This window comes from Stomoxys calcitrans, chromosome 5, assembly GCF_963082655.1.
Source record: "Stomoxys calcitrans chromosome 5, idStoCalc2.1, whole genome shotgun sequence".
In the NCBI taxonomy this organism is placed as follows: Eukaryota; Metazoa; Arthropoda; class Insecta; order Diptera; family Muscidae; genus Stomoxys; species Stomoxys calcitrans.
The window spans coordinates 125,876,569-125,948,657 of NC_081556.1; the positions used below are offsets into that span (position 1 = coordinate 125,876,569).

The 72,089-nt window shown below is 41.1% G+C and overlaps 2 protein-coding genes across 4 annotated transcripts; both read right to left on the minus strand.

Annotated features, from left to right (window-relative positions):
• Nucleotides 1–12,360: 12,360 nt before the first annotated feature.
• Nucleotides 12,361–56,230, minus strand: LOC106091196 (uncharacterized). The gene is made up of 10 exons (XM_059369159.1): nucleotides 56,078–56,230; nucleotides 31,042–31,177; nucleotides 30,725–30,966; nucleotides 30,418–30,572; nucleotides 30,174–30,341; nucleotides 29,865–30,094; nucleotides 29,369–29,784; nucleotides 25,474–25,574; nucleotides 21,684–25,372; nucleotides 12,361–14,528 (listed from the first exon to the last, which is right to left on the minus strand). Exons 1-10 carry the CDS (start codon nucleotides 56,228–56,230, stop codon nucleotides 12,997–12,999), a joined length of 6,822 nt encoding a protein of 2,273 aa, XP_059225142.1. The 3' UTR covers nucleotides 12,361–12,996.
• Nucleotides 56,231–56,310: 80 nt separating this feature from the next.
• LOC131997731 (uncharacterized) lies at nucleotides 56,311–59,522 on the minus strand. 3 transcript variants are annotated; one of them, XM_059369171.1, is made up of 2 exons: nucleotides 59,238–59,522; nucleotides 56,311–58,364 (listed from the first exon to the last, which is right to left on the minus strand). In XM_059369171.1, exon 2 carries the CDS (start codon nucleotides 57,760–57,762, stop codon nucleotides 56,542–56,544), a length of 1,221 nt encoding a protein of 406 aa, XP_059225154.1. In that variant the 5' UTR covers nucleotides 57,763–58,364; nucleotides 59,238–59,522; the 3' UTR covers nucleotides 56,311–56,541. The 3 variants fall into 3 exon arrangements, with proteins under 3 accessions (XP_059225154.1, XP_059225153.1, XP_059225152.1); XM_059369170.1 differs by having other exon boundaries at nucleotides 59,234–59,522; XM_059369169.1 differs by lacking the exon at nucleotides 59,238–59,522 and adding an exon at nucleotides 58,927–59,041.
• Nucleotides 59,523–72,089: the final 12,567 nt, after the last annotated feature.

A 72,089-nucleotide genomic window follows, 5' to 3' on the forward strand; every position in this document is an offset into this window, starting at 1 on the left:
CCCGAGATGGTGGGTATCCAAAGTTCGGTCCGGAACTTTGGGTATCCAAAGTTCGGAACTTAACGCCTTTTTACTTGTTTTCCTTTAAATAGTTTTTGATTAGTTTAAAGGTTTTTGATTGAATGATCAAATAAATGTTCGAAATCAAAACACAGACTGAAATAATTTCTCAAATTGAAGCCGAAACAATAAAAATATTCAACTTCTCTGCGCACAAGTAACGGTTTATGTTGCTGTTTTATTTTGTAAAAAAAATCACCCAGCCAAACGTGGTTGGTTGTTGTTTTCTTTTCGTACGATGTGTGTACAACAAGAAAAACACCAAGAACAACGAATGTGTACCTACAAAAAACGAACTGTCCCCAACATATTGGGTTGCCCAAAAAGTAATTGCGGATTTTTTAAAAGAAAGTAAATCCATTTTTAATAAAACTTAGAAGGAACTTTAATCAAATATGCTTTTTTACACTTTTTTTCTAAAGCAAGCTAAAAGTAACAGCTGATAATTGACAGAAGAAAGAATGCAATTACAGAGTCACAAGCTGTGAAAAAATTTGTCAACGCCGACTATATGAAAAATCCGCAATTACTTTTTGGGCAACCCAATAGATACATTTAAGGTGGTTATTTCACCGGTTTATTCTGTGAAAAGAGAAAACGCAAAAGTAGTCAAGCAATGGACTTAAATGACTGGTGATATGACCGATAATTTGTGTTAATAGACGCATTTAAGCTGGTTTATTCACCAGTGAAAAGAAAAATAAGACAAAACAGCCACGCAATGGACTAGAATGACTGGTGATATGACTGGTAATTTGTGTTAACAGGAGTTAATTTACCCCAAACTTCCTGCAGGGATGGTTTAGAGATCTCTGCGTCGAGCGTTGCTACTGCAAAAATATATTTCCGACCAAAAACCATTTAATAACCCATAGTAGCTGTTCCAAATTCCTGTGAAATCGGGTAATAAATTGGTATATGTGTTCAGTCAGGACCGTAAATTGGGATATCGTTATTTATGGCAGCTATATTCACATATGATCTTATCTGTACGATATTAGGGGAGGATATGTAGGGGTTTAAAAGTGAGCGGTACCAAATTTAAGCTAAATAGGGTAATAAATAGGCCAGTTATGGGAGAAAGTCCTTCAACTGGGAGTATTTTAGTATTCCCCATGCTATGGTGAAGTATATAAAACTTCATAATACCAGAGGAAAGCACAATGATTTATTTCCAATTTAGATGTATGTTAAATAATATATGTTTTTAGTACCAAACTGTAAAACAAATCGTGTACAAACCAAATAACAAAAAAACAAATGGTGTTTGTGTTTTCTTTTTACATCGTTTTATCGCAGATAATTTTGTGGATTTTTTATTCAATTTCATATTAAGCATTCATTTCTTACATTTTATCTCTATTTTAAATTATAAATCTTTGTTTTCTAACGTATACTAAAACTAGAATTTTTAAATCAAATTTTAAGTAGTTTTTTTTTTGTTTCTAAGGTTCAGAAAGGTATTCAGGAACACAATTTTATTAAAAATAAAAATAATACTTAGAAGTTTTATTTTGAGTTAGTATAAAAAAAAGAAAAAATTAGTGATTAAAATTAAAATGAATTAAATATTTACAAAAGGAATTGCCTTTTAATAAGAAATTCATTCAAAGCCTTTTATTATAGTAGAAAGTAAATCCAAGTAAAATGTATTAATTTAAACACTAAAAATATAGAATAACTTTATAAAAAATCAAAAAAATTACCAAATTTATGTTGTTATGATTATTTTTTTTTTCAAAAACTTAAAAAAAGATAAAAGTTTATGTTTTTAATTGTAAAATTTTTGTTTGTTGGTAAAAATTTTTATGTATTGCATTAGCCATAAACGAAATTTTCGACAAGTAAACTTATTTTGTGAAAAACGCTTTGAAGAATTTGTGGCGAATATAAAATATACCCAAATTTTACCATTTTTTCATTTTGATTTTTCATAACATTTCTCTCTATATTCATTAGTAGGAATTATCTTTTTTTATAACCTCAAGATGGGGTTATTCTTGAGCCTATAGAGGGCGCAATTCTCGTCCAATCTGAAATTTTGCACATAGAGTTTTAATATCACTTCCAAAAACTGTGCGAAGTATGGTTCAAATCGGTTCACAACCTGATATAGCTGCCATATAAACCGATCTTGGGTCTTGACTTCTTGAGCTTTTAGAAGGCGCAATTCTTATCCCATTTGGCTGTAATTTTGCAGGTGATGTTTTGGTATCACTTCCAACATTTATGCGAAGTGTGGTCCAAATCGGCCAAAAACCTGATATAGCTGTCATATAAACCGATCTGGGGTCTTGACTTCTTGAGTCTCTACATACGTGTGCAATATAGTCAGAATCGATCTATAGCTTGATACAGCTACCATATAAACCGATCTACCGATTTTGCTTCTTGAGCCCCGAATCGGACTATAACTATTGATATAGCTCCTCCTCCGTCCTTATTCATTATTCTTTGTTTGCCTAAAAAGAGACACTGCGCAAAGGACTCGACAGACGCGACCATGGTGGAGGGTATATAAGATTCGACCCGGCCGAACTTAGCACGCTCTTACTTGTTTTAATTTAATATGAGACTGGTAATTTAAACTCTTTCCGGAGTAATTTGCATTTTATGATGAGAATATAAGTCATACATTTTCAAACTTATCCATTTGTCTTATGCTCTGTTGTATTCGTTATTCGTGAAGAAACACTCTATAGGCCGAAGATATTCTTATTGTCCCCAAAATGGCGCCTTTTAGTGCTACTTTTGTTTGTCGTTTTAATTGTAATTCGAAAAAATCCGCACACTGATACTGATAGCGATGCGGACTGGAAGGATATTCAGTGTAGTGTAGCAGTGACGTCGCGGAGGACAAAACCGTGACAATGTTGCTCAAGAGCATCTTGTCGTGGAATCGATCTGGTGGAGCTAGCATCAGGAACGTAGCGCTTGTAAAATATGTGGGAGTGACTGTTTCAGAGAGAATGGGTTTCCTGGTCCATTTGGATCGGGTGAAGGAAAAGATGACCAGAGTAGCCGGAATAGTTAAGCGTCTTCCGAGAAGTGTTTGGGGTCTTAGTCGTCGCGCTGTTCGGTCCATATATGGTGGTCTTTTTGTTGCTTGTGAGTCCCATGTTGAAGCGGATATGTGTGGCGTAGCCCTTGAGGGCTGCCGTGTCCAGTTTGTGTTTGTGTATATCGCCATGATGTATATTGTTTTGGTGCATACTTTCGTATGCTGGCTTAAGGTTGGCTTAGGACGTTTCCTTTCTTCCAGGTGACCAGTCCGGAACTGTTTGGGGTTCAACTGGTAGTAGTCTTTTAAGGCTACGAAGTCTTACCGGAGACTTTAATCTGGTACCACTAGAAATTCGGTTCCAACCTGACAATGGTGAGGCCCCTGCGGGGAGCAACGTAGTGGCTGTGGTTTGTACCCAAATCGCGGGTAGAGCATAAGCTCGGCGTGGGGTTTCTACCCATATAAATAAAACCAAAAAACTCAGCGCAACCCGAGTAATTATTCACAAGGAATATGGGAACAATGTCGTGTGGAATCTTTAGAAGCAAACGTATAAACATTCAATCCAACGCTCAAGAGAAAAACTCCTCAGAAACTTACTCATAGAGTAAACTTTTCACCAGCTCCGAAGACTCCATTTCATCATCAGTCATCAGCGACCTAACCTCACCGGTGTAGTCAACAGTACACTCCTCATCCAATCGTATGCTCTTCGCCATAAAACGTCAACAATGGTAAAGCAGTCATCCGCGACCCACCCTCGTCGGTGTAGTCAACAGTTCCTCCGTCTTCCACTGCACATAACTTCACTCCACTGCACCTCATCTCTTCCCATCCACCATCTACTCCGTTCTCACTAAATTCAACATTTTATCACCATATGTCGTACCCGGATTATCATTTGTAAAGGAACATTTCTAAACAATAAGAATAGTATCCGGGAAGGCTTGAATATTCCACTTTGGACCGCGGTGAAGAGCTATTATATACTTTTTACACCAAAGTGTCCCCCGTGGGGGTTAGAACAGTGACATCCTGTCGACATCAGCAACCAGTTTGGCCCAGATCGAACTATATTTAGATATGGAGGCCACCGTAGCGCAGTACCATGACAATCCACCATCTTTCCATCAAGATGTTATTTCAAAAATGACATTGTTCTCAATACAACCAAAGAAACGTGCGTTTGTGTGTGTACGTGTACAGGTAAAATGAGAGAAATAGAATCACAAACAAAGAGAACGTGCAAAAAACGGGGTCGTTCGGCTACGAATGTAAGCACAGAACTAACATCTTAATACCGTCAAACAGCCCGGCTGTTTTCAGCTTTTCGCGTGAGATCACCTTTATTAATCCACCTTACTATAGTGCACGTTAAGCTGGCAAAATATCGATGGCACTATCGATACTGTCGATATTAATGTTTTTAACTAAATATCGATTGATATTTTTCCGAAATTGATTTTTGGAAAACTAAACAAAAATAACCAATCCGACACTGAATGTATTCTATTCTCTTTGCGCCTATAGAGGGCCCAATATTCATCCGATTAGACTAACATTTTGTACAATGATTTCTCTCATGATTTCCAACTGAATTTATTTATTAACCTTGGTTTTATTTGGTTTTGTGCATTGATATTGCTTCTATGTAAATCGATCCCCTGATTTTTGTTTCTGTTTCTCATTTTCGTTTGAAATATAGGTGATGCGAAATTGACTATAATATCGATATTTATTACTAAAATTATCGAAAATATCGAATGTTGCAATTATCGATAGTTTGCCAGCTCTAGTACAGGTTGTATGCAGTAGGTAGGTGGGTGTCACTCATTGTATTTTAACATAGAAGTGAAAATTAGAAAGTTAGGCAGTTATGAATGATTCTGATCAGTCTATGTAACTGATTGTGTTTGGCTCTCAATGATTTTTTTAGGAGCTATATGAAAGTCTTAAGGAAACTGGGCAAACTTCTCACAAATCAATGAGTGCTGTCCGATTCAATTCCAAGCTCAATGATAAGGCACCCCCTTTTTAAAGCCGAGCCCGAACGGCGTGCCGCAGCGCGACACCTCTTTGGGGAGAAGTTTTTACATGGCAAAGTACCTCACAAATGTCGCCAGCATTAGGAGGGGTTAACCACCGCTGAAAATATATCTGATGTTCCTGCCAGGTTTCGAACCCAGGCGTTCAGCGTCATAGGCGGACATGCTAACCTATGCGCTATGGTGGCCCCAGTTTCTTAATGGAATGTTCATGGGCAAATTTGCATAGGAAAGTCTTTCAAAAATAACATAGCCCCACAAAAAAGTCTTAAGGCGTTAAATCGCACGATCTAGGCGGCCAATTGACCGGTCCCAAACGTGAAATGAAATGTTCATCGACTCGCCGCTCAATAAGTTCATTCTTACGCGTGCTGTGTGGCATGTGGCACCGTCTTGTTTAACCACATGTCATACAAGTCAAGGTCTTGCATCTTGGGGGGGAAAAAAGTTGGATATCATCTCACGATAACGCTCACCATTCACAGTTACCTAACGATTCGAATCATCTTTGAAGAAGTACGGTCCATTGATGCCTCCGGCCCATAAACCGCACGAAACTGTGACTTTTTCTGGATGTATTGGTAGGTCTTGCAATGCTTCTGGCTGATCTTGACTTCAAAATCGACAATTCTGCTTATTTACACACCCATTGAGCCCAAAATGAGCTTCGTCGTAAAATGGAAAAAACGCGCAATGAACTTTCTTAACAGGGCACGCATTTTGATAATAAAATTCAATTATTTGCAAGCGCTGTTCATTTGTAAGACGATTCACGGTTTAATTATAGACCAAACTGAAAATGTTTGACAGTGAAATAAACCACGAAACACGCGTGAGCTGCTTAAACCAGTGTTGCCAAAAAGAGAATAGCTAAAAAATTCTCCCCAAAGAGGTGTCGCTCTGTTGCACACCGTTCGGGCTCGGCTATAAAAGGAAGGCATCTTATCATTGAGCTCAAACTTGAATCGGGCAACACTCAGTGGTGATGTGCGAAATTTGCCCTTGTCCTTAATGGGAAGTTCATGGGCAAAAAGTTTTTCGGACTATTCATGGATGCGGGTTCCTCAGATTCGAATCGACAAAACTCAGCACATTTTAACTTATTAAAAATTAAAGAAAAAGAGTAAAACTTACCCGCTTTATTATTATTCTCTTTAAATGTTGGTTTTCTAGTGTATCAATTGAATCCCTACTTTCATAACCACCATCGAAGGACGAGGGTACATTAACTTAGTCATGCGGTTTGCAACACATCGTTATGTCGACTTCCTACACTATAAAGCACACTCTTGATGCTTGCTCCGTTCGTCCGTCCGTCTGTTGAAATAGGCTAGTCTTAAAAATGAAAATAATGAGTTGAAAACGTTGAACAGATTCTTTTTTTTGGCCATAGGCAGGTTATGTTCAAAGATGGGCTATATCGAACTATATTCTTGATATAGTGTCCATACAGACCAATCTACCGATTTAAGTTCTTATGCCTATAAAAGACGCATTTATAACACAAATTCACTGAAATTTGGCACAACGAGTGAGTTTTAAGACCTTTGACATTCATACCTAGTAGAGTGCGGACTATATTTAGATATAGCTACCGATCTCCCTATTTAAGATCTAGGGATCATAGAAGGCAACTTTATTACCCGATTTCGCTGAAGTTTAGCAGTGTGAGCTATGTTAGGCCCTTCCGTGCGGAGTATGGTTCCGATTTGATCATATTTGGATATAGCTGCCATATGTATCGATGTCCCGATTAAAGACCATTCACGCATAATTTGAGTATCTATTAGCCGATTTTGCAGAATCCTGGAAAAACATCAAAAAAAATTCCCAAAAAAATTACTCCTCAGCGGTTTAATGGTTGAGGACCAACCCAAGGAAGACGGAACTGGTGCTCTTCACTCGCAGATGCAAGATCCATGGCAGCGGGTGGTACGTATCGGATTAACACGATGAAGTCCTTCATCGGGGAGGGTCGCCTCGGTGTACAAAACACTACTACAGCAACAATAAGATACCGGAGTTCAGACTTCCGTCCGGGAAGCGAACTTCCTTTGCATAGTCCTTGATTCAATGGAAGAGGAATATTGAGGAAAGGAGCCGTAAGGCACTGTGCGCTGATATGGTGAAGGGCCGTGGATAAAAAGACTCGTACGAGGAAATTCGAGAAGTTCTAGAGAGTGCCCTGCTTCGGAGTCACACACTGAGGCAGGTCTGGAGTCGGAGTCACACACCGAGGCGATGCTGGATATGCAGAAAACATTTGCTTATGAACTTTCCATCAAGGAACAGGGGCAAACATCTCACATATCAATGAGTGCTGTCCGATTCAAGTTTTAATATCCGAGTTCGAACAGGGTGCCGCAGTTCGACACCTCTTTGGGGAGAAGTTTTAACATGGCATAGTACTTCCGAATGTCGCCAGCATTAGGAGGGGATAACCAACGCTGAAAATTTTTTCTGATGTTCTCGCCAGTTTTCGAACCTAGGCGTTCAGCGCCAAGGTCTATATTCGGAACACTGCCGTCAAAGTCGCGCTTAGCCTTGGGCAACTCGCCATGCTGAGGGAGGCCATATGCGGCCACAGTTCTATTCTGGATGATATTGATGCGGAGGGTAGACTGAGGAGCATCTCCGACTATCTGCCACAGGTACAGATTGGGATTAGGACATTCAGGCGTTTTCCCGGGAGGGATGAATGAAGGGCGAATGCTGTTTGAGGAGACAAGTCTTCGAACTTCACTAATTGCTACTAGATAGAGTCGAGAAACTGGTTTGGGGTTCTACTCCGATGGACTCAACATCGGTATGTCCTGAGACTACCGGACGGAGTTTACGCTCTTTTAGAAATGCTGGGAAAAGATCTACCGTCCTCAAAACTCAGGTTTTATGTGAAAAGTTTGGCGGGGGTCATTGCCTTGAGTTCTAGGACGGTGAGGTGAGGTGTGTGGCGCATTGTTTGGAGTCCCTGGATTGCCTCCGGGTCACGATGTGGCGCTGGTATGGGCTGCCGTATATGACGGGATTCCAGAGAATGATGGGGGGGACGAATGCGCCATTTATCGAGCTACTGAACATAATAAATGAGATGGTCAGGGCGGGGTCGGTGGCGAGATGGGACTCAGCGGGTGGTTGCCGGACCGCCAAGGCGCTCTGGCCTGTCTTCGAGCATAGTAGTACGAAGGAGTTATTGGTGTTCGATAAGGGGTCGCAGAGCACATTTACAAGGGTCATAACCAGACACTGTGCCATAGACCGCATGGCGTCGCGCATGGGCATACCGCATAATGACTTCTGCAAGAGTTGTCTTAATGGGCATGACACTATTAAACACATGCTCTGTTCATGTCATGGCTCTCCTTTCTGGGGAGACGGTTCTTCTGTGATCTTGCGAACGTTTCTCTAGGAGGTCTTCTGAGATTTGTGGACGGGAAGGTTCGTCCTTTTCTATCCGGATCGGCCTACATATATTATTTTTTGTTCCTTTTTTTGAGTAGAATAGGGGGAGTTGGATTGCCTTCTAAGACATCCTTTAATTTGAGAACAATATATTCTCGTTCGTCCTACATGACAGTTTGGTGTTTTTTTTTATTGGGAGGAGAAGGACGCTAGCCCCTACGCTAAGACCCAAAAGACAATTTATTTGGGTCCTTTATTGTTGCGGTGTACATATCCTGCTGAACGGCAGGACGGCTGGACGTGACCCAGATTCTTGATTCCTTATATCAACATTAGATTCGAACTCTACTGCCATTGACCTTTTTTTTAATTCACACATTATCCCGCTCGAACAACACGTCCTTTTGAAGAGCATTTAGTGGGTGGGCCGGTTCCAGACTCTATTCCAAATTTGTATACCAGATTCGTAGTCAAATCCCAAAGACCTTTCATTTGATACCCATTTTGTGACGTTGGACATTCACGCCCGTTTAAGGGATCTTGGGGTAGGGGAGGCCCCGTAAACACCTTGTACCAAGTTGTTATAACAGATGTGCACTCAACTTCCAAGCACCTTTGGGGGGTGGGGAGGCGCATCAGATACCAAGGAATATATTTCTATATCAGATTCTTACTCTACTTTTAAATAGCTTTCATTTCATATCCATATTGTCTCAATTGGTAAATATGCCCTGCCGGGGGATTTTGGGGGAGGGCAGGCCTCTCAGACACCGAGGAATAAATTGTTATGTCAGATTTGTACTCTACTTTTAAATACCTTTAATTTGATTGCCCAAATATTGCCCAAAGCGGTGAAACAGTTCTCTTGGGGGGTTATTTGGGGGTGGGGGACCCCCCGTACACTTGGGGCGAAATTTGTATACCAAGTTCGTACTCTACTCTTAAATACCTTTCGTTTGGTACCCATATTGTCCCAATCGGTTACAATGTCCGTGTGGGGGGTGGGGGATGTTTAGGGGTGAGCAGGCCCCTCAGACACCAAGAGATACACTTTTATGCCAGATTTGTACTCTACTTTTAAATTCCTTTCATTTGATACCCATATTGCCCAAAGCGGTGAAAGAGTTCTCTTTGGGGGGTTATTTGGGGTGGGAGACCCCCCGAAAACTTTTAGCGAAATTTGTGTATCAAGTTCGTACTTTACTCTTAAATACCTTTCATTTGATACCCATATTGTCCCAACCGGTAAACATGTCCGCCCGGGTGGGCTTTGGGATGGGGCGTCCCCCCAGGTGAAATTTCATAAAAATCGGTTCAGCCCTTTTTGAGTCTATATAGAACAGACAAACAAACTAGAAAACAAAGCTCAACAATTTCTTTTTTATATAACAGATAGTCCGATTTTGGACCATACATCGGTAGACATAGTACGACTCACAGTTCGAAATTTTTGGGAAATCGGTTAATAAACATGGCTTTTATGTATTTTTGGCCTCTCTTTCCATACAAGTCCGACCACAGAATTGAGACATAGTGATAAAATGGGTATGACATTGTCGTAGTGCATCGACAAGACTGCTAATGGTCGGGTACTTTTACGGTATAGTTGAACTATACCCAATCTGGCGAAAAGGAGGGTAATGGAATGGACTTATTTTCGCTGGCTGGATTCTCTTTAGTTTCTTAATTCTCTTCTCATGTACATTAGAGTGATTTAAATGGTCACTTGCAGCAAACTATTATATGGGCCAAACAATGGTTATACTTTTTGGTAGGCTTAGTACGACTCACCGTTCCAAATTGTTGGGAAATCGATTAATAAACATGGTTTTTATGTATTTTTGGCCTCTCTTTCCATACAAGTCCGACCACAGAATTGAGAGATAGTGATAAAATGGGTATGACATTGCCGTAGTGCATCGACAAGACTGCTGATGGTCGGGTACTTTTACGGTATAGTTGAACTATACCCACCCTGGCGAAAAGGAGGGTAATGAAATGAACTTATTTTCGCTGGCTGGATTCTCTTCAGTTTCTTAATTCTCTTCTCATGTACATTAGAGTGCTTTAAATGGTCACTTGCAGCAAACTATTACATGGGCCACCCAATGTTTATACTTTTTGCATATATACTACGTTTAGAATCCATATACTGTTAGGTTATTTTGAATGCGCTTGCTTCTATTTGCCGCTGAACGCAACAAACAAAAAATGTAGTTGATGAAAATGAATAACAAAAAAAAAAGAAAATAAATCTTCAATTAATTTGATTTTTTTGCATTGGTTTTTTATCTTTTGTTGGTTTTTATTATTTTAATACACATTTACTTTTATCTTTTTTTGAATTTTTGTGGGTTTTTGTTTTGTTTTTCTTTAATTAAACTTAATTGGTTTTGTTTAGAATTATTATTAAAAGCTAACTATATACAACATAATCATAAGATGTTTTTGTTTTTTTTATTTTATTTATATATATATATATAAAAAAGTATGTTATTTATTATAATTTCTGTGTTTTTTTATTTTCTTTTCTCCTTTCTGCCTGTTTGAGTTTATAATTTTTGAGATAATTTTTTTTCCTGGTATGAAGAAGAGAAGAAAACTTTTTTTTTTAAAAAAGAAATAACAATGATAGCATAAGTGTCTGCTGCTGCTATTGTTTTACTCTGCAGTAAGGGATTTGATTTGTTTAAATGGAATTGATTAAAAAAAGAAAAAAAGAGTTTCTCTCCTTTTAATAATAGCAATAAAAAAACGCAATATATATAAAAAACGAAAGCCAAAAATTAACATTTAAAAAAATTAATGAAGAGAAAAAGCTTTTCCTTTTTAGGGACCAAAGAAGGAGGTTGAATTTGGTTTGCTTTGTTATTTAAAAAAAAATATATGTACATACATATATAAGGTCGTTATATATTTCTCTGTTTATGCATAGGGCTTTCTTTTTCAAATCAAAAAAAAAAAGAAAAAACACAAATTATTGAAAAATAAATGAAGATCTTGAAAATAAGATCTTAAATGTGATCATAATAATCCGTAACATATTATGTCTGTTGGCTGTTTTTATATTCATAAAATATTATAGACATTTTTCTTCTTCATTGTTAATTGTTCTCGTTAGAAGAAACAAAAATTTCTTAATATTTGTTTTACTGTATGTGTTGTTTTTTGTTTAATAGAGAGGAGAGAGGTTTTGCTTATGTTTTCTTTCCTTTAATTAATTTATTAATTACTTCATACATAGATCATTATTTTTATTATTATAATTATTATTATTATTATTATTATAATTATTATTATTGTTATTATAATTATTATTATTATTATTATGTTTATATTTTATTTGTTTATTTAGTTTCTATACATTTTGTTTAAGCATAAATGTAAGTGGTTTTCTTTCATCTTCTTTCTTCTCTGGTTTAAATAATTTTTTATTTTTCCTTCTTCTTCGTTTTCTGCGTTTTATCTTTTATTTTAATAGAATTTGTTTTTGTTTTTTGTTTGTTTTTCTTTTTAACATTAAATGATAAAAATTAAAAATTACAAAAAAAATCTAATTTTTTGTTTCTTTTTTTCATATATACTAAAAAAAGGTTTGTTTTGTTGTTGCTTGGTTGGTTGGTTGTTGTTGGTTTTGTTTATATCATACATTTCTAGGCTAACACAAATTTTGTCTCATAAGAACTATTTTTTTTTTAAATTGTTTTGAATTATTGTGTGTTTGTGGGTGGCATGAGTGTGTGTGTGTGTAAGACAGAGAGCAAGTAGTGTGAACGACGACTCTCATGCTTCGAGCTCTAGAGCAGGTTGCGCATACAAGCAAATATAACCCAAACACAGCTAAAGACAACATAAATTCGCCAGAAAATTTATTAAAATATTAGGGTTAACGCTTCATTTACCATACATACTCTCTGCCACAGAGAAAAAGCAAACCTCTGCAAAGGCGACAGAGTCTCTAACTGTAAACACACACTCATAAGACTACGGCGTTGCTCTTCTGCTCTGTACACCTTATACACCTCTGCTGACGAAGGGTGGCCACCCTTTGTTTGTTGATTTTCTTCTTCTTCTACTGTTAATTAATTTATGAGAGAGTGAGTGTCTATTATTATTAGGCTGTTAAGTGGAATGGTATTTTTTGTTTGTTTTGTTTTGTTCCTGTGTTTGCTGTTGTTGTAGATGTTGTTTTTAAAATGTTCTTTGTTATTGTCAAAAGTAATCAAAAACAGCAGTTGTTGCAGTAGCAGCAGCAGCATTAACTTTGGCAGGAGAATACAAACATTGATCTACAGTTTGAGTTGTAATACAATTTCTTCGGCCATTAAGTAAATGGATGTTGAAATTGTTGCTATTGTTGTTGTGGTTTTCTCTCCTACGCTTTGTTTTGCTGGTGTTAAGCAATTTCTCAGCCACTTGCTGCATATTTACATTTTTGAGGAATTCCATTTTTGTAAAGACCCTATATGGTAGTTATCTTACCTCGTCTCACCTATTGATTGTCGTGGTGCTGTTTGTTGTTGTGACATTGCTGCTGCTGCTGCTACTGTTGTTTTGGTTGTTGCTGCTATTGGATGTGCCACCATTCGATGAATTGCTGCCACTGCTATTAATTGCGGTTGCAGCAGGACTACTTGTTGCCGCAGGTGAAGACGAATCCATGCCAACACCACCAGAAACTGTTACAGTTTTCAAATCGGCTGTCGAATTAATTATCGTTAAACCTCCAGAGGCATTAATATCTCCCACTGTACTGGTGTTGGAGGACATTTGAAGTTGCATATTACCCTCTGCCGAATTGTTCATATTGGAAGTGGCGGATATTGTGTTTGAGTTAACTAGATTCGTTTGCTGTGACGATGCCGCCAATGCCGCAGAAGATGAGACCACTTGCACTGTTGTTCCTGCACCACCTGTTACCACATTACTATGATTGTTGCCCACTGGTGCTGCCACGGTTGCCACTGGCACCGTTCTCATATTGGTAAATATTTGATTGTTGCCTATGCGGCTGCGTAGTACCGCATGGGCCACACCTTGAGGACCTATTTGTACCTGCATTTGTCCTGTATTGTTCTTTTGCAATTGCTTGACATTCACCAGACTCGTATACAAAACGCGTTTGTTACTACTATTATCACCCGAAACCGAGCCTCCCACAGAGGTGGCTGTGACAGTGCCCGTTGTTGCATTTGACGCGGAGTCCACCGACGCCCCGATTATATTTAAAATTCGTTCTCTCTTCATTTTACCCTGTTGCTGTAGCAATTGCTGCGACAACAATTGCTGCTGTACACTGGCCTTGTTCAGCAAAACTGTTTGCTGTTGTTGCTGCTGTACTGTAATGCCGCCGGTGCTGCCTTGCTGGCTTGCTTGGCCACTGGTGGCGGCAGCAAGAAAATTCAATTTCAAATTGCTATTATTCGCCTGCTGCTGCAGTTTTTGTGCGGCCGATTGCAATTCGGAGGCATTGGTTATGGTGAAATTCGATCCGGCTCCACTACTTGAGCTTGTGGTAAGGTAGATTTTATTGCCACCCACCTGTTGCGATGCCTGTGACGTTATAATGGCAGCAGCAGTCGGTTGCAAACTATAATTGTGATTGGCGGCAATAGCAGCTGCGTTATTATGTTTTTGCTGTTGTAACTGATGTTGTTGCTGCTGCTGAGTTTGTTGATGGTGTTGTTGTTGTTGCTGCTGCTGCATATTTACATCGGATACAATCAATGGAAACGATGGCATTTTAATGACTTTACTACCGGCAACATTTTTTAATTGTTGTGGTTGCAGCTGATGTTGTTGCGTTGTATATGTAACTGCCGTCGTTGTTGTTGTATCTTGACCACTCAAAGCATTCATAACATTTAGTTGTTGTTCATCATCTTGCGACTGTTGCCGCTGTTGTTGCTGTTGCAAAATTTGTTGCTGCTGTTGTTGTTGCAAAATTTGTTGCTGGGCCTGTTGTTGGGTAATAATTTTTCGTTGTGAAAATTTCCGATTTAGTAGCAGTTTATTAATATCTGAAAAGGATTCGAAATGAAAATTAAACGATAAAATGGATTTGGTAATAAAGATATTGATTTGGTGATTCCAATGCTATTCTATTTTTTCTTGTAGTAAAATCTACTATAACTATTGGGTTTGTACAAAATCCTTGCGATTTTGCTAACAGATGTCGCTGCTAATTTCTGATTGACCTTTCATATGGCAACACTTAAATTTCTAAAGGCAAAGAGGATTGAAATAACAGAAACTTTTGTGCTCTCAAAATTTAACAGCAAATGTCAAGCTTATAGGTGTCGGTAATTATTTTATTTTTCTTCAATGCAAACAGCTCGGTCGAAAAAATTAAAAAAATCAAATTTACAGCAAAAGGAAAAGAAATAAAAGAAAAATACACATATTGGAAACTAAAACTGTCAAAACACTATATACGTGCATTACGCCACGGGAAGGGAAAGAATGCATACTTAGGAAATTCAAACGACGCGAACTGCAGCCGCAAGCAGAATTATGCCCTCAATGACATGCTGACTGCATCATTTGCATTTTCTAATGGGTCGATTATGGATAGCAACCAACGTTCAGTTGAGTGGTTGTCTGACAACACAACCAAAATAAAAATTGGTATTATGGCTGTGTCGAATGGTAGCAAAATTGTAGGGATAGTAAAAATATGACGTTAAGTGTGGTGAATTTAGAGCGCACAACAAGCCGATTACTTACTTAGGTCTATGTCCATAGTGGCATGGTGGGATTAATATCTGCACCCTCTTTTCAACCAAACCAAAGTGTGGAGAATAATTTTTGGGTAGCCCAGGGGCTAGATTTTTGACAGCACAGCAAATTTTGACGTTTCATTGAAAAAGTCCATGTCAGTAATTGTAAATTCATTTGCGTTTTGGTAACCAAATTGCGTGAGTGTGGGCAAAAGTCACTAAATTTAAACGACTTATTTGGCATAAAATAAGTAAAATTATTGTTTTTTATCATAGGCAACGGGATTCTAAAACAAAACTATACCTTTGTTCCTTATTGTTAAATTGTAGAAAAAAATAGAAGCAAATTTCAATTTGCATTTAATTTTTGTGAAGTAATGGTTCGTGAAGAAAGTTCCATGTACAAAACTTCTTAAAATTAGGAAATTATTCATACAGATGTCTTTAAAATAACATTACTTGTCTTACTCTCGTGTTTTCCTCTTTTCCAAAGCAAGACTTAAAATATATCCATTTGCAACATTCGCATTTGCAATATAACTGCTGGCAGCAATGGAAAATATTTTTGAAAAATATTCATTACGCAAATAATTATTATTTTCTGGCTTTTTCCTGTATTATTATATTATCTTGTTTACTTTCGATTTTTTGCAAACGTCGAATTTTGTCAGTGTTAGAAAAAATGGTCGATTGGCACGATTGGTAACATGAAATTATTTCTCACCAGTGTAAAAAACAACCCCCTACGTCATTTTTACATCTCACCATAGGAGATTGCTATCATTCAACACACACTCTATGTATGGCAACTTTTTTCAATTCTGCAGCAAGAAAATGTGTAAAAAATTAATTAAACCACCACAAAAAAAATGCTAGAATAAACATTTTATTTTTAATTTAAAGCAATGTTTAACCATCTTTTTTATTTATTTATTAACGTGTAAATATCATTTTATGTTGCCGTTTGCTGTTCTTCACAATGATTTTTTTAGGTGCTCCAAACCCAACATTTTTTCAACAGTTAAGAGCTCGCCTTCGGGATTTATATCCAAGTCAATTTGCAATAAATTTGCTGCCGTCTGTATCAAGATATATTCATTTACAGGTAGTGGCAGTTGCCCAACAACAAAATACTCAACAATTTTTGCAAACTTGCACACATTTTAACTGGAAGTCGTTCGCGTACTTTATTTGCCAGCAGAAGAGAGCGGAGAATGCATGAGAGCGAGTACAGTTTTGAGTGTTTGGTAATTGAGAGCTTGCAAATTTCTACTGGAGGTTTTTTTCCCAGCAGAAATTTGCAGCATCGAAAAACTGTTTTAGGAAATTCAGCTTTTAAATTCAAATAAAAATCAAAAGAGACACAAATACTGTTCTTACTCTTCTGCAAATTTTTACTGACAAATTTTTATTGGAATAGTACGCGAACAAACCTATTGTGCACTGTCTGTTAAAATCAGTGATTAGTGCAACTCTGATTTTGAGGATGTTACTAGTTCGCGCCATTTTTCGTCGTTTGTGTGTATGGTTCTTAACTTTAATGCACACACACAACCAAAACTCGTTAACAGGTAGTGCAATTCGCGAGAAAAAAATTGTATTCAGCTGTTTACGGCTAAGGTCGCGGCATCCAAAATAGTAAGATAACTTTTTCTACACACCATCATATTGTAAAATGGCGGGTATACTTATCTAGTCATTCGTTACACGTCAAAATATTAATATGCAACCCCATAGGATGTTTATGTATAGGATGTTTAATGATCTTGACGTTCTAAGTCGATCTATCCATGTTCGACCCACCGTACGTCTGTCGAAATCCCTATAGTAGACGAACTAATGAAGTTATCTCCTTGGGTCATTTGCAAATGGGTATACAGTTCAGATTTCGATATAACTCTCATATAAAATGGCCTCCTAGAAACTACAATTCTCATCCGATTAGTCGTCTTGATCCCTGTAAAGAATGGTACTATATTCATTTTCCACAGTTGAAAACACAATTTTTCACGATTACTTTTTTGAAACACTACAAAAATCTCAATGAAAACAATACTTTTACGAATATTTTTTCATAAGTAATGAGGCAATGTCCTAATAAATAAATTAAGCAAGATTTTCCTTCAAAATCTATTATCTAAAAAAAGTAATCATGAAAAAATTTCGCGAAAAACGATCATAGTACCAGCCATAAGATGCAATTGTTATCGGCTAAAGTTTTTAAAGTAGTTTTTTTTTATTACTTACAACGGCAAAATTAAAATGCATCAATTTTTTGGTTGTGGCATAAAACTTAATTTTTTTATGAAAAAAAAATTTTTTCTTTAGGCTTTTTTTGAAAAAAAAAAAAAAAACTATTTAACTAGGGATTTTTTGTGGGGGGTATTTGTAATTTTTTGCAGAAAAGTCTGGCAACCGTGAGAGTAACTACAAAAAAGTGGTTGCCAAACTGGCATTGCTGAAAATGGGAAAATTGAAAATTGCCATCCGCAATACAAATTTGTCAACTAACAACGCAATTGAACTAAGGTTGCCATTCACAATCCATCCATAAATATCCATTATTTTTCTTTCCGGTGAAGGACACTATGACGTAATTTAATGGTGTTGCCTACAGAGAGTGGGAGTGGACAAATTTTGCATTTCTTAATAAGGTTAAGCCAAGCGATCAGTCGACACACAATTTTTTTTTATTTTGGGCAGTACTTGACATAGAGAATGTAAACCTGTCATATTTTTTACATTCATTCTTTGTTTACGTTTTTTCTTATTTTATGGCATTGTCGGTTGGCGGATTTAACATCCTTAATAATGTTCATGGGACCTATCCACTTTATGTTTTCGCAAGTGACCTAAACTTTTATTAGTGAATCCTGTAAATGTTATGTAATTATGAGTTATACATACATTTTTTACAGCTCTGTATGTAATAATAATAAAGACCGAGAGCAAGTCTTTAATTTCAATTATTCATTTTGTTTTGATTCAAATTTATATATATGCGTATATACAATCACGTTAGCATGTAGCAAGTAGACTTCTAAAGCAGAGTGTGTACGTGTTGATTATAACTTTTGCCTAAAACGGCACATCGATTTTTTTATTTTCTTTAATTTTAATTTTTCATATTTTTCTTCTCATTTCTTAACTTTATTTCTCACAGAACGTGTTTTTCAATATCTGTCAACAGGATTCACTAATAGAAGGTTAGGTCACATGCAAAACACAAAGTGGATAGGCCCCATAAACATCATTAAGGATGTCAAATCTGACGATTGAAAATGTCATCATATAGGAGAAAACGTAAACAAAGAATGAATGTAAAGAGAACAAGTTGACATCCTCAATGCCAAGTACTGCCAAATATTAAAAAAAGTATATCGGCTGATCGCTTGGCTTAACCTTATTCAGTGAATCCTGATCTGTCAATTAATGATTACACATTTCTTTTTAAACAGTAATCGATAGACGTCATTCATAAAAAAATCTAATGCTGAGTTTACATGGCACATCTGATGTATGGTAATTGCAATAGTATTGGTGAAAACAAAGGCGTATTCGTCACATGTACACGTAATAATCAGTAATGGCTGAAAAATCAAAATCTTTTGATTTTTTTCGATGAATGACGTCTATCGATTACCGTTTACAAAGAAATGCGTAATCGTTAATTGATAGATAGTGAAAAACACGTTCTGTGAGAAGTATGAAAAATTAAATAAAATCAAAGAAAAGAAAAAAAATAATGTACCATTTTAGGGTTGGTATTCTATTCTGTTTTCGGAATAGTCGCGCAAATCTTTAATTGTTACGTGAGAGGAAATTGACAGTTATGTTTTGTTTTTATTTTCATACCAAAAGACGTTTTTTATCTGCACTTATGATTTTATTATAATTTTTGGAAATAAATAAAATAACAAAAAGAAAAAACGATCCATTGAAACCAATAAAACAAAAAAAAAATGATGCCGACAATAATGTCAAGCGTTGCCACTAAAATTTATTTTTGCCATTTTCCTCACTATAAACAGCGTAATAATTTTTTACCTCTTTTTCTCCAGCGTTTTTTTATAGGGAGTTTGGCAGCATTTCGCCTGAAAAGCTGAACAGAATACTCTGCTTTAGGCAAAAGCTGTAATCAACATACTATGAGTATGATCATGATGTGCCATGTAAACTCAGCATACGTTTGTTTAAAGAAATTGATAACCGAAACAATACAACCCAATGTTATCAAAAAATAAGAAGACAATTAACACCATTACGACTACTACTATTGAATCCCGCACCGTGACAAGTCTACGGTGGAGAATGTCGCACTAAAATCAGCGGCATCATTCAAGCAAATTTTGTTTGAACAGAAGAAGACAATATTTTTTTGGAAGGTTTGGGAAAAAGCGGCAAAATATTAAAAACAAATATATAAAAATGCAAAAAGTGATGGCGTTTTGTTTAGCTAACGGCATATTAGATGCATTGCTAGAAAGTTGTTCATCCGAAAATAGGGATGCGATTTTTACCGTATTATGGCTGCTACTATGTGTGAAAAACGAATATAGTACCAGTCTTAATTTGGTCGAAATGACTAATTATGGATATATGAACATGTTCGATTGAAAATCAAAAAGTGTAACACTTAGACGGTTGGGGCGACATTTGCGATAGGTGGATATGCTAACCTCTACGCCTCGGTAGCTTTCAGTCTCTTTTCCCTCATTTTGAAGACCCTGGAGAGACCAATAGACACACGGCACGGAATAGCTGTGAACACCACATAGGTTGGAGCAATGAGGGTCGATCTGTGTGGGGTTCAGTGCTGTCACGAGAAGCTTAGCTGCGGGCTACCGGACGCGTCCATAGGTTGCGGATAGTGCAATGCTCCATACCGATTAGCTGCAACGGCAGTCGCGGACAATCAGCGGAGCGTAGAGTCTCAGTGAGGCCGGGCGGCACCGGCACATGCACAAATACTAAGTGCCTATGATGCCTGATATGACAAGGCGGGTTATTGGCGCCTTTAAATAACCATTGGCCACCTTATTCCCGCGGTGATCGGTCACCCCCTTTCACTGATATGCGGCTAACAGTATGCCCATGGTGTGGTTGGTTTCACTTTAGCGGCCTTCCTGGATATAGAAGGGGCTTTTAATAACGTGAAGTTTAAGTCCATACGTGGTATTCGGATGACAATAAAAGACCCATATTTTAGTGAATTGGGTATTATCAACGCATCACTAGCGAAGGGAAAATTGTAACCAAAGGAACTCCGCCAAGAGGCGTTTTATCCCGCCTTTTGGGGCAATCTCTGGTCATTCGAGAAGGAGAGGGTGAAGGTCTTTGCTTACGCGCATGACGTCATTATCATGTTTGGTGCCGGTCCCTCTACATTTACAGATCTCATACATGGGACGTTGAGGACCTTGTTGACTGGTTCGAGGTCATTTTCCCGAAATGGGATCTCCGGCATCTTCTAAATTCACGGATAGGTCTAAATTGGATGGGAGCACCGGGGCAGAAGTTTTCATTTAATTCCTTTGCATCAGGGATTCATATAGGCCACTAGATAGCGGCAACGTATTTCAGGAGGAGGTCTTCGCCGCCCTGTGGTATTGTTTGAAATGTTACAAAATAGGTGGGCAGTCAGGTGGCGCTGAAGGCTGTAAAGTCGGGCCACGAAAAGTCAACACTGGTTAGAAGATTGAGCTTTATCGAACCACCGGGAAGGTTGTTAGGCTTTACTGGGTCCCAGACCATCAAGGGGAGGGCGGGGTGCCATAACGAGGAGAAGAATAGATAGATTAACTCCAGGCATTTAGTCCTCTTGTCTTTCTGAAGTTGTTCTAGAGGCCATGTTTGGCTGGATGGACCATACTCTCACCGATGAGTTTGTCTCCAGTTCGCCTGGATCCCTACTTCTTCCAACTTTCCATTTCTATTCTACCTTAATCGAGGTTGCTGGCCGCGTACCTAATGTTTTCAAAACCACTCTTCATGCAGCATTTTAGTTTCACAAAACTTTAGCTTCAGTTGCATGCAATTAAGTAAGTTTCGTAAATTTTAAGGACAAATTGTCAGAAAACCAGCCTTAGTAATCGAAAAAAGAACTGCAAAAATTGCAACAAAATTTTGTAGTTTCCAAAACAAAAATCTGTAATTAAACAATTCGTTATACTCACATAGCATATTTTTTCAAATTTTCAATTTGATTGTGGGGGTTTCGAGCGGGAGTATCGAATGAATGGGAAATGCTTACAAGGTAACATTGTAATTTTGGGAGCTTTCTTCTCAATTTTGCATTGAAAAATAATAAATGTTTGTTCAGTGTTTTTAGATAACACCAGAAATTAGTTTCTTCTTGATTTAAATTGGGTTATATGCATTGCCTACGTCCTAATTTTCAATAATAATTGGCTAGCATTAATTTTTTTAGCTACATATGTACATATGTTCTTTTACCTGTATTTTCTGGACCATTTAGCTGCCGCTTCTGCGCTGGTCGATTAGTCCACACAATTTTATTGCCCGTTCCCGATGTTGACGTCACTGTGCCATCGGAATTGGTTGCCGTGCCAGCCAACATACCAGCCGGTGTTGTGGTGACATTTGTCGCACCAATATGCCGCCAAACTATCTGTTGTGTAGGCTGACCAACCAACTGTTGCTGCTGTTGTTGTGTAAGCTGCTGGACGGCATTTCGCGCTGATGTGGTAACAATTAGGGGACCCGCCGTTGCATTTGAACCATTACCACTTGCATTTATGTGCTGCACGCCAGCAATATTTTGTACTGTCAACTGTTGCCCACTGCTGGTGTTAATGATATTTACGCCCTGTGAGGTCGAGGCAAGCGAAACGGGAGCCTTTTGCAGGTATATCTTTTGTGAATTAGCTGTGCCTATCACATCTCCAGCCGATGTTGTGGTGTAAATCATTTGTCCACTGCTGTTGTTAACACTCGATGCACCTATGGGTGTCAGGGTTGGCTGGCGCATTATTGTAGTGGCTGAGTTGCTGGTGGTGGGAACGTACTGGGCTATCACTGAAGTGCCCGCGCTTGCTACGCCGCTATTGTTGGATGATGTGCTAACCAAATCTGCACCACGTGCCATCAATAGTTTCTGCTGGTGTTGCTGCATCTGCTTGAGCTGCTTGTGATGTTGCAAATGCAACTGTTGAATTTGTTGAACGGTAACATTTCGTATCTGCTGCCCGGCCGGCGGCTGTAGTACCTGTATGGTGGTTAATTGTTGCTGTTGCGCCATCTGTTGGTGCAATAGCTCGGAGGTGGCCGCTTGCATTTGTTTTTGTTGTGTTGCCACCATTTCGCCAGGATTTATCGTAATGGCGTTTCCTATGACTTGCAGTGGCGTCGAGTGAGCGATTAACTGTTGCTGCTGCTGCTGCTGTTGGGTCATCGGCTGTGCAATAACAATGGGAGTTTGTTGCATTATTTCACGCTGACTACCTAAGCCAACGCAGGCGGCGTTCGACGAGGTAGCCATTACCAAGGGGGAGGTTGATACCACCTGTTGTTGCTGCTGCTGCATTTGCCGTGATGGCACAGCAACAATTGTAGCGGTGCTATTCTCTCTCATATAACCTTTCTCCGGCTTGGCTTCAGCTACAACCATGGGCTCTGATTTTATTGCCACCTCGTCGTCTGCTTGTTCTACTCTGTCCAATTCTTCATCGCTAGGTTCCTTTTTGATTTCTTCACTCTTAAAGAACGTCTCATCTTTAACCGTAGCTGATTCCAGAGGGGAACAATTGAAATATGAGCTGCCCACAGGAGCCAATAAAGCTGCACATGATTTCTTGCCTCCCTTTGCTTTGTGGGCCTTCTTGCCGCCGCCACCTCCCAGAGATTTGTCACATTTCTTTGTGGCATCATCGATGCCATCCAGCAAACCGGCTGCCGCTTCTACGTCACCATCCACCTCAGCGTCGACATTTTCACCATCTAAAATTCCATTCCAGAAATTGGTAGCCAACGTTTTAATGTCATCTATTTGAACTTCCTGCAGAATGTTGTCCAACATATCAGCATCGTCGCCATCACCCAATAGATTGATGTCATTCAGTGAGTCGCCGCTGAAATTTAAATCTAAACAGGCGCTATTATTGGCCTCTGGGCTCTTACTACTGCCACGAGTAATGTCAGATATAAAGGAATTCTGCAGCAGCTGTGTGTCAGCTTCCAAATCTTCATATTTAAAGGCAGGAGTTATAAATGCCGTGTTTTTGTATTCCATATCTTTCCACAGAGTGTCCTTCGCCTTTATGGATTCCTTGTTTTCATCGCTCAGGTTCTCTCTCACCATTTCCACAGTTATGGATGTTTGCTGTGACCAATCGACCAGAGGAGAAGACAGTTTATTATCCAAGTCCAAGGACCAAAAGTCATCCTTTTCGGTTTCCGTGGGAGTTTTGGGGCGGAAGTGCAACCAATCTCTGCGTATCTCCGACAACAGCTCATTGCAAATGTCCAAGCGCTGTGATGACGTAGGTGACAAACCGCCCAGCATAGCTAACTCCTTATCCTCCTCTTCCTCGTTGGCCACCTCTTCGATAAATACGTTGACACCCTTCAAAGCATCCTTGGCAGCCGAAGACTTGGGCCCCTTTCTCAGATGATGTTGACGTATGACATCGGCCATTTGATTGAGACATGAAACTTCATCATCATCACTATCTTGCTGAAGCGCCGATCGCTGCTGATGTGTGGATGAACCATTATTTGCTTGCCACAAGTCCATTTGATCTCTAGAGTCTTCGCCCAACACCTCTTTCTTGATTTTAATCAAGTTGCTGAGTTGAGCCAAGTTTACGTTCTCCTCATCTTCAACTATATCTGACGCTGACGTCGCTGCAGGTCCAGAGGAGTTCAGTTTCTGTATGCTACTCAAGGGCTCATTCGAATCATCGGCCGAGGCTATCGAGGGCGCAGAGGAATCGATCATTTCTTGCTTAATAACCCGTGATTGCAAATCTCCAGGGGCACAAGAGGATGTCGATGCATTTTCTGAATCGGCATCCTGCACGATGATTTCCGTTTTTATCACATTCGTTTTGTCACTTATACTACAGCTATTACTCCTACTACCGTTGCTAATGTTCATATTAACATTGTTGCTACAATTGTTGTTGACATTAATGCCGAAAACTACTGCTGAAGAAGATGCTGGCGAGGATGAAGAAGTACGCATGAGACTATTGCCTAACTTATCAATGGTGGGGGCGAGTGCTGCTGATGTGGAGGTGGATGGAGGGGCGCAACTATGATTTGTTGTTGTCGTCGCCCACAGCGACGAGTACACAGGTGAGCTCTTCAGGGCTGCTTGTGCCAGGTCATCATGGTCGCGATTTATGCCATTCACTTTCTCCTGCTTGATGCAGTCCGTGGTGACCGCGTTGATTTCCGTGGGGTTACCCAAGTTATTTACACGCCCATTGATACTAACATTGCCGCTGGCGTCCAACATCAACGATTGCGACAATTTGAACAACAAACGCCGTTTTGCCGCTGCCCATTCCTTCTGTTGCAGGTGAACATTATTAAGTTTTCGTCGCTTAACATTTGTATTTTGTTGCAACTGTTGCCTTCTTCTTCGTCGCCTTCTGCTAGCCATTGATAGACACGAATGATAAAGCCGATCCCTTTGTATGTGCAAGCCATGTTCGTCTTCCAGTTCATCGTCTTCGTCCGAATATTCGTATTCACAGCAACCGTTGAGACCTGCATCCAAGGAGTCGTAACCATTGTCGATTTCATCTGGCGTCGAAGAGCCATGTTGATTGGTTTCTGTGATTTCTTGCTTAATTGTAATGGCGGGTGTATTTGCATTATGTACAGTAGTAGTTGTAGTAGTTGCTGCTGCTGTTAGTGATCCATATGCCGCGGTGACGGCCGAGGGCACTAAATCAACAACGGTTGGTGGTGAGGCGGGTTTTGTGGTATCAATTTTAGTTGTTGTTGTTGTTGTCGTCGTCGTTGTGGTTTCAACGTCAATGGAATCTGGTATTTTGGTCTCCAGTATTGTATAGTCAAGCTGTGACCAAAAATCATCAAAATTCGATGCTACACGATCCAACAGAACTCGACCACCGCGACCCATACGCCTTCGGGCAAAGCCAATGCAAAAAGGCCTACAAAACGACAATAAAAGAAAAAGATTTTCAAAACATAGTTGACAATGTGACAAGAAAAAAATTCCCAAACTTTGGGTTACAAGACTTGAAAAACATACCTTGGATGTTTAATGGAGGTAAGGGTGTAGCGATATTTAGTGTCACCGAATCCATACTCCTCCTTTGGCTCCCAGGGCCAATTGCCAGTTAAGGATCTCGACTAAAATTGATATAAAAACAAAATTCAACATAAAATATATAGGCTCAAAACTTTTTGTACCATTATTATACCCTACACCATAGGATGGGAATGTACTAATTTCGTCATTCCGTTTTTAACACATTGAAATATTGATCTAAGACCCAACAAAATATTCTTGATCGTGCTGACATTCTAAATCGATTCACCCATGTTCGTCCGCCGTCTGTCTGTCTGTGGAATGCACGTTAACTTTTGAGGGACCAAAACTAGGGGCTTGAAATTTTCCACAAATACTTCCTATTATTGTAGGTTGGTTGGAATTGTAAATCGGTCATATAGGTCTATGTTTTGATACAGCTGCCACATAAACCGATCTCGAATCTTGATTTCTTGAGCCTCTAGAGGTCACAATTTTTATCCGATTAGGCTGAAACTTTGCATGAGATTTTTTGTTTTGACTTCTAAAAACTGTACCAAGTATGATCCAAATCGGTTCATAACCTGATAAACATAGCTGCCACATATCTTCAGATTTGACGTCTTTTACCTCTAGAGGGTTCAACAACCATCGGATTTGGTTTAAAATTAGCAAGTAACGTTTTCTTGCGACTTGCAACAATTGTGACAGGTATGGTCCAAATCGATCCATATTGTAATATAGTTGCCATATAAACTGACCTCCCGATTTGACATTTTGAGCCTCTAGAGGGCGTAATTATTATCTGATATCCAAATTTGCCCACTTCGAACGGCAAAATTGTCCGAACGAGGACTCACGTGCCCGCCCCTCCTTCAAAAACCTCCATAGTTAAATAGCTGTTGTTGTTGTAGCAGTGTGTTGTGTACTATCTATCGTCTGCTTGATTCTGTCGAATGTCCATATCCAGGAACTCTGCGACTAAGATGGGGTGCGTCCAGAGCGATCTGGATCAGAGTCGAGTGGGTCTGGCTGGGAGTTAAACATGTGACGTGTGGTCCCAGTTCACATTCGGTACACACATCTCGCACGTTGGCATCAATCTTTGCTCTGTAGGAGTTGAGGCGGCAGCATCTGCCGGATCATAATTAAGCCAGAACTACTCTGGTTTGCAGTGGAAGATCAATTTCTTCAAGTGCAAAGGAAGGCGGTCGTTCTCCAATTACCACATTTACACGGTAGCTATTCACCGAGTCTGCTACCGTGTCTGAATGAATGTTGTCTAGACCCGCTTGATATGCCGCTTATAGGAATTAGAGCTTCTCTCTTGTAGCGCTGAACCTCACGCTCTAGATCATGTAGATCTACCTTAAGGCTTCTGGGTGGTGGATACCTATCCACAAGATGATGATTTGGATGGTCCCTGCGATAACAGCCCAAAAGGTATTGCTCAGACAGCATGTAGTTATGGCTTTGCACGGGTAGGATTTTTATCTCCTGATAAAGGTGGTCTACATGACAACTGAGGAGACTGCCCGTCGCAGGTAGGAGGTGGGCATTCTGACAGATCTGAATATTATTCCACTACGTGTCACAAAGTTGACGAGACCACACTGGCGCTGCATAACTTACCACAGACCGGCCAATTGCTTTGTACGTGATCAACAAGGTTTCTTTGTCTGCACCCCAAGTGCTGTCGGAAAGTGACTTGAGTACCTTGTTTCTACTTTTGACTTTATCGCAAATTGCTGTGGCATGTGGGGAGAATGTATAAGAGCTGTCAAATGTGACGCCCAGTATTTTGGGGACACTTGATGGTCGGAATCATTTCTCCATTTGTATCTGTAGTGAACAATGTGGCTGAAGATTTGGTGGCAGATATCTTCAGATTTTTTGCAGCGAAATATGAGGGAAGTTCGTTGAGGTAGACGTTCAACCTATCGCAGATGTCATCAATGGGTGGGGGCCTGATCCCATAATCGAACAATCGTCCGCATATGATACTATCTTTATGCCGTATGGAGGGGGGGGGGGGGGTTGTGTAATGGAGAATAGCTAGATATTAACAATGCCGAAGATGTCACCCCGCCTTGGGGAACTTCCTGTTTCACTCAACGTCTTTCAATTTCTTATCCCTAAATTCCCCAAATGATTGGCGTCCATATAGATAATTCGCAACCCAGCGTTTCAGGCTTGGCTGGAGGGACGTGTTGACAATGTCCTATAATAGTTTGACATGGTTGACCATGTCCATGACCTTCCATAGGTCCAGTGCCACGAGAACCGTCCTATCCCGTGGCCTGGGCCGATTAAAGCCATGACAAATATGTGCGGTGACGGCAGGCAAATCAGTTGTTGTGCTTGGCGAACTAAAATTCTCCAACGAGGCTCGGGAGGGGTAGTCCCCCAAGAGTCTTGGCTATTGGTGAGAAGGGAAATCGATCAGTACGACTCCCTCTTACTCGGGTCCTTTCCATGCTTTAGTAGCGGGATCACTCTGCCCATCTTCCAAACATCGAGTAATATGAGACTGTTCAAAGACAGATTGGGTCCTCGACTTCAGGATGATCCAGGTTCTTCATCAGTGTAGAGATTTTATCGGGGCCCAACGCCTTGGATGATTTTGCGCCACGGTTGGCATTCGTAACTTCGTTCACGGTAAATTGTGATGGCTATCCTTCGGCTCGGAGACCACGGATACGATATATGCCTTTACTTCTAGCCCTGTCACTCTCAGGATGCACAACAAATTGATAGTTGAACACCTGGCGCCTCTCTTCGTATCAGTCACAGTTACGTCGCCAAAAATGCCTGAGGTCCCATGGCAGCCGGTTGTACGTACCGGATTGACCCGATGGAGTTCTTCATCGGCAAGTTAAAAAGTAGTTCCATCGGGTATATAGTATGTAATGCAATTGAAAGATATTCGGGAATACATAACAAATTTAACATCTCGCCTTGTCATATCGAGCATCATAGGCATTTAGTATTTGTGCAAGAGCTGGTGCCGACCGACCGACCTCTCACTGAGACTCTCTGCTCGATACCGCTGATTGTCCGCGACTTCCATTGCAGCTTTTCCGTATGGAGCATTCCACTATCCGCAACCTGTGGACGCACCCGATAGCTCGCAGCTAAGCTTCTCGTGACAGCAATGAACACCACACAGATCGGACCTTTATGTTCCAGCCTGTGTGGTGCTCACAACTATCCGGTGCCACCAAATGTCTGGAAAGCCATGCGATGAAAATATATTCAAATCCCTTACACCTACCCCAAAAGTTAAAGTTGAGAGGTACATCTTATTGTGAACCGATTTTGATGGACTTCAGCAGAGGTTTTCATATGGGTTATAGAACAATCCGTATCAAATTTCGAGCAAATCTGCTTAAAGTTGTAATAATTACATATTGTCAAAATTTCGTAACAATCGGTTAATAAATGACGATATTATTGCAATATTAGTCCGAACATATGAATGGGAGCTATATCCAAAAAGCAGGACAAAAAAGGTGCCTGTGCAAAATTTCAAGATGATTGGATGAACAGACGATTGGATAAACAAACAGACAGACAGACTAGCTCTATCGAATCCAAAGGTGATTTTCAGTCTAACTCTCTGTTTTAAGGCCTAACTCTTTTCCTTCTGGGTGTTACAAACATATGCACTTACCCTGTACCACTAAAGTGGCATAGGGTATAACCAAAAATTTCATAGAAATCAAATTTCGGGAAATTTTTCTTTAAAATCAAATTCAGACGAAATTTTCTATGAAACTACAACTTTGTAGGAATTTTCAATAAAATATCTAAAATATCATAACATATCGTTTATATTTCACATATTTCTTTCCCCCTCGAATTTAATTTGTAAAGGCTATGATGTACAACTTACCCTTAAATAATCGCAGCCTTGTTTTCTTCTAAATGCAAATGGAGCCTCTTCTTCGCTCTCTGAGCCGATTTTGTGCGCTAAATCTTCTTCCTCGGTTTCGATGGTGGATTCATTTGGCGCAGGCGATGAACTTTGACGATGCAGGTGATGATGCAAATGATGCGGCAGGTGGTGTGGCAAAGTTGCTGTACCTACCGGTACACCAAGACCACCAACACCACCGGCGACACCCGCAGCACCCAAGGCAGCTCCTGTGGTTGCCGATGTTGGTATAACACCAATATTGGCTAAATACTGTTGTTGCTGCTGCAAATGCTGCTGCTGGTGATGCAATTGTTGCTGTTTATCACGGGGTACTTTGTGTTTGCGCTTCTTATACTGGCGCTTCTCTTTGCGGCTGCCTGCATTTAAACCATCTGTGATTGGAGAATTATATGAATTAGTATTGTTGCAAAAAGGTAGGTGGCCGGCCACGTATCTTATGGTTTTTACTTACCCATGGCTACATTTGCGGAATTCAGGTACGGCGATGTTGATGAATATATATGACCGCCTGGCGTTGTCACACTGCCAGCAGATCCCGGTGTTAATAATCCCGTAGAGCCCATAACATTGTTCAAACCGGCTGCAGACGAAGCCACACTTGGTACCACAGCTGTTGGAGTGGCTCCTGAAGATGACGAATGATGCGAGTATTGGTTAGCATACAGGGGTGCGAAGGCGGGTCTGTAATCAAACACAAAAAGAGAGACAACATCGAAGGTAAATTTTGCAATTACTTGTTGATTCCCACGAGTACACCAACCTTGAATTCTTAAGCGTAGCACTGAGCTCTGAAAGTAAAGCGCCATTAAAATCTCTGAGTTGGACACGTTTCTCAAAGATCTCTATGGACAAATGCAGTTGTTCGCGTTTAGTTTTCTCACGCCTCTTCACCATCTCCAGTACGGTAGTGGCTCTCTGCAAATCACGCCTGGAAAAAAATAGAAGATATTGCGTGTTTTTATTTCCACTATAAAATGATTTGTAGCTGCAATATAGATACGTACCTCAACTTGAGCATCTTCTCATAGGAAGTCTCATCATTCTTACGATTCTTTCGCGTTTGCATTTTTTCAGTGCGCCGGCGGAAAGCTAAGTACGGATTATTTGATGAGGCTCCCGGCCGATTCTCTGTCTTCACGGCAAGAATCAAAGGATGTTGCTGTATTTTTTGAATTGAAGCCGAAAACACAATTAAAACATGAATGACATTCGAACCAAACCAAAAAAAAGTGATTTAGAAAGAGATTGTTGAAATGAATAAGGGCAATTGTGATTTGAGTAAAAGAAGAGTTTATTCGAATTTGTCTTTACCATTTTCAGGCGCTTATTCAGCCAGTAGTCGTATACGGCTATGCTGACCTCATCGTCCTGTTTGAGCAGCGCTTTCGCCTCGTTCAATGTAACCACTGTCTGGCCTGAGCTCTTCTCAAGACGATCCATCATTTGTTCAAATTTGAATGGCGTTAAGTCTAAACGCTTTCGTTGTTGTGTTATCCACATTTCATCTTCGCTATCCATATCATATTCGGGTACATCTTGTTCCAAACCAAGTGCTGTAGCATGAAAGAAATAAAAGAAAATTTAGACAACTCTTACAATCAAGATATGCAATAAATAAGAAAACTTACGTTGCATGTGAATCAACTGCCGAGGCATACGGTAATTGGGGGGATAATTTCTGTCGTAGAAATCTTGATCGGTGGTATAGACTTCTGGCGTCGGAATAATAAGTCCTGTACATATTGCTCGTTGTAAATGATGTTCCTGAAAGATTAAAAAATAATTGCAATTAGCATCTTCTTAAACCAAATTGCTACTCTTTCATTTCTCTGCGTAAACACCACCCCCTTGAGGATTTTGTAGACAGAAAAGGGTAATCCTTCTCCATTTGCATCTCCGATCATTGAGCTCGTCTCGAAAGAGAAACAAACAAAAATTGTTAAATTTAATGATCTCGCCCTAACAGGCAAAAAACTTGAAAAATTTGGAAGAGCCCGGCCAGGATGGGAACCTGGGCACACGGAGCAACAGCGAGAGCCATTGCCGTTGTCTTAGCGTTCGTCAATACAATCAATACAACTTCCAACAGATGAACAAAATCATGTGTAGTACGGAAGAAGTGTAATTTGTCACAGAAAGAATGTCTGTCATTACACAAAAATACATGCATTAGGAAAAGTACAGCTAATAGACAGGGTTGTCGAGTGTGGTTAATGTGGTAATTGTATAATAGATGCGTTTTCGCTTTTAATACGATTCAAATACAACATACCAACGCATGGCCCTTAAAGATATCACACCTAATATGTTCGAAAAGTCTTATAACCAAAGACGAAACGCGTCCCATAGTGGTTGGTGTCTTGCTATCTTTGGCTTTCCTTTAGTTCTCCATTTCACGTCAAGTCATTTCAAGTCTAGTTGTTGTGCGCTCCAAATACGTCATATCACCAGTGACTTTTGACATTTCAAGGTTTGTTGTCAGGGTTATCAGGTTTTATCCAAACAGAGCCTCGTGGATATCTGGGTGCCTATGCGTTTAATAGATGACTTCAACCCAATCCTTACCGCATTCGAAGTTCCTATGTTGCAAAGGATATTCTCTCAATCTTTACTGTTCACCCTATCCGTAGTTCGTCCGCATGAAAGAACAAGCCTGGCTCCTCTTGATCTCATAATAAATTGCGTAAGGTCAGGACTTACAAATCATGTAAATCTGAAATTTTCACCATCTGTGACGACACATGGCAAGTTCAGCACTTCTAAAGTGATCGGGAATTCGACCACAAGCCTACTGAGCGATCGGAAGCACGGGATCTTAATACCTCAAGTGAAGGGCATCCGCGTGGTGAGAACAAGTCAAAGGCAAAGAAAATCTATCATCGGCAACCCCTTCCCGATAACAGTCTGCAAGCAAGGCAAGTAACAAGAACTTATACTACTAAATTTGCCATGGACATTACATTAAGGAACAGGGGGATACTTCTCTCATATCAATTAGTGCAGTCCGATTAGAGATAAGGAGCCTCCTCCTCTGAGTGCCGCAAAGCGGCATCATTTGGTAGTGATATCTCCGGCACTGTTTAACCTCAACCTATCCTTCATTCACTATAAGGAACAAATACGCGTGAGATGAATACCGAGCTGGCACTGTAATGGTCGATGAAGAAATGATTCCGACCATCAAGTGTCCCAAAATACTTGGCGTCACATTTAACAGCTCTTATACATTCTCCCCACATGCTACAGCAATTTGCCATAAAGTCAAAAGTAAAAACAAGGTCCACAAGTCACTTGCCGGCAGCACTTGGGGTGCTGACGGAGAAACCTTGTTGACCACTTAAAAGCATTTGGCCGGTTTGTGGTAAGTTATGCAGCGCCAGTGAGGTATCGTATAAACAGATTTATCAGAATACCGCCCTTCGAACTGCGACGGACTGTCTCCTCAGTTCTCATGTGGACCACCTTCATCAGAAGACAAAGATCCTACCCGTGCGAAGACATAACTACATGCTGTCTAAGCAACACCTCTAGGGCGGTTATCGCAGAGACAATCCAAATCACTATCTTGTGGATAGGTATCCACCGCCCAGAACTCTAAAGGTAGTTCTACATGATTTAGAGCGGGACAACAACCACTAGGTAGACAATTTTTAACATGGCAGGATACCTCGTAAGAAAGTATTAGTAAAGGGTAACCACCACTGAAATTTTTTCTGATGTTCAAGCCGGGGTTTGAGCCTAGGCGTTTGGCGTCATAGGCGGACATGATAACCTCTGCGCCACGGTAGCCACCGAAGAAAAAAGAACAGTTATCAATTATTTCAAGATCGAAATTACTGAATCTCTAAGGCCATATGGGAAGGACGCAATTAATCACCGAGTATAAATATCTTTTTGCAATATGCTTGACAAAATGGTAGCAGAGATAGAAAAGGAACTTATTCCTTTTGTAGTCGGCACAAACCACTCGTAATTAAAGAAGTTCGATCTTCCAAAACAAAGATGTTTAATGTTATGCATTTTTTTCAATGTATTTTGTGCTGAAAAGAGTTATGAATGAAGTTCGTATTTTAAAGATTCTACCTACCTACCTATGTTTTATAGTTCAGTTGTCAAACTTTTGAATTCAAGAAAGAACACAAAAATTTTTTCAAAAAAGGAAAGAACAAAAGAATCAAAACAAAAACTGAAAAGAAACTCAACAAACAAACAATCAAATATGGATACATTCAACCAATTCGTGGAGTCCGAATTTGGAGCAACCGAGGAACATGGAATTCGTGCAAATAACAACATTGACGGTAAGTTTTGCAAAAATGAATTTCATCACAAAAAAATTTTTATATTAAAACATTATTTTGCTTTTTATTACAAAAACATTTCAGATTCTTGTTCTGCGAATGAGGCCCATCAAGAACGGCACGGAAGAGAGTCGTCAAAACGTTTTCCTGACCATCCCGCGGCAAGAATAGAAACAAGAAACGAAAATCAAAGAAAGGCAACGAGGAATGTCCTAAATGAAGTCTTTGATTGTGATTGCGGGGAGAATGGGAACAATAGTGGATTGGGAGGAACTAGTTGCGTAGAGGGTAAGTATTGCAAAATGTGTTCATTTCAATTTTGTTTGAATATGTATCTCGTTTGTAAAAAAAATAAAGAAAATTTTGTTAATTTAAAATAAAATGTCATTCTAGAATATTTGGGAAACGAGGCTTCTGAGGTACAGGAACATAATGCAGTTGGGGGTCAGTTTTGTAATATAGCAGGGAAATTTGGCAATCCGAAAAGGGATTTCAGAGATTGGCAGCAGAGTTTGAACAATTTTCAATTAGATGGCTATAGAACTGCCGATGCCTTAGTGAACGCCTCTAATAACATTGACTTGGAATTTAGCTCCGGATTCGATACGGATGAAGAACCAGGGGTTATTAGTTTTAGACAATCTCAATATTGGAAGCACATAGTAAGTTCGCGAAGAAGGTTGTATAACCACTATAAAGAGATACAAAGAATCCGCATCGCATATGAGGCATACGAGGATAATGATTTCAAGGGACTGAAACTAGAAAATGTTGATCAGCAAAGCAACAATGTTGAGCGTGATGGTTCCTTCATGAATTCCGAGTCTGAATATGAATCGGCTATTGATATCTCTGAAGATAATGCTAACGATTCTTGCTCCCAATTCGAGACATTTCGAACATGTGAACGAACCACCAGCAATGCAGATGATGATTGCTTGGAATTGGTGTACAATTCGCATTTTCCTAATGATCTGCTGAAATTAGAGAGCCGAACATACAACCAACACTTGGAAGTCCAAAGCAACAGTGTTGGAAATGATAATTCCTCCATGGAATTATCAGAGTCGGAATACGAATCGACAATCGACTTTCCGGAAGATTATGTCAATAATTGTTGCTGCCAATCCGAGACCTATAGGATAGGTGACCAAACCACCAAAACGTATGATGATGAGTTGCTATTGGATAACAATGGAGATGTCCCAATGAAATCAATATATCAAATTACTTCATATGAAGATTTAGACAATTGTTCTATCTTTGAATATAAAAATTATGCGCTGGAAGATTTTTACAGTGATCTTTTGGAATTAGAGAGTTTTAGACAAAGATGGTACCAGCACATCAATGAACAAAGCAATAGCATTGGATATGATGATTCTTCCGAGGAATACGAATCCGAAACCGAACTAGCAAACGACATAAATACAAATGGTGCTAATAATTGTTGTTCCCAGTTCGAGACATATCGCAAATGTGATATGTCTCGAACATTAGCTTATGATGAAGATGTTCCAATGTTACCGGAATCGGAATTCGGAAATATTTCATGTGAGAATATGGAAAATCTGTCCCTCTTTCAAATCGAAAATTATTCGCCAGAAGATTTTCGCACTGATCTTTTAGAATTCGAAAACTCTGGGCGGCAAAGATTGTACCGATACTTTGAAGACAAAACAAGTTTCTCTGGACAAGATGATTCAGAACCAGAGACAGATTTTCCAGAAAATTTAGCTAGCTGCTCTCAATTTGAAACATTTCGAAAATATGACCAAACCAGTACTAGTTATGATGCCATCGTATCAGCATCTATGAATGCTTCCAATATTGATCACAAAATGCATTATTATAGCGATGTCACAGACAATGGTGATGATACCATGCAATCGGAATCAGATTCCAACAATGATAGCCGTCTTGAATGTGATTATGATGGCGATATTGAAGAAAGTGATGATGAAGACAACTTCTGAATTGTGCGTAGAAAAACTATAGGAAGGATCTAATGTAGAAAGTTTTTGCAATTTTGACTTTTGGGACTTTTGGCAATAGGATTACAAACTTGCGAGGAATTGAGGTATGGGTAGGGGTAATAGAAATGTTTCTTCATATCACTCGGAAGTTAAGAGGCCGATTTTAGAAATCTTGGCCCCAGCCAGAATCAAGTTAGGAAGCTTGGTAAGAGAAATGAATAATTAGAAATACTTAGCCGAGGTATAGCCTGAGCAGCGGGAGTAATGGTCTTTTTAGTGAACTTGAATCTGAGACAGAGCACAGTAAATAACAAAAGAAAGTTGGCGACTGTTGAATCTTAAATTGAATAAGCATCCCGTGAGTGGCATGACAAGGGGAGATCCATTCTTCGTAACGGTAGTCGAAGTTGCAAATGTCATCTGCAGATCCAAGTTGTTCTAGGCTCTGGGCCACTACCATATCCCCTCCTCTATACTGATGCTGAAGAATCTGAATGAACCGGGTGTCGAGTATCGGACAAAGGTCCTCAGCTCGTCTTTGACTTTTAGAGTTCCCGATGGCTGGAAAATAATGCTACTGAAGCCTGGAAAACTCAAAGATTCAATCCAATTTCCAAACTCTCAGCAGCAGCTAAGTAGCTTGAAGAATTGTTCCTCCCAATCACCGTTGAGGGATTTCATTCGCAGAGCATGAGCCAACACCAATTATTTGCGGTCCATACCTGCGCCTATTAATCGCTGTCTCAATCAGGTAAGGCCATGTGATAACCGGTTCCTCGTGGCTCTGAACCCATCGAAGACCTCCCTCCCTCCGGGCCTAAAACGTTCAATCACGAATTATTTATGTGGTCGTATGTGAACTTTAGAGATACAAATTTTAAGCCCCTTAAAGTGATACAAGGAAGTTCCCAAAGGGGGGTAATATCTCTGGCACCGTTCAAACTCCTATTCCGCCCCTACAAACGAATGGATGAAAACACTGTAGAAAGAAGATTGTAGCTACGCAAGGAGAGACCAACGAAAAGATCAAATTATTAATACATTTTATATTTAACAAACTAGAGTACAACATTATTATTTCAATTTATTTATGTTATCCACACACCAACAACACAAATAAAACCACTAATTAAGCAATGAAATTATCCTGAGTTTAATTTTGTAATCATATTTATGTAAATTTACCCCTCAATTCACATAGCCGTGCTAGCCTCGTACGTCCGTCTGCTTATGGTAATCAAGCTACGTTCTCTGAAGACAAAGCTTTTGAATTGAAGCTTGTTACAGATTAGTATTCAACAGGTTAAGTTCGAAGATGGCCCAATGGTCCATATTGGACTATAAATTAATTTATCATATATATCGAAATTCAATCATTACCTTTATTTTTTTATATCCACCCAAGTAATACCCAAAATATGGAATAACGGTCGTTTGGTTCTCATTTTTAAGCCACATCTTCTGATGACAGGCAAATTTAACGTTGTCCTTATTCAGGAAACTCTCTGTGCGGAGGAATTTTTAGTGGACTAAGAATTCCTATTCAAGGTTACGGGGAATGGGAGACACAGATCCTGTATTCTTGCAAAGATCAGTCTAAACCTTTTTGAGGCTGGCTTCGCTAGATATGAGACACGATTCAGAATTGCCGCCTTCAAGAGCCTCAGTGCACATCTCCAGATATGGGGAAGTTCGAATATCAACGAAAGTGGTGAACTGCTTATCGAATAAAGGTTTTATAAGTTGCAATCTGGCGATTTGTAATGAAGGAAATGAACCAACCTTTATAACCAGAAACAGGTACTACAAATTACCTTTGAATCAGAGAATATTAGCGGAAAAATATGTTACTTGGATGACCACAGCTTCTCTGATCATGGTCACATTAGTTTCAGTCCAGAAAAAAATACTGCAGATGTGGTCTCTGGGCTAAATAGGAGAAAGGCGGATTGGAATAAAATTCGCACAAATGTCCCTTCTAGACCTGAAACGGAAGGGGAAACTGCGGAGGACATAGACATAATGGTCAAGCGGATCATCACGGCCCAGAATGACTTGCTTATGTGAACATGTCCTAGAGCCAAACCAAGGGGCAAACAGCGAAGGTCTATAAGGGCTAGCTGAAAAAGGCGCAGAAAACATTCTGGCTGGAATTCTGTAGCTCCGTGGTGGATACATCTGAGGCCTCTATGCTACGGAAATTAGTGAGGAAACACTACAACTGCTCGCTGATACAAATTTCCCGGGAATTTCTGCAACGCATATGCATGCGTCGAAGGCTGGTGGGGAAATTGTATCTGAGCCACGACCTAATTATTTATTTATTCATCACCGGTCAAATTACAAGATGGGCTAGTTAGACAGGCTCCTTGGATATACTCTGATTCTTGGGGTTGCAAGTACTGAGACCGATTTGAGGGGTGTCCATCGTCACTACGAGAAGATCAGGTGAGAGCTACCGGGAGCGCAGTCGCGTTATCGAGTAGAGAGTCTCAATGAGAGTCCGGCCGGCACTGGCTCTTATTTAAATACTGAGTGCCTATGATACTCGATATGACAAAGCGAGTTACTGGCGCCTTTAAATAACCAATGGCCATATGGTTCCGGTGGCGGTCGGTCCTATGGACTGGAACGAGTTTGTCCGCATATGGAGCTTGACGAAGATCGCCTTCTCCACATACAAATTTGGTTACAACAACGACAACAACAACACTGCTTGTATCACCATTTCATATAGTCCTGTAAGATGCAGAAACAAAAGGTCATTTTTATCCCAAAAGCAGGCAAATCTTAACATACAAAGGCGAAAGATTTGAGAAACATTAATCAATAACTTACTTAACCAGGCACTCCTGGGATCCGTAGATCTATAAAAATTGGTTATAGAAGAACACCTCAAGAGAGTGTACTGTTTCCTCTACTTTGGAATATAGCCGTTCACAATATATTATTGTCTCTGGAAGAAGGCGACAACGAAGTGGGCTACCGAAAGTGGTAAAGGTGTTAATCCGTCTATGATGGAAAATGTTCTTTTCACCAGGAGGTACAAATTACCCGCAATGGCACCTGTCACCTTGTGAGCAGAGAACGTTCCATTAACGGAAAACGCAAAATACCTGTGCTAGACAGGAAATTGAACTTCAGGAATTAGTATTGTAATAAATGAAGGAATAACTAAATTAAACATTTTGAAAAGGGCAGGAAAGGCAACCCTTGCCCTATACACTTGCAAGGAAGCCATTAAGAAATGATGAGGGTTTAAGCCGCGTGTCATACACTAGATGGAGTGCTTGTTTGTGCATCACAACAATAACACCTGATGGCCTGAACATTGCAGCTAGACAAGTTCCTGGGACCACTGCTGTGAGGCTAAGGGAGCTTTATCTTTGGTCATGCGGCCGCTACGGACAATGTATTATCCTTAACACAATGCCCGATGTTCCAGCCAGTGTGGATTAAACATTGCCTGAGCCCTTATTTGATAGAAAGTAAAGTGCCAATATTCCTGATATAACCGATTGCAACTACAATATCAACTGAAAGCTACCAGGCGCACGCACTGGTTGCGAATAGTGAAATGTAGCTGCAACTGCTGTCACGGACAACCAGCGGCATCGAGTGGAGAGTCTCAGTGAGAGGCCGGGCGGCACCTCCTATGATGCTCGATATGACAGCAAGGCGAGTATTTGGCACCTTCAAAATAACCAATGGCCATAATGTTCCCAGTCACGGACAACCAGCGGCATCGAGTTTAGAGTTTCAGTGAGAGGCCGGGCGGTACCTCCTATGATGCTCGATACAACAACAAGAAGGCGAATATTTGGCACTTTTAAATAACCAATGGCCATAATGTTCCCAGTCACGGACAACCAGCGGCATCGAGTGGAGAGTCTTAGTAAGAGGCCGGGCGGCACCTTCTATGATGCTCGATATAACAACAGGCCAAGTATTTGCAACCTTTAAATAACCAATGGCCACAAAGTTCCCACGGTGGTCGGCCCTATAGACCGGGACGATCTTGCTCACCTTTAAGAACTTGACGAAGATCGCTGCCACCACATGCAAATATGTGATTACTACAACAATATACATGGTTATAGAAGCTACATACACTTCTATACGGATGGTTCTAGACAAGACTACCCGGTGAGCTTTGGGGTGTTCTCTATCAGAACTAAGTCTAGTCATATCGAGAAGGTTACCCGACCACTGCAGTGTGTATCAAGCGGAGATACTTGCAATTAAAGAAGTGATGGTGAGCTAAGTATTCAGAATCAAGCCCGAAGACAACGAATGATGGTTGGTCACAAGTGCGGGTAGTGAACTCTTAAATATATTGTGGCCCAATCTAGACTTGAAGAGATTTACTGCTTTGCCGTCACTGGTCAGTCATTGTATCCTTTATGGCAGGACACTTGTTCATCGGTAAACATGCTGCTAGACTAAACGTCGCAAGTAACCATTTCTGCAGAAGCTGTGAGGACGTCACATTTTCTGTGCGTGTACCGCACTGGCAGAAAGAAATTCAACTTTAGGTTCCCATTTATTTGACAACTTATCTGAAATCGCAGGCATTTTATGCCGATCAGAATGGACAAAATCGTCAAATGCGTCTAATGGCAGACTGCCTAACACATAGCCAGGCAAAATGGCCGTGCCATGGACAACCATATTCCTGCTTGGTTTGAGTTTACCTTACTACCGGAGGATCATCAACACGGATTCTGTGAGATGCACAGCACAACAACAGCACTCACCGTGATCTATATGGGAAGATACCCCTTCAAAGAACCATCCTCATGACCCTTGACCTATCAAAGGCATTGGATACGGTCAATCATGCCACATTTTTTTTTTAATGACGTCATCGAGTTCAATCTTCCGAACTCGAGGAAAAAGTGATTTGCGAACTACTTGTGCGGTCGATCCAATGTAGAGTTCAGAAACGAGAGGTACAATCCAAAGGTCCAGAACGGTGTTCTCTGCCCTGTTCCGTTTAGTCTCTATCGTTTGAAGCGCAATCTAGGTCGGGCAAGGAAATTTTGATTTCCAAGATTTGGCGGAAGTTCAGGGGTATTAAGCTGAAAATCTCGCTCATTGGCCAAACTGTTCTTCTACTGGACGAGTGAGTTCACTATAGTTCCTAAGGTAATGGTCGATAGACAAATAATTCCGACAGTAAAGGGGCCAAGAGTTCTAGGGATCATCATCGACTCGACAACCTCTTATCGATGCAAGCCAGGATTCACTGAATATTAGTGAATCCTGGATGCAAGCAAGGCAAGAAGAAAATCAGTTATCATATGGAAAGGGCCCAATAAATCACCGAATATTAATATCAGCTTCTCTGCAATATGCTTCATTGTAGGAAAGATAGAAAGGAAAGTAATTGCTTTTGTAGTCGGCACAAACCACTCGTAATTAAAGAAGTTCGATCTTCCAAAACAAAGATGTTTAATGTTATGCATTTTTTTCAATGTATTTTGTGTTGAAAAGAGTTATGAATGAAGTTCGTATTTTAAAGATTCTACCTACCTACCTATGTTTTATAGTTCAGTTGTCAAACTTTTGAATTCAAGAAAGAACACAAAAATTTTTTCAAAAAAGGAAAGAACAAAAGAATCAAAACAAAAACTGAAAAGAAACTCAACAAACAAACAATCAAATATGGATACATTCAACCAATTCGTGGAGTCCGAATTTGGAGCAACCGAGGAACATGGAATTCGTGCAAATGACAACATTGACGGTAAGTTTTGCAAAAATGAATTTCATCACAAAAAAAATGTTTATATTAAAACATTATTTTGCTTTTTATTACAAAAACATTTCAGATTCTTGTTCTGCGAATGAGGCCCATCAAGAACGGCACGGAAGAGAGTCGTCAAAACGTTTTCCTGACCATCCCGCGGCAAAAATAGAAAAAAAGAAACGAAAATCAAAGAAAGGCAACGAGGAATGTCATAAATGAAGTCTTTGATTGTGATTGCGGGGCGAATGGGGACAATGGTGGATTGGGCGGAACTAGTTGCGTTGAGGGTAAGTATTGCAAAATGTGTTCATTTCAATTTTGTTTAAATATGTATCTCGTTTGTAAAAAAAATAAAGAAAATTTTGTTAATTTAAAATAAAATGTCATTCTAGAATATTTGGGAAACGAGGCTTCTGAGGTACAGGAACATAATGCAGTTGGGGGTCAGTTTTGTAATATAGCAGGGAAATTTGGCAATCCGAAAAGGGATTTCAGAGATTGGCAGCAGAGTTTGAACAATTTTCAATTAGAAGGCTATAGAACTGCCGATGCCTTAGTGGACGCCTCTAATAACATTGACTTGGAATTTAGCTCCGGATTCGATACGGATGAAGAACCAGGGGTTATTAGTTTTAGACAATCTCAATATTGGAAGCACATAGTAAGTTCGCGAAGAAGGTTGTATAACCACTATAAAGAGATACAAAGAATCCGCATCGCATATGAGGCATACGAGGATAATGATTTCAAGGGACTGAAACTAGAAAATGTTGATCAGCAAAGCAACAATGTTGAGCGTGATGGTTCCTTCATGAATTCCGAACACGATTCCGAGTCTGAATATGAATCGGCTATTGATATCTCTGAAGATAATGCTAACGATTCTTGCTCCCAATTCGAGACATTTCGAACATGTGAACGAACCACCAGCAATGCAGATGATGATTGCTTGGAATTGGTGTACAATTCGCATTTTCCTAATGATCTGCTGGAATTAGAGAGCCGAACATACAACCAACATTTGGAAGTCCAAAGCAACAGTGTTGGACATGATAATTCCTCCATGGAATTATCAGAGTCGGAATACGAATCGACAATCGACTTTCCGGAAGATTATGTCAATAATTGTTGCTGCCAATCCGAGACCTATAGGATAGGTGACCAAACCACCAAAACGTATGATGATGAGTCGCAATTGGATAACAATGGAGATGTCCCAATGAAATCAATATATCAAATTACTTCATATGAGGATTTAGACAATTGTTCTATCTTTGAATATAAAAATTATGCGCTGGAAGATTTTTACAGTGATCTTTTGGAATTAGAGAGTTTTAGACAAAGATGGTACCAGCACATCAATGAACAAAGCAATAGCATTGGATATGATGATTCTTCCGAGGAATACGAATCCGAAACCGAACTAGCAAACGACATAACTACAAATGGTGTTAATAATTGTTGTTCCCAGTTCGAGACATATCGCAAATGTGATATGTCTCGAACATTAGCTTATGATGAAGATGTTCCAATGTTACCGGAATCGGAATTCGGAAATATTTCATGTGAGAATATGGAAAATCTGTCCCTCTTTCAAATCGAAAACTATTCGCCAGAAGATTTTCGCACTGATCTTTTAGAATTCGAAAACTCTGGGCGGCAAAGATTGTACCGATACTTTGAAGACAAAACAAGTTTCTCTGGACAAGATGATTCAGAACCAGAGACAGATTTTCCGGAAAATTTAGCTAGCTGCTCTCAATTTGAAACATTTCGAAAATATGACCAAACCAGTACTAGTTATGATGCCATCGTATCAGCATCTATGAATGCTTCCAATATTGACCACAAAATTCATTATTATAGCGATGTCACAGACAATGATAGCCGTCTTGAATGTGATTATGATGGCGATATTGAAGAAAGTGATGATGAAGACAACTTCTGAATTGTGCGTAGAAAAACTATAGGAAGGATCTAATGTAGAAAGTTTTTGCAATTTTGACTTTTGGGACCTTTGGCAATAGGATTACAAACTTGCGAGGAATCGAAGTATGGGTAGGGGTAATAGAAATGTTTCTTCATATCACTCGGAAGTTAAGAGGCCGATTTTAGAAATCTTGGCCCCAGCCAGAATCAAGTTAGGAAGCTTGGTAAGAGAAATGAATAATTAGAAATACTTAGCCGAGGTATAGCCTGAGCAGGGGGAGTAATGGTCTTTTTAGTGAACTTGAATCTGAGACAGAGCACAGTAAATAGCAAAAGAAAGTTGGCGACTGTTGAATCTTAAATTTAATAAGCATCTCGTGAGTGGCATGACAAGGGGAGATCCATTCTTCGTATCCAAGTTGTTCAAGGCTCTGGGTCACTACCGAATCCTCTCCTCTACACTGATGCTGAAGAATCTGAATGAACCGGGAGTCAAGTACTGGACAAAGGTCCTAAGCCTGTCGTTGGTTTTAGATTTCCCGATGGCTGGAAAATGGGCAGAGTAATAACGCTACTGAAGCCCGAAAGACTCGAAGACTCAGACCGATTGCCATACGCTCAGCAGTAGCCCAGAAACATGAAGGACTACTCCTCCCGAGTTGATCAATTTCCAATCGAAGAACATCAGCCACTACGACATCTTTGCACACCATTCCTGCGTTAAGCATTGATTGCCTCACTCATATCAGGCCATGGCTCTGGCCCAAACGAAGACCTCTCTCCCTCCATCCGGGCCTAAATCGTTGGATCACGAATTAATTTTGTGGCCGCCAGTCATATATGAACTATAGAGAGAATAATTTGATAGTCCGTAAAGAGATACAAGAAAGTGTTCCAAGGCAAGGTTATATCTCTGGCATGTTCAAACCCCACCTATTCTCTATTTCGCCATGTACAGACGAATGGATGAAAGCACTATTGAAAGAAGATTGTAACTACGCAAGGTGCGACCAACGAAAGTACTAAATTATTATTTAATTTTATACTTAACAAAGTAGAGTCTTATACTTAACGAACTAGAGTACAATATTATCATTTCAATTTAATTGTTATTCAAAAACCAACAACGCTAATAAAACTACTAATTAAACAACAAATTTATCCTGAGTTTAATTTTGTTAATCAATTTTATATACATTCGCCCTTCATTGTCGTAAAATTCGAAGCCGTTCTAGTCCCGTTGAAGAATTTTCATTCGCAAAGCATCAGCCACCACGAAATATTTGCACACCATTCCTGCGCATATTAAGAGTGGTCCCAATCTGTTCAGGCCATGTGACAGTCGTGACCTCTTGGCTCTGGACCTATGGAAGTCTTTCGATACGGTCAGTTGTTCCTCCCTCCATCCGGGCATAAAACGTTGGGTTGCGAATTGTTTGTGTGGTCGCCAGTCGTATGGGAAATTTAGAGATAAGAATTTGAAGTCACGTAGGCTGAGACAAGGAGTTCCCCAAGGCGGGGTAATACCTTAGCACAGTTCATCCTCTATTTATCCTATATATTTTTATTATTAAAAAAAATATTTCTTCTATTTGTGGACCATAAAAAGTGGATTTTCCAGTAGTCGGCATTTGAGTACGGAGAAGAAAATGATTCTTCTGCGCCCTTGAGAAATCGAATGGCAAATCGGACTATTATTATTATTTAAATATTGTCCGATATAGCCTATCTCCGAAATTACCCCGCCTATGGACGAAATCATAATATGTACTATCTTGGAGGACTCCGTGGCACACAAGTTACTTGTCCGCCTATGAATCTCAATCTCCGAGTTCGAATCCTAGAGGAGAAATCCGAAAAATGTCACTTAACTGATATAATCACGCTGCACCCTCTTAAAATTAAATGTAAGCTGAAAATTGGTTCAAATTATCTTTTTAGCCAGTGTGGGGTTTAGTTCGATTAAGAATTTGGAACAGTGAGTTGAGTTCAGAAACGTGAGATACAATTCAATCCAATCCCATGACAGCCGGTTGTGCGTAAACGATTGACCCGATGCTGCGAAGCACTCACCATGGAAGTATCGATAGAACAGCGTCACATAACCCACATTACGACGATGCTCAAGAGAAACAATAGTGTTGAATACCCTAGCGTCGCCAATCAACACCAGCGCTCTGCTCTGAACGCGGTCCAGAAGTTTCAAGGATGATTTGGAAGATCCAGCCCATACATGTGTATTATATTCCTTCCATCTTCGGCCCGATGTAGGTTGTAATTCTTGTACCGTTTAAAAGTCTTAAAACTTGAAAGCTTCTTTCGACACTTCAAATACATCCAACGGAGATCACATTGCTTCTTCATGCTTAGAACATCAAGATAGATATAGACGTCGATAGATATAGACGATTGCAATGAGTCAGCGAATCGTTTGTGTGACAACAAACAACAGGGCGTCTTGCGTGCATTAAAATCTGTTCGGTTCATTCGTCCCCACTTGGAAATGCCTTTTTACGTGTAGGTTGGGTGTGTGGTAACAAAGATCGTCATAAGACTATGAAGGGATCAAGTACATAAAAGCGCACCCCCAACTTTAGGCATACTTCTGTTCAGCTGGAGGAAGAAGATGCTGTGTGGCGGCATACTATGTGCAGCGCCACTGATTATATACCAGGGGAGTCCTTCCTTAAGGTAGTTGTCCCGCAAAAGGGATCTCCGGGCTTTGGGCACACCACTCTTCCAGGGATCCTCTGCATACAAGTATGTGTCTAAATAGGATGGGGAGACTGGAGGAGCCCTCATTGAATTCTTTGGAATAAGGGAGCCCTCATTGAATTCTTTGGAATAAGGGAATTTTATAGGCTTTTGGACGCATGCAGCGTATTTCAGACAAAGGTTTTGTATCATTGCCCCAGATTTTGTATCATTGCCCCGCAATTGTGAACATAATGGGTGAACATCTCTTTCCAAGTCTGGGCTTCCACCAGTCTACTTGTCATTCTGTAGTTGGTTCGGCCTTGAGCTTTAGTATCTTTTTCCGTCTTTTTGCTGTCTTTTATCGTTCTGTGGAGACTGTTTTTCTGGGTTTTCCTGTCAACTTTTACTTTTCTACATTCTTCTAGGACGAACACAACGGACCCAAGGTCTCTTTTACCTTCTTCTAGGAGCGAACATAATGGACCACTCTCCGAGTGAAGTGACCACATACTGAGGTTACTAGTCGTTAGGCGTTGGTGGGTAAATAACGATCTGCCTGTGCTTTGGGTTGTTCAAGGTATATGATAAGGATAAGTTTAAGGAACAGTGGATTCTCCTCTCATATCAATGAGTGCAGTCCGATTAGAGATAAAGAGCCTCCTCCTCCGAGTGCCGCATAGCGACACCATTTGGTAGTGATGTCTACGACACAGTTTAACCTCAACCTATCCTCCATTCACTACAAATACGCGTGAGATGAATACCGAGCTGACACTGTAATGGTCGATGGCTATCAAGTGTCTGTTTCCAGTGGAGCGGCAGATCTATAGCCCGGGAGTAGGCTTAGAATGGACTCCAAAGACCCAAAAGCTGTGGTGGTGGTATCAGACCGTAGCATGTTGTCTGCTACTGAAACCTCGACTGGTGGAGCGGCTGCTCCAGGCTCCACTAGCTGACAGACGACTGGTCAGCAGGGGCTTTGACGAAGACACCTGGTTCGAGTCTAAAGGACAAGGCCAATCCTATTCCTTCTTCGCATGCCTATAATTTGCCTAGGCCATCGGCCTTCCCCGGCAAACCAACACGCTCTGTAAGATGTTGGAATAATAGAAGACGCATCGCTCTCAGGGTTATTGAGGGGCTTGGTGCGAATGATCCTAGGACTCCCACTGATAGGGAGAGAGATTCCCTAAATTGGGCTCGGGAATTCGCTGCACAGGCTACCCCAAAGAATACACGTCTAGATTCGGAAACTGCATCGCAGTCAGCCAAAAGGCTGCGGTCACCTGGAAGGAATTCCATGCCTAAAAGAACTAGGGCGAACAACAGTAAGATGGGTCCCAGAACCTTTACTAATGTCGCTAGGGACAGTTTGGTGATGGCAGTTGTCGACAAGGGAGAAGAACAGGTCTGCATACCTAGGAATAATTGGAGTGGGGTTGTCAATGGACTGTCATCAGTATACTCCGACGTCCTTGCGGAATTCCCTGGGTCTCCTCCAGTTTGTGACGATGCAGGCTGGTATCGAGGCCGATACAAACTAATTGCCTTCGGCGATCGAAATGTATCGTTGTGCGCTAAAAAAGATTGGTAATATCTGGCCAGGTGCAGCACTAGATTTAGTCAAGAAGGAAGATATTCCTTCTCGACCAATGGCGCTTGCTCGAATACAAAGGATTACCTCAGATCCTGAAGCGATACTTGGAAGACAAAGGGAATGTAATCCCAATTTTTCATCCACCGACTGGAAGATTGGTAGATTGGATGAGGCTGATGGTGACCGGAGACATGCAGTATTCGTACTAAACTCCGGCTGTCTCGCAGACCGCAACAAGTTTGAAGGCGTTGTATCCTACGGATGTGGGGAGGAATGGTACGTGGACAAAGAACGGGGCCTGTTCTTGCAAAGGGTGGTCTAAAAGTTTTTCTTCTTCCGACGCTAAACACTGAAGATTTAGTAGTAGCCAGCCTTGAAATAAACAAGTTTGCCGCCTTCAAACCTTAAGTCGCTGGTTGAAGCTGTTTCTGTAGGGAAGTGATGCTAATGCACATCACCAGATATGGGGAAGTTCGGATGTCAACGAAAGGGGTGAGCCGCTTATTAAATATATTTTAAGTTGCAATCTGGCAATTTGTAATAAAGGGAATAAATCGACCTATATTACCAGGAACAGGCAGGAGTTACTAGATATTACCTTTGTATCGGAAGATATAAGTGGAAGAATATAAGACTGGGAAGTGTTGCATGACCACAGCTTCTCTGATCATCTTTATATTAGTTTTAGCCTTGGAGAAAATACTGGAGTATTGGTCCCTCGGCTAAACTGAAGAAAGGCGGATTGGGATAAATTTCGGCACAAATTCTGCACCACTATCCCTTCTAGACCAGAAAAGGAAGCGGAACACGAACCCTATCCCTTCAAGACCAGAAAAGGAAGCGGATCACGAACCCTATCCGTTCTAGACCAGAAAAGGAAGCGGATTACTAAGGCCCTGAATAGCTCGCTTGTGGCAGCATGCTCTAGTCCCAAGCCAAGGGGCAAACAGCGACCGCCATGGTGGACTCCAGAGCTGTTTGGTCGAAGGAAGGACTTCAGAAGTCTATTTAACAGAGCAAAAGCCACAAGAGCACCACACGATTGGGACATCTATAATGCTGAGCTAAGAAAATACAAGGGCGAGCTTAGAAGGGCTCAGAACAAATAATGGTTAGAATTCTGCAGCTCCGTGGAGGAAACATCTGAGGCCTCTAGGCTAAGGAAGATTCTGTCCTCGAGACCTATTACTGTGGGGTATATCCAGAAGTCAGAGAATGTATGGACAATGTCTAGAGAGGAAACATTAGAACTACTCGTTGACACGCATTTCGCGGGAAATTCTCCAACGGACAACGTGGCGCCATAAGAGGTTGTCACTGATATGTATTCGTCGGAGGCCATTAGGTAAATTGTGTCTGAGCCGAAAATCCTTTGAGCGATAAGAAGTTTCGACTCCTTTAAGTCGCCAGTTCCTGATGACGTATCACCGGCTGAATTACAAGCTGTGTCTGATAGACTGGTTCCCTGGCTTATTTATTAATAACTTACTTACTAAATGATGCATTACGGCAGGCTTTGGATCTGTGGATCTAAAAAGATGGGTCATCAGAGGAACACGTCGAGGAGGTGTACTGTCTCCTCTTCTTTGGAATATAGCCATTAACAATATATTATTGTCTCTGGAAGAAAAAGGAGTAAAAGTGGTCGCGTTTGCTGTTAACGTGGCAATTGCGGTGAAGGGAAAGTTTCCCAGCAGTCTAAGAGATATACTTCAGGAAGCTCTACGTGCAACAGCGAAGTGGGCTACCAAAAGTGGTCTAGGTATAAATCCGTGCAAGATAGAATTAGTTCTATTCAGCAGGAGATACAAGTTCCCTACAGTGGAACCTGTCTCCTTGTGTGGAAAGAATGTTTCATTTACAGAAAGCGCAAAATACCTGGGTGTTTTGCTGGATAGGAAACTGAACTTCAAATCCAACATTTTGGAAAGGCCACTTTTGCCCTATACACCTGCAAGAGAACCATTGGCAAAAGTTGGGCATTTAGACCACGAGTCATGGTGTGATAACTGCAATCTGCTCAATACTTTACCGGATCCAAAGGAAGGCTTGTTTGTGCATCACAGACGCACTGAGGACGACACCATCTGATTCACTGAATTTATTGCTACATCTTATGTCTCTGCGACCATTGCCGTGAGGTTAAGTGAACTTTCTCATTGGTGATGTGACGGCCACGGACACTGTGTTATACTTGATACAATATCCGATGTTGCAGGCAGTGTGGGCTGCCTGAGCTGCTTTTTGATAAAAATTACTGTACCAGTATTCCTGACAAAACCGATTGGAACTACGATATTCCTGGTAACTGAAGTTACATAGACTTCTATACGGATGGTTCCAAACTAAACGACCAGGTGGGCTTTGGGGTGTAAAACTGGTCATATCGAAAAGGTTACCCGACCACTACAGTGTGTATCAAGCAGAGATCCTTGCAATTAAGGAAGTGGTGGAATGGCTAAGATATAATGTCATTACGACGATTGGCATTAATATCTTCTCAGACAGCCAGGCAGCCATTAAATCCCTGGATAACGTATTTCTGAACACAAAAACCGCCCTCGACTGTCGCAGATCTTCTAACAATGGCTGAACAGTTCCAAATTCACCTGTTCTGGGTGCCGGGCCACAGAGATATCCCAGGGAATTTTAAAGCGGATGAGCTTGCGAAACTAAGAACCACCCTACACTTTCCAGGGACATGTAAACTAAGTTTTCAGACTTAGGCCCGAAAGACAACCAAAGATAGATGGTCACAAAGAGGGGGCTGTGAGCATTCCAAAACTATGTGGCCTCATCTAGACTTGAAGAGGTCTACTGCTTTGCTGTCATTGGCTAGAACCGAAGTCTCAGTCATTGTGTCCGTCATGACGGAAAACATTCTGACAGACTGAAGGTTGCCAGCAACGACTTTTTTTGCAGAAGCTATAGGGACATCGAGGAAGAAGAGACTATAGAACACCTTCTGTGTGTGTGTCCCGCACTAGCAGTTAGAAGAAGTTCCACTATGTTCTCATTTCTTCGAGAACTTGTCTGATTTAGCGGATGTGAACATTCGCAAGTTACTGGGCTTTTTAAAGCGATCTGGATGGTTCAACGGTAGGAACTAGAAGGCATCTTCCTTCTTCTGTTCCAGTGGTATCACGATGGACGAAAACGTCTAAGTGAGTCTGATGGCAGAATGCCACTTAAACCTTTCATACACATTCTCCCCACATGCCACACCAATTTGCGATGAAGGCAAAAGTAAAAACAAGGTCCTCAAGTCACTTGCCGGCAGTACTTCGGGTGCTGACAGAGAAACCTTGTTGACCACGTAAAAAGCAATTCGCCGGTCTGTGGTAAGTTATGCAGCGCCAGTGTGTGACGCAGTGGAATAATACTCAGATCTTTCAGAATGCCGCCCTCCGAACTGCGACGGGCTGTCTCCTCAGTTCTCATGTGGACCACCTTTATCAGGAGACAAAGATCCTACCCGTCCGAAGACATAACTAAATGCTGTCTAAGCAACACCTCTTGGCCTGTTATCGCAGACACCATCCAAATCATCATCTTGTGGATAAGTATCCACCGCCCAGAACTCTCAAAGTAGTTCTACATGATCTAGAGCGGGACTAGCCAACATTCATGCAGGTACGGTAACAGGTGTGGAAAATAGCTACCGGGTGAATGTAGTCCTTGGAGAATGACCGCCTTCCATTGCACCTGAAGAAATTGACCTCCACCGGCAAACCAGATGCAGTCGCCAAAACTCATACCGGGCAAGGATTGATGTCGACGTGCAGGATGTATGTCCCGATTGTGACCAGGGACCACACGTCACCTGTTTAACCTCCCATCCAGACCCAGATCCCTCTGGAGGCACCCCATCTTAGTCGCAGAGTTCCTGGATCTGGATACTCAACAGAATCAAGCAGACGAAAGATAGAATATATCTGCTACAACAACAACAACCACTTGGTAGACAATTTTTAACATGGCAGGATACCTCGCAAGCAGCATTAGTAAAGGGATAACCACCGCTGAGATTTTTTTCTGATGTTCAAGCCGGGGTTTGAGCCTACGCGTTCGGCATCATAGGCGGACATGATAACCTCTGCGCCACGGTAGCCGCCGAAGAAAAGAGAACTGAATCTCCGAGGCCATATGGAAAGGACGCAATTAATCACCGAGTATAAATATCTTTTTGCAATATGCTTGACAAAATGGTAGCAGAGATAGAAAAGGAACTTATTCCTTTTGTAGTCGGCACAAACCACTCGTAATTAAAGAAGTTCGATCTTCCAAAACAAATATGTTTAATGTTTTGCATTTTTTTTCAATGTATTTTGTGTTGACAAGAGCTATGAATGAAGTTCGTATTTTAAAGATTCTACCTACCTACCTATGTTTTATAGTTCAGTTGTCAAACTTTTGAATTCAAGAAAGAACACAAAAATTTTTTCAAAAAAGGAAAGAACAAAAGAATTAAATCAAAAACTGAAAAGAAACTCAACAAACAAACAATCAAATATGGATACATTCAACCAATTCGTGGAGTCCGAATTTGGAGCAACCGAGGAACATGGAATTCGTGCAAATAACAACATTGACGGTAAGTTTTGCAAAAATGAATTTCATCACAAAAAAATTTTTATATTAAAACATTATTTTGCTTTTTATTACAAAAACATTTCAGATTCTTGTTCTGCGAATGAGGCCCATCAAGAACGGCACGGAAGAGAGTCGTCAAAACGTTTTCCTGACCATCCCTCGGTAAGAATAGAAACAAGAAACGAAAATCAAAGAAAGGCAACGAGGAATGTCCTAAATGAAGTCTTTGATTGTGATTGCGGGGAGAATGGGAACAATAGTGGATTGGGAGGAACTAGTTGCGTAGAGGGTAAGTATTGCAAAATGTGTTCATTTCAATTTTGTTTGAATATGTATCTCGTTTGTAAAAAAATAAGGAACATTTTGTTAATTTAAAATAAAATGTCATTCTAGAATATTTGGGAAACGAGGCTTCTGAGGTTCAGGAACATAATGCAGTTGGGGGTCAGTTTTGTAATATAGCAGGGAAATTTGGCAATCCGAAAAGGGATTTCAGAGATTGGCAGCAGAGTTTGAACAATTTTCAATTAGAAGGCTATAGAACTGCCGATGCCTTAGTGGACGCCTCTAATAACATTGACTTGGAATTTAGCTCCGGATTCGATACGGATGAAGAACCAGGGGTTATTAGTTTTAGACAATCTCAATATTGGAAGCACATAGTAAGTTCGCGAAGAAGGTTGTATAACCACTATAAAGAGATAAAAAGAATCCGCATCGCATATGAGGCATACGAGGATAATGATTTCAAGGGACTGAAACTAGAAAATGTTGATCAGCAAAGCAACAATGTTGAGCGTGATGGTTCCTTCATGAATTCCGAACACGATTCCGAGTCTGAATATGAATCGGCTATTGATATCTCTGAAGATAATGCTAACGATTCTTGCTCCCAATTCGAGACATTTCGAACATGTGAACGAACCACCAGCAATGCAGATGATGATTGCTTAGAATTGGTGTACAATTCGCATTTTCCTAATGATCTGCTGGAATTAGAGAGCCGAACATACAATCAACATTTGGAAGTCCAAAGCAACAGTGTTGGACATGATAATTCCTCCATGGAATTATCAGAGTCGGAATACGAATCGACAATCGACTTTCCGGAAGATTATGTCAATAATTGTTGCTGCCAATCCGAGACCTATAGGATAGGTGGCCAAACCACCAAAACGTATGATGATGAGTTGCTATTGGATAACAATGGAGATGTCCCAATGAAATCAATATATCAAATTACTTCATATGAAGATTTAGACAATTGTTCTATCTTTGAATATAAAAATTATGCGCTGGAAGATTTTTACAGTGATCTTTTGGAATTAGAGAGTTTTAGACAAAGATGGTACCATCACATCAATGAACAAAGCAATAGCATTGGATATGATGATTCTTCCGTGGAATACGAATCCGAAACCGAACTAGCAAACGACATAAATACAAATGGTGCTAATAATTGTTGTTCCCAGTTCGAGACATATCGCAAATGTGATATGTCTCGAACATTAGCTTATGATGAAGATGTTCCAATGTTACCGGAATCGGAATTCGGAAATATTTCATGTGAGAATATGGAAAATCTGTCCCTCTTTCAAATCGAAAACTATTCGCCAGAAGATTTTCGCACTGATCTTTTAGAATTCGAAAACTCTGTGCGGCAAAGATTGTACCGATACTTTGAAGACAAAACAAGTTTCTCTGGACAAGATGATTCAGAACCAGAGACAGATTTTCCAGAAAATTTAGCTAGCTGCTCTCAATTTGAAACATTTCGAAAATATGACCAAACCAGTACTAGTTATGATGCCATCGTATCAGCATCTATGAATGCTTCCAATATTGACCACAAAATGCATTATTATAGCGATGTCACAGACAATGGTGATGATACCATGCAATCGGAATCAGATTCCAACAATGATAGCCGTCTTGAATGTGATTATGATGGCGATATTGAAGAAAGTGATGATGAAGACAACTTCTGAATTGTGCGTAGAAAAACTATAGGAAGGATCTAATGTAGAAAGTTTTTGCAATTTTGACTTTTGGGACTTTTGGCAATAGGATTACAAACTTGCGAGGAATTGAGGTATGGGTAGGGGTAATAGAAATGTTTCTTCATATCACTCGGAAGTTAAGAGGCCGATTTTAGAAATCTTGGCCCCAGCCAAAATCAAGTTAGGAAGCTTGGTAAGAGAAATGAATAATTAGAAATACTTAGCCGAGGTATAGCCTGAGCAGGGGGAGTAATGGTCTTTTTAGTGAACTTGAATCTGAGACAGAGCACAGTAAATAACAAAAGAAAGTTGGCGACTGTTGAATCTTAAATTGAATAAGCATCTCGTGAGTGGCATGACAAGGGGAGATCCATTCTTCGTAACGGTAGTCGAAGTTGCAAATGTCATCTGCAGATCCAAGTTGTTCTAGGCTCTGGGCCACGGCCGAATCCTCTCCTCTACACTGATGCTGAAGAATCTGAATGAACCGGGTGTCGAGTACCGGACAAAGGTCCTCAGCTCGTCTTTGACTTTTAGAGTTCCCGATGGCTGGAAAATGGGCAGAGTAATAATGCTACTGAAGCCCGAAAGACTCGAAGACTCAGACCGATCATACGCTCAGCAGTAGCCTAGACACTTGAAGGACTACTCCTCCCGAGTTGATCAATTTCCAATCGTAGAGCATCAGCCATCACGACATCTTTGCACGTCAAACCTGCGCCTATTAGGCATTGTCTCAATCATATCAGGCCATGGCTCTGGACCAAACGAAGACCTCTATCCCTCCATCCGGGCCTAAAACGTTGGATCACGAATTATTTTTGTGGTCGCCACTCATGTGTGAACTATAGAGAGAATAATTCGAAAGTCCGTAAAGAGATACAAGGAAGTTTTCCAAGGCAAGGTTATATCTCTAGCATAGTTCAAACCCAACCTATCCTCTATTCCGCCTTCCACAGACGAATAGATGAAAGCACTATTAAAAGAAGATTGTAACTACGCAAGGAGCGACCAACGAAAGTATTAAATTATTATTTAATTTTATACTTAACAGAGTAGAGTCTTATACTTAACGAACTAGAGTACAATATTATCATTTCAATTTAATTGTTATTCAAAAACCAACAACGTTAATATAACTACTAATTAAACAAAGAATTTATCCTGAGTTTAATTTTATAATCAATTTTTTATAAATTCGCCCTTCATTGTCGTAAAAATCAAAGCCGTTCTAGTCCCGTTGAAGAATTTTCATTCGCAAAGCATCAGCAACCACCACGAAATATTTGCACACCATCCCTGCGCCCATTTATATTCTCGCCGGTGACAACTTTTACTTCTTCCAGTCTTGTGTTTGTTTTTTTTCCATTTTGGTGTCTTGCACTGTTCTTTTTCTCCTCTACATTCTTCTAGGGCGAACATAATGGACCCAAGGGCCCTTTTACCTTCTTCTAGGGCGAACACAATGGCCCCAAGTTCTCCGAGTGAAGTGACCACTTACCGAGGTTGCTAGTCGCTTGCCTTCCAACCTAACTTAAGGACATCACGGGATGTCAACTTTGCTTAGTCTTTAATTTTCCCTTCTTATACACGCATTGAGGTTTCTAAAAAGTGTTTATGGACTTTTAGGACACTCGATATTCAACAACGAATACCACCGTTAAGAATTGAGAATTTTGTGAAGTTAAAATAAGCAAACGTCAGCTTAACAAGTGGCCATTTCCCTTTTGATATACCTGGTCTAATTAATACCCAAATAAATGAATTCATCCACATAGACCTTTATTTTCAATCTTAAAGCGAGAATACAAAAACTCACCGACTCTTCCTCTTTTTCCATGCCGCTGGGCATTTGTGGTACCGCACGATTGATCGCTGAATATTCCGGCAAATCTGGTAGCTCCTCAGCCAAATAAATGGGCATCTGCTTGGATGGGTCAAGGGCACGAGCCCTAAATGATAATTTCGACATGATGATGATGAAGCTGGATAAATGGATGTTAGTGTCGGAATTAACGTTTTGCTTCGTTTCTTGTTCTTCTTTCCTTGTTTCCCCCTTCTTTTGCTGGCAACAAAATAAATTTGGCTCTTGATAAAGTTGTGAATTTTATAAAAATCAGATCAGAAGAAACTATTTCGTTTTCTATAGCGCTGCTGTAGGTAGTATATTCTATATATGTATATATATATATTACGCCACGAGACAGGGGTAGGTAACTAATGAGATGATGAGTAGTGTAGTTGTAGTAGCAGTTTAGGGAGGGAACTAAAACAATTTACTCTTTATTCCCGGTGTATTAAACGTAAGGAGCCTTGGTAATAATGAAGGTGCTGGTAGTGGTGGTGATTATTGTAAGGGCAATAACCACAAAAATGAAGTGCTTTGGCGCAATGCAAAGAATTACAAAATAAGGTTTTTGTCGTTTTCGTCCCCGCTGATGCCGGTGCTGCTATAGGATGATGCGGATAAGCTAAGCTAATAATATATTTTAAAGCTTTCTCCGTGGAGCTTGGCGTTATAGAAGCAGCACTGCTGCTTATTGAGGGCTTAAGCTCAAAATTATTACAAGGACTTGCTGCTGTATGCAATATTGACGACGATGGTGAAGAAGAAGAGAAATAAGATCGATCCAGCAGTGACGAGGATTTTGGTGTTACACTTCTATAAAGTGAAATAATTATGTAGAGTGGTAATGAAGAAAAGTAATAATATGATCGATCCAGCAGTGGCGATGATTTGGGTGTTCCACTTCTATAAAGTGAAACCCTTATGTAGAGGTATAATATATATACAAAAATATATGAACGTAGTTTTTGACCAACTCTTTGCGAGGGGAAGGGATATGCTGCCGCTGCTGCTCCCTTTTTCTCGAAAAATAGGTACGGTCTTTTGAGATCTCCTTCTGCTGTTTGTGTTAACAAGGAGATGCTGTTGCTGCTTGGTATGCTGGGATGTATGTGGACGTTTTGTTCTTGTGGTTTCGTCGTCTTTGCCTCTTTCTTTGTTATTGTAGTTTTTGCTGTCGTTATTTTGTGCAGCACTCCAAATACCGGGTCTTCTTGTGCTGTTTCCCCTTCGACAACAGCTGTATTACTTGCGGATAGCAGGGGTGGCGATGATGTTGCGGTTGATTTATTGGATTTTTTCTTCTTCTGACTTGCTGTATTTGTGAGGTTTTGGGTTTCTTCTGCTTGCGCCACCACTATCGTTGCTGCTATGGCAGAGGTGATCAGCAATGGTACCACAAAGAACGACAACAGTAATATTTGCTGTTGTTGTTGTTGATAATGATGTTCTTGTATTAGTTGTTGTTGTAGCTTGTTGTTATTTTTGGGAAGATTGCTATTGACGCTGCACGATTTTGACAAGTGACGATAATGCTGCGTTGTTTCTGCGTGCTGCGGCTGCAGTTTGTTGCTGTTTGTTTGATTGATTTGACAACTTAGACTTTTTTGCAATGGAAGCAACAATAACAAATCGTGTGGGCTATGAGTCGACGACATTTTTCAAATTGAAATCGAAAAACTTAAATAAATTTGCATAATTACAACAATAATAAACGTTAACATTTGTATACATTTCATATTCCATTTACAAAAACACCAGCAACATTTAGTAGCAGCAGCAAAGTCGATGCAGCAACAGCAGCCAAGGCGACAGCGACATCGACCGTACAAATATTAAACTGCATTTTTTATGCAAAACATGATACCGACAATGTTTGTTGTTGTTATTACTGCTGTTGTCCCTTGGATGGATGTGTATGGTTGTATGTTTTTGTTGTTTTCTGGTCACAGTTTGATCGTCGTACGTCGTTTACTTGCTTACTGCTGCTTCCAGGAAATTGATGGTCTTTGCCTCACTGTTTCTTTTTATTTTTGTTTGCTTTACACCAAAATTCTTTTGTTTTCAATTATTTTTGTTGCTGCTATTGTTGCCTCAGCAATGTAGTAATGACGGTGTATAATTTCTTAATTTTTTTCTTGGTGTTGTGTTGTTTGCCTTTCTTTTTTATTAATTTTTTTAGGGCGAATTCATTTATGTTTTTTTCTTTTGAAGGATTGTTGTTGTTGTTGTTCGTTTGATGACAGCCACGCTACTTTATCTGTCAAAAGTGAAGAAAAAAAATGCACAGTACAATTACAACAAAACGACCAGGCTTAGCACTGCGAAAATGCACTTTTAAGGGGGAGACCGAATTGACCACTAAAACAAAACACAACATTAAGGGAGAGTGAGGAGAGACAGAGAGACAAAACACAAAAGAAACCCAAGAAATGGCGCGGTTTATTTATTTTTGAATAAAAATATAATATTGAAACTTTTTAATTTCATTAAAGATTTATTTTAATTTCCCTACATGTTTCACTGAAAAACGCCAGAAATACCCGTTCGCGCTCAAGTAAACAAAATATGTATTATTCGCTTTCCCAAGTTGAAAGCGATGCGGCGAATTACACTTCATACACAAACATTCTCTACGGCGTATTCACACGATTTTTTCTCGGGTCGTTTTTTTTTTTTGCATGGAGGACAAAATGGAAAAACACAATGCAAAAACGAAATTTTCAAAGCTCGTTATGGCTCTTCTCGACCTGCATTTTAAAGACAAATCACACACATTGATGGGCGAATAAAAATTTCCACCGATTTTCACTATTATTTACCGATTCACGTCAAAAATAAATTAATTAAACCAAAATTTTTGGTCGAGATAGTAGCGTGGTTTGGTTTATAGCAATATAGCATAGCTCACTTCGAGGGACAACGAAAAAACAACAAAGACAGAAGATACGCGCAACTCGACAATGACCGTCTCGCTTAGACTGGGAAAACAAAGGCAAAGGGCACATACATTAAAGTAGCTCAACCGCATGGTTGATGCCATTTTTATCCGAATCACTCCGAAACAATACCGTCTGTCTCTCTCGAACCTACTACAAACTCCCCTTGCGGAGCATTCCGCTGTCATACCAACAAGAAAAGCGTGCTAGATATGCCCGTGACCAAGCCAACTAACAAATAACTCCGAATTTTCTCGCTTACACACACATTTGCGCGCGCATTTTTATTATCATCACATACACTTGTCTCCCTTTCGCTTAATTCCACTTCGAATGAGCAAGGGAGAAGGAAAATTTTTCTTGCACCCCAAAAAAATCAATTGTTCCTCATGGAGAAAATTTTCACATTTTTGCCTTTTTAAATCACTACTATTTCATTCGACAAAACGACGAAATTTACTACAAATGCTTCATGATTATCAACCGTATAAATTCCTTAAGATTTTTTTGCAATTTTTGCCTTGATTTTCGTTATTTTATTGTGCAACAACACGAGTTTTAGGGACACGTTTTGTAATGTGACGTGAATCGTACCAACGAATCGGAATGACAAAAATATTTTTCGGAGTCAAGCAAAACACCATAAATGATTAGAAATTGTTATGACACCCCATACTAGTGAAAAAATGCTATGATATTTCACCCGCAGCTAGGGAAATGTTCTGAATAACCATACAAAACCATTTAAAATATCGAAAATTGCAAAAATTCAAATAATATCGAAAATTATAAAGAAATTTCATTTCATAAACAAAGAGTTGGTGTTATTGTTGCCTACAGCTAATTGGGATCATGGTCTGTTCTCCTCTTTCTGCAGTGTAGTAACGGCTCATAAAATAGACCGTCCTAAATTTAAGCAGCAACTCGATTATGCGTCAAGTGGCAATATAATACATTTTCGCTGTTAGAGCCTCGTTGTGTGAACAACTAATTTTTTTTTTGTAAAGCTGATCTTTCTCTGCTGAACTGTACATTGGTATAACCATGACATAATTACCAGGTAGTGTACCGTAAACAGCAGAGTAAAATGTTTTCTCGTGAAGTGTACTATCTGTCCGAAGGGCAACGATTGATAGATGGTCACAAAGAGGAGGCTGTGAGCATTCCAAAACTATGTGGCCTAATCTAGGCTTGAAGAGATCTACTGCTCTGCTGTCATTGGCTACAATAGACATCTCAGTCATTGTGTCCGTTATGACAGGTCACAGGTCTAATCGGAAAACATGCTGACAGATTGAAGATTGCCAGTAACGTCTTTTGCAGAAGCTGTGAGGACATCGAAGAAAAGAAGACTATAAAACACCTTCTGTTTATGTGGTGAAATAATTAAAGGTGGTCTCATTTGTACAACAACCACAAATCATATGGTGCAATCCACCATCAAGCTGATAGACGTTTTGCCAACACACAAAGTAAAAATTTGTGTGCGTGTGTGTTTACGTGTGCGTACATGAGCAGAGAATTTGCGATAAAGAAGATGACAACAAGAGAAAATCTGACATCTTAATACCGTCAAACCTGGCCGAATGTTAACAGCAGTTCGCGTGGGACCTCCTTTTTAAATCCGCCTTGCGTTCCAATCAAATAGGAGAACATGTAAACAAAGAATGAATGTAAAAAGAGAACAAGTTCACATCCTAAATGCCAAGTACTGCCTAAAATTATCGTTTTTCAGTGCAATTTATTAAAATTTACTGTCGATAGTAGGAGAAATTACAAATTGAGTGTTGGGGTCGAGGGTAAATACGGCGCCATCGTATCTGATAAATAATATTATGATTATGTATGTATGTCGTGAAACCACAGTCTATTGAGGGATTCCACAAACTTTGATCTCACGTTTCTAGAACCCGCGGCCTACAGGGCCGGCATATATCCTGATTTCGAACACTCTAAATCCCTTCCCAGAATTTCTTTTGCGGCTATCGTTATCTGCCTGAAAGAACATACGCATAGATCCAAATACAGTCCATATCCCCATCTTGGAGCTAACTAAAAGGACCGATATATACAATCCCATGGCAGCCGGTTGTACGCACCGGATTGACCCGATGGAATCTTCATCGGCAAGGGCTGCCGCCTCAGTGTACGTGTTCGTCTTTTTTCGTCATGGGAGAGGCACATCCCGGAGTGCCTTCTCCGTATGCTTCTGGTCCGTGCCGGGATTGAAAAGAACCCCGGACCCTGGTTCTGGTCCGTTTGCCAGAACCACCTTCATCATCGGTCAGTGTCGGTGAGGTGTTACCGGTGCTTGGAGTGGGTACATTTCCGTTCTTGCTCTGGCCTAACCTCGCTACGGGAGTATAGTCATACTGGCTATGTCGCTAGGTGCTGTGCGAACATAGCCAGCAGTGGGTCACAAGCGTCGCCGTCGTCGCCTTCGGCGTCCTCGTCGTCGGACTATGTGACCCCCCCGACCTCTCCCGTACGGCAATTTATGCAACGACAGCACCCTAGCCCTACTATTGCCAGGCCAGTGTCAGGAAATATATCGTTCTTGCAGTTAAACTGCAATGGACTGCGAGGCAAGATTGATGAGATTGTAGATTTCATGAGTCGGAAGAGCATATCGGTCGCAGCGATCCAGGAGACAAAGCTGACTAACACCTGCAGCTTGCACAGTTGTCACGGCTACAATGTGCTACGTAAGGATCGCTCCAGGAATGGAGGTGGGGGATTGGCCTTCGTTATACACCATTCCATGCAGTATAGACCTATCTCGCCTGCGCTTGACGCTAGTGACCCATACATGGAATGTATGGGGGTAGCAGTCAGGTCTGGTACTGCCGAGATAGAGATATACAACGTGTATATACCGCCGGTTGGTAGCTGTGTCCCGATTAATGGCCAGGCCTACAGCCCCGACATTAGTGGGTTGCTATCTGGCCATAGTCGTCTGGTTCTGGGGGATTTTAATGCACATCACTCGTCATGGCATTCTCCCCTAGGTAACGACCAGCGTGGCATAGCTTTGGCAGAGCAGATAGATAGCTCCACGTTTTGCACGGTGAATGAGGATGCCCCCACTAGGATTACGAGGAGGTGCAGCAGCTCGCCAGACATCTCAATCGCATCCCCTGATCTCCTGAGTGACGTATCCTGGCAAGCCGTCATCTCTTTGGGGTCAGACCACCTCCCCATAATCCTCACCATCGACCGACCACCCGACTTCATAACCTCTGAGCGCCGGACGTTCATCAATTACAAGAAGGCCAATTGGACTGGCTTCAGAGAGTATACCAATCGCCGCTTCAATGAACTGCCACCCCCCTCTGATGTGCTTGTGGCCGAGAGGAAATTCCGAGACATCATCAACGCAGCAGCCGCTCGCTTTATACCAGCCGGTCGAATACCGCAAGTGCGACCCAATTTCCCGGCGCAAGCAGTGGTACTCGCAGACTAGCGTGATGGGATTCGTGTTATAGACCCCGCTAACCCCAGAATCAGCGAGCTGAATCTGGAAATAAACAGGGTAGTCAACGAACATAAGCGGAATTTGTGGCTGGAACACTTGGAGCAATGTAACTTAGGCACCGGTACAGGCAAATTGTGGGCCACTGTTAAATCTCTCTCGAACCCCGGTAGACGGGACGACAGGACCTCAGTCACTTTTGGCGAGTTAACCGTGACTGATCCGAAGAGATGCGCCAGGTAGTTCAACCGTCAATTTATTGTGTATCCCGAGAGAGACAGGGCAAGGAGGAGAGCCATTCGCCGTATTCGTGGTCTCCGAGCCGATGAACAGCCATCACAATTTACCGTGGGCGAAGTTACGAATGTCATCCGTGGCGCCAAACCTTCCAAGGCGTTGGACCCCGACGGAATCTCTACATTGATGCTGAAGAATCTGGATTTACCTGGAGTTGAGTACCTTACCACAGTCCTTAACCTGTCATTGAACACTCTTATAGTTCCCGATGTCTGGAAAATGGGCAGAGTGATCCCGCTACTGAAGCTTGGTAAGGACCCGAGTTTGGGGGAGTCGTACAGACCGATCTCCCTTCTCTCACCAGTGGCTAAGACGCTTGAGGCATTACTCCTCCCGAGCCTCGTAGGAGAATTTCCATTCGCCGACCATCAACACGGATTTCGGAGACTGCACAGCACAACAACAGCTTTGCATGCCATCACCACACACATTTGCCGTGGCTTCAATCAACCCAGGCCATGTGATAGGACGGTCCTCGTGGCACTGGACCTATCGAAGGCATTCGACACGGTCAGCCATGCCAAATTATTTGAGGACATCGCCAACACGTCCCTCCAGCCAGGCCTGAAACGTTGGGTCGCGAATTATCTGTGTGGCCGCCAGTCATTTGTGGAATTTAGGGATAAGAAGTCAAAACACCGTAGAGTGAAACAGGGAGCTCCCCAAGGTGGGGTGATATCTCCGGCTCTGTTCAACCTCTACCTATCCTCCATCCCACCTCCTCCAGACGGCATAGAGATCGTATCATATGCGGACGACTGTACGATCATGGCATCAGGCCCCTCACCCATTGATGACATCTGCGATAGGTTGAACGTCTACCTCAACGAGCTTGCCTCATATTTCGCTGCAAGAAATCTGAAGATATCCGCCACCAAATCTTCAGCCACACTGTTCACTACAAATACGCGTGAGGTGAATTCTGAGCTGACTGTGATGGTCGATGGAGAAATGATTCCGACCATCAAGTGTCCCAAAATACTTGGCGTCACATTTGACAGCTCCTACACTTTCTCCCCACATGCCACAGCAATCTGCAATAAAGTCAAAAGTAGAAACAAGGTCCTCAAGTCACTCGCTGGCAGCACTTGGGGTGCAGACAAAGAAACCTTGTTGACCACGTACAAAGCAATTGGCCGGTCTGTGGTAAGTTATGCAGCGCCAGTGTGGTCACGTCAACTTTGTGACACGCAGTGGAATAATATTCAGATCTGTCAGAATGCCGCCCTCCGAACTGCGACGGGCTGTCTCCTTAGTTCTCATGTGGACCACCTCCATCAGGAGACAAAGATCCTACCAGTGCGAAGACATAACTACATGCTGTCTAAGCAATACCTTCTGGGCTGTTATCGCAGAAATCATCCAAATCATCATCTTGTGGATAGATACCCACCGCCCAGAAGCCTTAAGGTTGATCTACACGATCTAGAGCGTGAGGTCCAGCGCTACAAGAGAGAACCTCTAGATCAAGCGGCATATCAAGCGGGTCTGAACAACATTCATGCAAAAACGGTAGCAGACGCGTTAATTGGCTACAGGGTGAATGTAGTCCTTGGAGAACGACCGCCACCCATTGCACCCGAAGAAATCGACTTCCCCCGGCAAACCAGAGTGGTTCTGGCTCAATTACGTTCCGGCCATTGCACCCGAAGAAATCGACTTCCCCCGGCAAACCAGAGTGGTTCTGGCTCAATTACGTTCCGGCAGATGCAGCCGCGTCAATTCCCACAGAGCTAGGATTGATGCCGACGTGCAAGACGTATGTCCCGATTGTAACCAGGGACCGCACGATACACGTCACCTGTTTAACTGCCCGGCCAGACCCACTCGACTCAGACCCAGATCCCTGTGGACGCACCCCATCTTAGTCGCGGAGTTCCTGGGTCTTGACACTCAACAGAATCAAGCAGACGAAAGATAGTACACAATAAACTGCTACAACAACAACAACAACAACCGATATATCATTCTCTCCCGTTTCGGTTGGAAAGACAGCTCGAATACAGCTAAATTTACAGTACATTGACGAGAGCACAGGATTGACTAATAGATGTTTAGGTCACTTGCGAAAACATTAAGTGGATAGGCCCCATGATCATCATTAAGGATGTCAAATCTGCCGATTGAAAGTGTCATCAAATAGAAGAAAACGTGAAAAAAGACATCCTTAATGCCAAGTACTGCCAAAAAAAAAAAAAAAATAAGCAGCAACTCGATTATGCGTCAAGTGGCAATATAATACATTTTCGCTGTTAGAGCCTCGTTGTGTGAACAACTAATTTTTTTTTGTAAAGCTGATCTTTCTCTGCTGAACTGTACATTGGTATAACCATGACATAATTACCAGGTAGTGTACCGTAAACAGCAGAGTAAAATGTTTTCTCGTGAAGTGTACTATCTGTCCGAAGGGCAACGATTGATAGATGGTCACAAAGAGGAGGCTGTGAGCATTCCAAAACTATGTGGCCTAATCTAGGCTTGAAGAGATCTACTGCTCTGCTGTCATTGGCTACAATAGACATCTCAGTCATTGTGTCCGTTATGACAGGTCACAGGTCTAATCGGAAAACATGCTGACAGACTAAAGATTGCCAGTAACGTCTTTTGCAGAAGCTGTGAGGACATCGAAGAAAAGAAGACTATAAAACACCTTCTGTTTGTGTGGTGAAATAATTAAAGGTGGTCTCATTTGTACAACAACCACAAATGATATGGTGCAATCCACCATCAAGCTGATAGACGTTTTGCCAACACACAAAGTAAAAATTTGTGTGCGTGTGTGTTTATGTGTGCGTACATGAGCAGAGAATTTGCGAGAAAGAAGATGACAACAAGACAAAATCTGACATCTTAACACCGTCAAACCTGGCCGAATGTTAACAGCAGTTCGCGTGGGACCTCCTTTTTAAATCCGCCTTGCGTTCCAATCAAATAGGAGTAATAGAGAACAAGTTCACATCCTAAATCCCAAGTACTGCCTAAAATGATCGTTTCTCAGTGCAATTTATTAAAATTTACTGTCGATAGTAGGAGAAATTACAAATTGAGTGTTGGGGTCGAGGGTAAATACGGCGCCATCGTATCTGATAAACCATATTATGATTATATATGTATGTCGTGAAACCACAGTCTATTGAGGGATTCCAAAAACTTTGATCTCACGTTTCTAGAACCCGCGGCCTACAGGGCCGGCATATATCCTGATTTCGAACACTCTAAATCCCTTCCCAGAATTTATTTTGCGGCTATCGTTATGACACAGAGCTCTGCCTGAAAGAACATACGCATAGATCCAAATACAGTCCATATCCCCATCTTGGAGCTAACTAAAAGGACCGATATATACAATCCCATGGCAGGCGGTTGTACGCACCGGATTGACCCGATGGAATCTTCATCGGCAAGGGCTGCCGCCTCAGTGTACGTGTTCGTCTTTTTTCGTCATGGGAGAGGCACATCCCGGAGTGCCTTCTCCGTATGCTTCTGGTTCGTGCCGGGATTGAAAAGAACCCCGGACCCTGGTTCTGTTCCGTTTGCCAGAACCGCCTTCATCATCGGTCAGTGTCGGTGAGGTGTAACCGGTGCTTGGACTTGGTACATTTCCGTTCTTGCTCTGGCCTAACCTCGCTACGGGAGTATAGTCATACTGGCTATGTCGCTAGGTGCTGTGCGAACATAGCCAGCAGTGGGTCACAAGCGTCGCCGTCGTCGCCTTCGGCGTCCTCGTCGTCGGACTATGTGACCCCCCCGACCTCTCCCGTACGGCAATTTATGCAACGACAGCACCCTAGCCCTACTATTGCCAGGCCTGTGTCAGGAAATTTATCGTTCTTGCAGTTAAACTGCAATGGACTGCGAGGCAAGATTGATGAGATTGTAGATTTCATGAGTCGGAAGAGCATATCGGTCGCAGCGATCCAGGAGACAAAGCTGACTAACACCTGCAGCTTGCACAGTTGTCACGGCTACAATGTGCTACGTAAGGATCGCTCAAGGAATGGAGGTGGGGGATTGGCCTTCGTTATACACCATTCCGTGCAGTATAGACCTATCTCGCCTGCGCTTGACGCTAGTGACCCATACATGGAATGTATGGGGGTAGCAGTCAGGTCTGGTACTGCCGAGATAGAGATATACAACGTGTATATACCGCCGGTTGGTAGCTGTGTCCCGATTAATGGCCAGGCCTACAGCCCCGACATTAGTGGGTTGCTATCTGGCCATAGTCGTCTGGTTCTGGTGGATTTTAATGCACATCACTCGTCATGGCATTCTCCCCTAGGTAACGACCAGCGTGGCATAGCTTTGGCAGAGCAGATAGATAGCTCCACGTTTTGCACGGTGAATGAGGATGCCCCCACTAGGATTACGAGGAGGTGCAGCAGCTCGCCAGACATCTCAATCGCATCCCCTGATCTCCTGAGTGACGTATCCTAGCAAGCCGTCATCTCTTTGGGGTCAGACCACCTCCCCATAATCCTCACCATCGACCGACCACCCGACTTCATAACCTCTGAGCGCCGGACGTTCATCAATTACAAGATGGCCAATTGGACTGGCTTCAGAGAGTATACCAATCGCCGCTTCAATGAACTGCCACCCCCCTCTGATGTGCTTGTGGCCGAGAGGAAATTCCGAGACATCATCAACGCAGCAGCCGCTCGCTTTATACCAGCCGGTCGAATACCGCAAGTGCGACCCAATTTCCCGGCGCAAGCAGTGGTACTCGCAGACTAGCGTGATGGGATTCGTGCTATGGACCCCGCTAACCCCAGAATCAGCGAGCTGAATTTGGAAATAAACAGGGTAGTCAACGAACATAAGCGGAATTTGTGGCTGGAACACTTGGAGCAATGTAACTTAGGCACCGGTGCAGGCAAATTGTGGGCCACTGTTAAATCTCTCTCGAACCCCGGTAGACGGGACGACAGGACCTCAGTCACTTTTGGCGAGTTAACCGTGACTGATCCGAAGAGATGCGCCAGGTTGTTCAACCGTCAATTTATTGTGCATCCCGAGAGAGACAGGGCAAGGAGGAGAGCCATTCGCCGTATTCGTGGTCTCCGAGCCGATGAACAGCCATCACAATTTACCGTGGGCGAAGTTACGAATGTCATCCGTGGCGCCAAACCTTCCAAGGCGTTGGGCCCCGACGGAATCTCTACATTGATGCTGAAGAATCTGGATTTACCTGGAGTTGAGTACCTTACCACAGTCCTTAACCTGTCATTGAACACTCTTATAGTTCCCGATGTCTGGAAAATGGGCAGAGTGATCCCGCTACTGAAGCCTGGTAAGGACCCGAGTTTGGGGGAGTCGTACAGACCGATCTCCCTTCTCTCACCAGTGGCTAAGACGCTTGAGGCATTACTCCTCCCGAGCCTCGTAGGAGAATTTCCATTCGCCGAGCATCAACACGGATTTCGGAGACTGCACAGCACAACAACAGCTTTGCATGTCATCACCACACACATTTGCCGTGGCTTCAATCAACCCAGGCCATGTGATAGGACGGTGATAGGACATGCCAAATTATTTGAGGACATCGCCAACACGTCCCTCCAGCCAGGCCTGAAACGTTGGGTCCCGAATTATCTGTGTGGCCGCCAGTCATTTGTGGAATTTAGGGATAAGAAGTCAAAACACCGTAGAGTGAAACAGGGAGCTCCCCAAGGTGGGGTGATATCTCCGGCTCTGTTTAACCTCTACCTATCCTCCATCCCACCTCCTCCAGACGGCATAGAGATCGTATCATATGCGGACGACTGTACGATCATGCCATCAGGCCCCCCACCCATTGATGACATCTGCGATAGGTTGAACGTCTACCTCAACGAGCTTGCCTCATATTTCGCTGCAAGAAATTTGAAGATATCCGCCACCAAATCTTCAGCCACACTGTTCACTACAAATACGCGTGAGGTGAATTCTGAGCTGACTGTGATGGTCGATGGAGAAATGATTCCGACCATCAAGTGTCCCAAAATACTTGGCGTCACATTTGACAGCTCCTACACTTTCTCCCCACATGCCACAGCAATCTGCAATAAAGTCAAAAGTAGAAACAAGGTCCTCAAGTCACTCGCTGGCAGCACTTGGGGTGCAGACAAAGAAACCTTGTTGACCACGTACAAAGCAATTGGCCGGTCTGTGGTAAGTTATGCAGCGCCAGTGTGGTCACGTCAACTTTGTGACACGCAGTGGAATAATATTCAGATCTGTCAGAATGCCGCCCTCCGAACTGCGACGGGCTGTCTTCTTAGTTCTCATGTGGACCACCTCCATCAGGAGACAAAGATCCTACCAGTGCGAAGACATAACTACATGCAGTCTAAGCAATACCTTCTGGGCTGTTATCGCAGAAATCATCCAAATCATCATCTTGTGGATAGATACCCACCGCCCAGAAGCCTTAAGGTTGATCTACACGATCAAGAGCGTGAGGTCCAGCGCTACAAGAGAGAACCTCTAGATCAAGCGGCATATCAAGCGGGTCTGAACAACATTCATGCAGACACGGTAGCAGACGCGTTAATTGGCTACCGGGTGAATGTAGTCCTTGGAGAACGACCGCCACCCATTGCACCCGAAGAAATCGACCTCCCCCGGCAAACCAGAGTGGTTCTCGCTCAATTACGTTCCGGCAGATGCAGCCGCCTCAATTCCCACAGAGCTAGGATTGATGCCGACGTGCAAGATGTATGTCCCGATTGTAACCAGGGACCGCACGATACACGTCACCTGTTTAACTGCCCGGCCAGACCCACTCGACTCAGACCCAGATCCCTGTGGACGCACCCCATCTTAGTCGCGGAGTTCCTGGGTCTTGACACTCACCAGAATCAAGCAGACGAAAGATAGTACACAATAAACTGCTACAACAACAACAACAACAACCGATATATCATACTCTCTTGGTTGTTGTTGTTGTTTTGCCATAGACAGACGTGTTTTTTGGGAGCTCCAGTCGTAGCTGCCGGCATTTGCTACTTACCGCATTCTGACTCATGTAATTCGCTCCACGATATACCATAGTCTGCACAATCACTGAGGATAAAAGGCACCGCATTCTGAATTACGGGTGACTATTAATTTTTGTATTTTTTGGCCAAAATTTGCAAATATCAAAAGGAATAAGCACTGGAATAACTATTTGCCACCAACACCACTGAATTGAAAAAACAATACATCAGCTGAACTCTTCTTTCGAACCTGCCAAATCTTTACGACGATAACAAATCAACAGCTGATGGTGAAAAAGTGTTATCGATAAGTAAACTGTGTTTTAGTGCGTTTTTCAACACTGACGTTGTTCATTTACTTTCCTCCTAAAGATATGCTACAATTTTTTAATAAATGAGTGCAAAGCGACCGTTACAGTCGACATCACCAGAAATAACAGATAGCACTCCGAAAAAGCGTATTCCATACATCAATATGAGTTCCAATGCAAAAGATGTGTTTTCCTGGGACAAATTGGGTGAAATGTTAGACGAGAAGTTAAAGGATGTCGCAAAAAAAGAAGACTTGATTGAAATGAGAAATGAAATACGAGAGTTACAGCAAGAAAACATACAACTTAAAGAAGAAATGAAAAAGTTAACGTCTCGCTTGGAAATAATTGATCGAAGGTCACGTTCATCAAATGTTGTGGTCAGTGGTTTAACTTGCACATCCTCTTTACTTGCGAAAAAAGAGTTCACTAAAATTTGTACTGAAATTATGAATGTGGATGTGGATGTGGTTACAACTAGAATGGTTGGATCAGGAAGGCTTTTTATTTTTACATTGGGCTCGTGTATCCAAACTCAAAAAGTGTTATCGGCTAAAAGAAATTTAAATGGGAAGAATATTTTTATCCAGCGAGATTATACAGAAAGCGAGCAAAGCATACGATACAACATGAGAAAGTTGAAAAATGAAGTATTAAACAAAAGAATTAATGTAAATGTACGATTGGCCGAATTTTCCATTTATATCAATGAAAAACGCTTCAATTGGTCTCAGGGAAAAATTATTGCTGCCTCGGAATGTGATGCCGCCTTTTTGAAGGAAATCATTGGCGAAAATGTGTATGATATTATTTCTAGAGATAGTTACAATAACGATACTGTTACCTATAAACCAGCCTCTCAATAGCAACTCGAATCGTGCCATTTACTATCATACAATGTCTCTAACCTTCAAAAAGCACTTAATTTTGGAAATTTTTTAACATATTTAAATAAATTTGAGATATTTTTTCTTTTCGAAACCCATGTGGAAGCAAGTAAAATATCATATTTTTCAACTTTTTTTAAAGATTATTATATACACTGGGTCGAAGCAACAAGAATACATAGATCTGGCCGTGCAAGTGGTGGTTGCTTGTATGGTTTTAAAAAAGATATTAAAAGAAAGTTTAAACTCGAATTCGCTACGATTCACAATGTTACCGTTTTATGTACCAACCTTAATGGGAGCGTTTTCTATTTGATTCCATCATATTTAAATTGCACAAAATGGAAAACAGAGGCAGAAAGCTTTGAAACGTTTTTAAAAGAAATCAATCCGGAAAATTTCTGCATTTTGGGTGATCTAAACGCAAGAATAGGTGAAGAACAGTTAATGGAAAACAGATTTTTTGAAGACTTTGCATATATAAGTGGTCGTCGTAGATCAAAGGATAACACTATAAACACAAATGGCAGAAAGTTGTTGCAAATTATTGAGGATATAGGGGGTATTGTTTTGAATGGTAGAACAACTGGTGATACAGAAGGAAATTTTAGCTTTTGTGGAATAATGGGTAGCTCTGTAATAGACTACAATATATGCTCCCACAGCTTTTTGAGATACGTTGAAGATTTTAGTATAGATATGAAAATTTTCTCGGACCATATGCCCTTACACTTAGAGATCAAGGTACCAAATCAATGTCGGACGAGTGATAATGAAAGGGTGTCTATATGCAAACTACATTGGAAGGACAAGTTTAAGATTCAGTATAGGCAAAACCTCACAACACTGTGTAATGGTTCCCATTTTTCTGCCGACTTACTAGCAATAGACATGATTGACACGGTTATATCTAAAATAAAACAATCGAACGTAGTAAAGGAGAGAAAATCTGTTTTTGAGCCGAGGCAGAAATGGTTCGATTGGGGGTGTTTTCGTTTGCGGGCAAGCATGATGAAGAATTTGAGAATGTACAGACGTTCACATACACTGATAAATCGAAGGCGTTATTTTTTATCAAGGGCTAAGTTTCGGTCTCTATGCAGTAAGAGAAAACAGG

What these genes read in the sequence shown, in the direction of transcription:
- LOC106091196 (XM_059369159.1), bottom strand. Translation starts at nt 56,230, where the DNA reads ATGTCGAAATTATCATTTAGGGCTCGTGCCCTTGACCCATCCAAGCAG. An exon ending in TTCCGCAAATGTAGCCATGG is followed by an intron (nt 29,785 to 29,864) that starts GTAAGTAAAAAC and finishes CTCCAATCACAG; the next exon opens with ATGGTTTAAATGCAGGCAGC. An exon ending in ACCTCCATTAAACATCCAAG is followed by an intron (nt 25,373 to 25,473) that starts GTATGTTTTTCA and finishes GTCGTTTTGTAG; the next exon opens with GCCTTTTTGCATTGGCTTTG.
- LOC131997731 (XM_059369171.1), bottom strand. Translation starts at nt 57,762, where the DNA reads ATGTCGTCGACTCATAGCCCACACGATTTGTTATTGTTGCTTCCATTG.